The 72,089-nt window shown below is 44.7% G+C and overlaps 1 protein-coding gene across 1 annotated transcript; it reads left to right on the top strand.

Annotated features, from left to right (window-relative positions):
• The first annotated feature begins 27,472 nt into the window (after nt 1–27,472).
• On the top strand, nt 27,473–52,919 carry ISCU (iron-sulfur cluster assembly enzyme). The gene is made up of 5 exons (XM_073630152.1): nt 27,473–27,660; nt 44,976–45,089; nt 45,554–45,664; nt 47,504–47,582; nt 51,830–52,919. The coding sequence occupies exons 1-5, from the start codon at nt 27,571–27,573 to the stop codon at nt 51,910–51,912; spliced, it is 477 nt and encodes a 158-aa protein (XP_073486253.1). The 5' UTR covers nt 27,473–27,570; the 3' UTR covers nt 51,913–52,919.
• Nucleotides 52,920–72,089: the final 19,170 nt, after the last annotated feature.

The raw sequence follows: 72,089 nt of genomic DNA, 5'->3' as shown, positions 1-72,089 counted from the left end.
ACTAGGCCTCTGAGAGCAGCCTTAATGCCATGTGATTGCTGTGACAAATCAGCAGTCAGTTACAGTAGTACACAAGGCTGTCATTGTTTACTACTGTGTGACATTTAATTTATTTTTACATACGGTCACCAGTCAATGTCCTTAATCACTGCTGCACCTGTCACAGCGTCCCTGATCACCACCACACCAGATACAGTGTCCCTGATCACCATCACACCAGTTACAGTGTCCCTGATAACTGCCACATCAGTCATATTGTCCGTAATCACCGCCACATCAGTTACAGTGTCCCTGATCACCACCACACCAGTCCCAGTGCCTCTAATCACAGCCACACCAATTAAAGTGTCCCTGATCAACATCACACCAGTTACAGTGTCCCTTATCACCCCCACATCAGTTACAGTGTCCACACCAGACATATTGTCCGTAATCACCGGCACACCAGTTACAGTGTCCCTGATCACCATCACACCAGTTACAGTGTCCCTGATCACCGCCACACCAGCCATAATCTTTTTAATCACGGCTACACCAGTTACAGTGTACCTGTCAGGGAAATGACCAAAGAACTGGCAATCTTACCAACACCCATCATGACCACCTCAGCCGCGCTCCCATGCGTATTGGCGTACACAGATGCGTGGACGGGCGTACACAGTCATATTGTCCGTAATAACCGCCACATCAGTTACAGTGTCCCTGATCACCGCCACACCAGTCCCAGTGCCTCTAATCACAGCCACACCAATTAAAGTGTCCCTGATCACCGTCACACCAGTTACAGTGTCCCTGATAACTGCCACATCAGTCATATTGTCCGTAATCACCGCCACATCAGTTACAGTGTCTCTGATAACCGCCACACCAGTCATATTGTCCCTAATCACTGCCGCATCAGTTACAGTGTCCCTGATCACCATCACAACAATCATATTGTCCTTAATCAGTGCCACACCAGTTACAGTGTCCCTGATCAATATTAGATGTGTAATTTAAGCTCCTAGATAACCTGCGGGTGATGCTTGGATCTTGGACCCCTTTGTTTGATTAGACTGTGAAAAAAGTTTCACACATGTAGTATTGCAATACTCGGGAGGAGTAGCAAAATGTGTTTTGGGGTGTCATTCTTTTTTAAAAGGTGTTTATTTTGATCTTGTAATATAAAAATACAAAAGAAGATAACAAAAGTGGGACCGTAATTACAGTTGCAAAAGGTGCATTTAGTAGAGCACCTACATAGTAAAAACACTGGTACAAGTCCAAGAAACAGAAATACCCCAGTAACACACTTGGGGTGTAATTCTAAGTATGCCTATGATGTGTGCTAGAAATATCTTATTAATTGACAACATTGTGTAAAAAATACTTAATAATATAATATATAATAATAATAATATAATAATAAATCATTTTTATTTAATTTCCTGCATTTTCCAAAAGCATGTGGTAAAAAAATAACGTTTTGAAAAAACTCACTATGCCGTTCAGAAAATATCTTGGAGCGCAGTGGCAGCTGGTGCTTAAATTTTTTTTTGGGGAAGGGAGGGGGGGCGCAAAAAAAATTTGAAAAAAAATCATCAATTGCAGCCACTGTGCCATCAAACGCTGCCACTGCCCATCAAAAGCTGCCAATGTGCCATCAAACGCTGCCACTGTGCCTTCAATTGCAGCCACTGTGCCATCAAACGCTGCCACTGTGCCCATCAAATGCTACCCCTGTGCCCATCAAACGCTGGCTGCCACTGTGCCATCAAATGCTGCCACTGTGCCCATTAAACGCTGCCACTATGCCATCAAACGCCACTGTGCCATCATATGCTGCCAGTGTGCCCATCATATGCTGCCACCCCGCTCACATACCCCCCCCCGCGGATGGACCTTGGGACACCCCGCTCAGACCCCCCACCACGTGAATGGATCGCGGGACACCCCACTCACATAACCCCCCCGCGCGGATGGATTGTGGGACACTCCACTCACACACTCCCCCGCGCGGATGGATTGTGGGAAGCCTTGTCCAGCCCTGTCCGGACCAGCGCTTACCGGGTGTCCTCTTCTCTGGCGTCTCCTCTCCAGTCAGCTTCCTCTGCTCTGTCCCATTTCCGCCAAAGCGCTGAGCATCCAGTAGGGACGCCTGACACTTTGGCCAATCAGGAAACAGGTCTCACTGACCTGCCTCCAGATTGGCGGGGGGACAATGCGGTGTGAAAATAGCAAATATTCATTCGCTATGGTCGCACAATTGGGTGGGATCAGAGCACACTCTCTGCGCCCCGAGCCCATCCATTTTTGAAGCCTATCAGAGCCTCTGGCTCTAATCAGGTGCTTCAAAAAAAAAATACACCCCCTCCTGCCCCTGTAATAGGAGTCCATGCGTCCGGCATCCTGAAAGGGGCCGGGCGCATGGATAGGAAGGCGGCAGCAGGGATAGGGGGGGCAGTGCCCATGCGCCCACAATGCACGGGCTGCCACTGTTGGAGTGTTTGCTTTCCGAAATAGGGTCATTTTGTGGGTGCTTCTTCTGTCCATGGTGGTCCAGGGCCTCCAGAAATAAATGCATAATTTATTCCCCTAGAATGCCTAAAGGTGCTCCTTGGATTTTGGGCCCCTCTATGCAGCTAGGCTGTGAAAAGTCTCACACATATGGTATAGCCACACTCAGGAGGCATTGCAGAATGTGTATTGGGGTGTAATTGTAAGTTTGCATATGCCGTGCGTGAGAAATAACTTGGTAAAATGACAACTGCGTGACAAAAAAAATTATAACTTAAAAAAACTCACCATGCCGCTTATAAATTAAAAGGATTAAAAAAAAATCATCAGGATTGATCGATTTTCAGATATATATACCATGCATTGTAGACTTTCACACAGACTAAATAATATATACTTATTTGGGTTATTTTTTACCAAAGAATTGTAGCAGAATACATTTTGGTCTAAATTTATGAAAAAAAAAAGATTATTTATTTGTAAAATGTTTAAACAGAAACTAAGAATGATTTTTTTTTCAACATTTAGCATTTTTTTTTTTTTTGGTTTATAGCAAAAAAAGCTTTATTGCCCCTTGCACATAGGCGTCATCATTTACTGATGTTTACTCATGAACTTGTTGACAGAAAGTCCTTGAATAAAAGACCTTGGGTAATGCTGAGTATAAGCATAGGTAAACATATAGATGAGTAAAGGTCAGTGCTGCACTCCTGTGACCCATCACAGAGCAAGTCCAGGATCTGAAAAGATCCCGACCATATAGTCGGGATCCTCCCAGAAGCCTGGATCGACAGCTGGCCCAGCCTTTCAGCGAGCCGCCGAGAGGCTGAGCCAGCCGTGCCTGCCCTCTCCACAGCCCAATGCTCCAGTGAGTGTTGGAGGGGGCAGAGCAGAGAGCCAGAGACTGACAGTTACCAGCTCTCTACAGGCTGAGGACTGAGAGCTAAGCAATCAGCGGTGTTTGATTGCTCAGTTCTTGGCCTTAGCTTCAGCTGGGATCGGTGCTGTGTCCATATAGGCGAGTATGTTTTTTTTTGTGATTCTCATACTTCTCTTTTAAGATATTTTACAACTTTATGATGGCTGATTCTGAATCCCTCCAGTGGTGATAACCTTGGCAGATGTTTATTGTTAGCAGATATGGAGAGAGATGATAAGCAAGCTCTGACATACCACAGTGTTCTGTTACAGATTTTCTTCTAAAAGTGACATTGAATTGGCTAATTACAGCCTAGCAAATCCCTGTTTTAGTTATCTGCCAAGTAATGGCCAGCAGCATGAACCTGATCTAACTGAAATTCAAGACCCTTGTAGAAATGCGACTAAAGCCTAGTACACACTGGTAGTTTTTTTTCTTTCAACCCAGCAGGGTTGAACAAAAAAAAAAAATGACAGCTGAGGGGGAGCCACTGTACTAACAATCCGATGTTAGTACATCGATCTCCCCAGTTGTTCTATTGTGTTCTGAGAAGGGAATGCCCCCCCCCCCCCTTCATCAGGTCACTCTGGTTAGCGCTCTCAGCCATTGGTTGAGCGTGCTGATCAGGAGCCAATTGGCAGACATGCTTTGTCTCTTCTGCATTAAAGTTACTTTCTGCCTGTCTGCCCTTATATAGTGAGCTGTGCATATGCAGCTCACTGTACAAATTTGGCAATACCGAATCTGACTTAACTCCCGCCCATGCGTGGGAGGGACGTCATCCCTGCCTGGCCAATGAAAGCGGCCACTGATCGAGACCCAGAAGATGGCTGCCCAAAGATGTCAGGAGCTGGGTGGGGAACTCTGGGTGCCGCATATATGGAGCTGAGGTGAGTATAGTTCTGCTTTAACCTTTTTATGTATTTATTTCTGTGAAACGACTTTAAAGTGTTACTAAATCCACAATAGTACAATCAGCCAGTATATGCAGTAAAGCATGCTTGTTATACTCACTTTGGAACCTAAGGGGTAATCCTGTGCATTGCGTAAAAAGGCTGTTTGATCCTGTCTTCTCTGATCCTCCCCTTCTTCCACTGTCTCCAATTCATCTCCTCATGAGACACAGTCTTGGAATCACTCTGTGCATACTCAGTTTGGTGTGTGTTGCTTTTCCTTAGGAGGGTGCATGTGATCAGCACAGGGCCAATCAGCACTGTCCAGACAGAGGATCAGCCTCATAGGACAGTCAGAGGAGAATGAAAACTCCTACAAGCTTTAACCAGACACTGATACTGCACAATACTGCTAATGAGAAAAGGTATTTTAGTATTTATAGTAATTAAAAGAATTGCATTTCCATGTTCTGTGTACTGTGGCAGACCAAATATAGTGAATGCAAGGTCCTGGGTTTAGTAACACCTTAATGTCAGTGTATGCTGTATTTACCCAGCGTTTGTTATTTTTGCAGTAAATACTGCATAAACTGATAGTGAATACACTTTTTCTGTATCACATGCAATATTTGGATGAAATGAGTTATGTGATCCAAATATCGCATGCGATATTAATCTCTTATTACAAAGATGTTTGTGTTTTCTGTGCGCCTTAGCTCCATCTAGTGGCCATGGTGCAGTATTTTACTACTGCCCAAAATGAAGGCATCATGAACACTGCTGCTGGTAAATGGACTTTTAGGAGCATTTGGGCATTTTTTTCAGCTGTTTTGAACTCTACTCTGTTATCTTATCAGCACACTGAGTCGTTTATAGTCGTTTCCAGGCAGTTGAGGCTAGAAGCATTATTTGGAAAGTAAAAAAATGCGTTCAGGACAGATATTCAGAGGCATTTGAAATGCCAAATGCCTGTAACAGCTTGTAAACGTGGTAAATCACATTTAGCCGCGTTTCGTTTATAGGAGTTTTTAATGGAGATACATTTCTGACAATTTACAATGTAAAAAACATTTCTAAATGCAAATGCGGCTAAATGCTGCATGTAAACACGGCCCAATGGACGTTTTTAAACATCGGTTACTAGCTGTCAAGTTACATCGTTCAGGAGAGGTTTTAAAACGTCCCGTGTACATGAAGCCTAAAGCCTTGTACACACGATCAGATTTCCGTAGACAAAACCGCAGACTTTTGTCCAAAGGTATTGGCTCCAAACTTGCCTTGCATACAAACGGAACACAATTGTCGTCCAACAAACACAAACATAGTGACGTACTACGTGGTTTTTCAGCTCTTTAGTGCCACCCTTTGGGCTCCTTCTGCTAATTTCGTGTTAGTAGAAGTTTGGTGAGTGTTGATTCATGCTTTTTATTTTGCGCTTTTCAGTTCGTTTTTGAGTGGCCGTTTGTCAACCAACCATGTTGCGGAATCGGAGGAGATAATGTGTTATTTATTACTGGCCTTGGAGTTATTGCTTTGACCCAAGTCCAGTCCAGGAACAGGAGGAGGAGGATTTCTTGGACCAAAAATTGGTTGCTTTATTAATCGTGACCAATTATGTTATATGCCTTTGCTGCGGGAGCCCCAGGAGAATAATCCAGATGATTTTCGGAATTATCTCTGGATGATGGACCCCTGCTTTCACCAACTCTTGGCATTGCTGACCCCCTATATTAAGAAGCAGGACACATGCATGAGGCTTTTATTTTATTTTTTTGGTTGAATAATGAATTGATTTGTTATGTTTTCTATATATTTGGATGCATAGAATGCACTTTTTGGTTAAGTCCTATTGGCAGATAGCATGTCTAATTTTATTTGTTTTCTTTTTTTAATGCACAATATAAAAATTGTGGAGAATAATACTTGGCTATGTGTTTTACTTCAAATGACAGTTTGGGAATAGGCAGTTACATTTAAAAAAATAGAATGTAAAATTAACAAGGAACACCAACATAGTTGTATCTTTGATCTTAAAAACGATGGGATAATTAACTTGCCCCCCCCCCCCCAAAAAAAAGCATAATAATATTACTCTTGATATCTAGAAAAAAAAAGCCTTTGAAAATTAGTTTGCAATAACTCCATCAGTATCACCAGCAAAGCAGCTTCATTATTATCCCATTAAAGAAGAAGAGAATGTGCGCTGCATTTGGAGATTTCATAATTTGCCATGTCACAAATGTTAATTCTCCATTACGAACGCTAGTTTACAAGACCGACCGCTTCTGGCTCGTCCTTGCTTCCGAGCATGCGTGTTTGTACTGTGGACTTTTGTCTGATGGACTTGTGTACACACGCTCGTAAAATCCGACAACAGACATTTGTCCGTGGAAAATTTAAAAGTCTGCCATCCAACATTTGTTCCCGGAAAATCTAACAACAATTGTCCAATGGAGCGTACAAATGGTCGGATTTTCTGCCAACAGCCTGTCATCACACAAATCCGATCGTGTGTACGAGGCTTAAGAGTACTTGCACAAGATAATGTTGGGTGTACGACTATGTATTCACGCATTCGCACATACAATACACTCTAGCTACAGTTACTATTTTGGCACCTTTTGTTTGCCTTTTTCTTCTCCCTGCTCTTGAGAGTGGTGTGTTTAGCTATCTGCTGCTGTTTTTAGTGGGTTTTTTTGTTGAGGTGAAACCTGTTGATGACCCCAAACATACAGCCAGTGTTATTAAGAACTATCTTCAGTGTAAAGCAGAACAAGGAATTCTGGAAGTGATGGTTTGGCCCCCACAGAGCCCTGATCACAACATAATCAAGTCTGTCTGAAGCGACAGAAGGATTAGAGGAAGCCTACATCCACAAAAGATCTGTGTTGTTTGGAACAACTTACCTGCCGAGTTCCTTCAAATAATGTGTACCTAGAAGAATTGATGCTGTTTTGAAGGCAAAGGGAGGTCACACCAAATATTGATTTTCATGTGACAACACTGAAGAAATGACACTTTGCTACAATGTAAAGTAGTGAGTGTACAGCTTGCCTAACAGTGTAAATTTGCTGTCCCCTCAAAATAACTCAACACACAGCCATTAATGTCTAAACCACTGGCAACAAAAGTGAGTACACCCCTAAGTGAAAATGTCCAAATTGGGCCCAAAGTGTCAATATTTTGTGTGGCCACCATTATTTTCCTGCACTGCCTTAACCCTCTTGGGCATGGAGTTCACCAGAGCTTCACAGGTTGCCTCTGGAGTCCTCTTCCACTCCTCCATGATGACATCACAGAGCTGGTGGATGTTAGAGACCTTGCGCCTTGAGCCCTCTTTACATCAGGTGTCCCCCAGCGGTGTCCCTCTTACATCCAGGTGTCCCCCAGCGGTGTCCCCCTTACATCAGGTGTCCCCCAGCGGTGTCCCCCTTAAATCAGGTATCCCCCAGCATTGGCCCCCTTACATCAGGTGTCCCCCAGTGGAGCCCCCTTTACATCAGGTGTCCCCCAGTGGAACCCCCACTTACATCAGGTATCCCCCAGCCGTGTCCCCCTTACATCAGGTGTCCCCCAGTGGAGCCCCCTTTACATCAGGAGTCTCCGCTGCCATTACAGAAGACCAGAAGTAACAGGCCAAGGGGAGAATAGAAAAAACAAGGAAAAGGGGCGCCTCTGAGTATATATCAATAATCATTTATTTACAACAAACAATATCCACTCACATGGAAGACTGTAGTATTGCGTTCCGATGCATCTCTGAGTAGAGGAGAAGCTGGAGGACCACAAGTCTCAGGAAGTCCGTGCAGTGCTGGTCCCACATCAGGTCCTGGCAAGGATGGATGGTGGTGACTGGACACGATAGGGGCTCCCTCAGGTCTCCAGATGGCACTTCCGGATTAGTAGTGGGTTTAGAGTAGCATAGACCAACGGTCTGTGGGTTCCAAGGAGGGGGTAAGGGGACGCCAAAGTCGATCGCCGGGCGCGCTGCCGTCCAAGGCTCATACGGCTCCGTGAAAGAGATGGTGACGGCCGTACAGGGAGCCAGAACGAGGCCCGGAAAGCAAGCACAGCGCGGCGCCGGGCCGTGACGTCACGGCTGTGCGACGCGTTTCTGAGTCTGCGCGCTATTGGTGACAGGAATAGCGGCACTCCTTTCTCAAGCATGAGGGGCGGATGTTATGGCAGTCATTTTATAGTCTTTGGGAGGGGGGGGCGGGGCTGAGGATGATAAGCAATATCCGGATACACTGCAACTAGGGGCAATACTAGATATAATACACATGGAAGTGGGGCACAAGTTGGAAAATAAATATATGAAGTTATTACATAAAGTATCTGTACATTTATATATAGGAAACACATAAGTATATGGGTATACATAATAATAAAAATAAAAATAAATATAAAAACCAGTACATATCTTTTTTTCTAAAAAGCTTCTACCAGGTTCCTTACTTTTACTATCTGCCCAAAATCCATAAGAATACCACTGCTCCCCCGGGAAGACCCATCGTGGCTGCGATGGACAGTGTCACCACGGGATTCAGCCAATATATCGATCAATTTTTACAGCCACTAGTTAAGCAATTACCATCATATATCAGAGATGGTTCACATCTCCTAGAACTCCTAGCACCGTACAGGTGGGAATCCACTTACCTGTGGCTTTCATTGGATGTTACCTCACTCTACACCTCCATCCCTCACTCATTTGGGTTATTAGCTCTGGAATTCTTTTTTGCCCAGGACCCTCTTCTAAACCCCAGACAAGCCGCATTCATCATGGAGGCTACTAATTTTTGTTTAACCCACAACTATTTTGATTTTAATGGTGAATTCTTCTTGCAAGCACAAGGGACCGCCATAGGAGCTAACTTCGCCCCCTCCTATGCCAACCTGGCTATGGGTTACTGGGAGAAAAACTTCATATGGCAAAACAACCCCCACTCAGCAAACATCATTTTCTTTGGGCGCTATATAGATGATCTGATCGTGATCTGGGACGGCTCCCCAGACCAGATTACATCATTTGTGGACCATTGTAACCAAAATCCCTATGGACTTGCCTTCACCCATACCTTTGATTCCACCCACTTAGCATATCTCGATTTGGAATTGGGTCATATGGGTGATAGAATTATTGCTAAAAATTATATTAAGCCAACTGCCGGGAACTCCTTTTTACATTTCCACAGCTGCCACTATCCTAAGTGGACGAAAAATATACCAAAGGGACAATTCTGCCGTCTCAGACAGAACTGTACCCTTGATAGTGATTACGCAGCTTCCAGCATTCCATTAAAAAACAAATTCGCTGAAAAACAATATCCTAAAGAATTAGTTGATGAAGCATGTGCATCCTATTCCAAAGGTAAACCAGCCAAAACAAATACTTGCCCAACAGATCACTCCACCAGATTTATAACGACCTTTCATTTCGAATATAAAAAAATGGAAAACATCATGAAAAAACATTGGGGGATTCTACTACAGGACCCCCTTCTCAAAACTCTTCTCCCTACAGTACCACGAATTACTTACCGTAAAGCACCCAATTTGAAAAGTAAAATTGCCCCAAGCAAATTCAAAACCACTGTGACCAACGACCATGCCACCACACTTATACCTTTGGTTGGCATGTATCAATGCAAAAAAGTCCTATGTAAAACTTGTGCCTTTGTTAAACATGGACAAAAGTCATTCCTTTCCAAAGGCAAAACATACCAGATAGACCAATTCTATAATTGTTCTTCAGATTTTGTAGTCTACGGCCTCATGTGCCCCTGTGGACTGATCTATGTCGGTCGAACAATCTGCCCCCTCAGGCAGCGTTTCGGTCAACACCGGAGACTGATAGAGGGTGGTAAAGACATGCATAGTGTCCCACGACATTTTGCTGGGTTTCACCACAAATCCACCACGGGCCTCACTGTATGGGTAATTGAACAAATCCCCAAGTCATATACCCCTGCCGAACGTTTCAAAAAGCTCTGTGCAAGGGAAACGTTCTGGATTTACAATCTCGACGTCCTCTCGCCTGGGGGCTTGAATGAGGGTATCGAGATTGCCACCATATTATAGATATATACTGCTTATATTTGCTTATATACGGTATGTTTATATTCATTGCTTGTATTCTTATCATTCTTACCACAGGTTGTATACACACTAGCATATCTATTATTGTGGGGGTGGCGGGTCCATGAGTAAGTATATTCCATCCCCCGCCCCCTCTCCTGCCTTTTTCTCCCTTTTACCCCAAACCCCCCCCCCTCCCCGTTCCCCTCCCTTCCCCCCCCCCCACTACCCCTTTCCCCCCCCCCTTCCCCTTCCCCCCCCCCCTTTTTCATCTCCCCACCCCCTGCTCCTTTTTCCCTTTTTTTTTTTTTTTTTTTTCCCTTGCCGACTGTGTTCATTGTTAATTATACTAATAGTATGTACTGACATTCATGTTTGCATATTCATGTTTGTATAATCACCAATTTTTAAATCTCTCGTGTATTTTATATATATATAATTTTTTCATGTTTGTATAATCACCAATTTTTAAATCTCTCGTGTATTTTATATATATATAATTTTTTTTTTTATATATATATATATTTTTTATCTTGCATTTGCCTATTATTACTATTATTATCATTATTTTTAAAGTACCACCCCGACTTTTAATAGATACACTTATATGTTCTGACTCATGGTCCACATTGAATGTTTATGCACCAGGTTTTATTCGGCCCGGGATATGTACTGGTTTTTATATTTATTTTTATTTTTATTATTATGTATACCCATATACTTATGTGTTTCCTATATATAAATGTACAGATACTTTATGTATTAACTTCATATATTTATTTTCCAACTTGTGCCCCACTTCCATGTGTATTATATCTAGTATTGCCCCTAGTTGCAGTGTATCTGGATATTGCTTATCATCCTCAGCCTGGCCACCCCCCTCCCAAAGACTATAAAATGACTGCCATAACATCCGCCCCTCATGCTTGAGAAAGGAGTGCCGCTATTCCTGTCACCAATAGCGCGCAGACTCAGAAACGCGTCGCACAGCCGTGACGTCACGGCCCGGCGCCGCGCTGTGCTTGCTTTCCGGGCCTCGTTCTGGCTCCCTGTACGGCCGTCACCATCTCTTTCACGGAGCCGTACGAGCCTTGGACGGCAGCGCGCCCGGCGATCGACTTTGGCGTCCCCTTACCCCCTCCTTGGAACCCACAGACCGTTGGTCTATGCTACTCTAAACCCACTACTAATCCGGAAGTGCCATCTGGAGACCTGAGGGAGCCCCTATCGTGTCCAGTCACCACCATCCATCCTTGCCAGGACCTGATGTGGGACCAGCACTGCACGGACTTCCTGAGACTTGTGGTCCTCCAGCTTCTCCTCTACTCAGAGATGCACCGGAACGCAATACTACAGTCTTCTATGTGAGTGGATATTGTTTGTTGTAAATAAATGATTATTGATATATACTCAGAGGCGCCCCTTTTCCTTGTTTTATCTTCCTCAGCCTATTGGACCTTGCTTCTGGTCCTTTCTTGGTGGCAGCCCTGATTGACTTCCTCCTGTATATACATCTATATACACCTATCCTGCCATTGGACTATTTAGGAACAGTTATGTGAGGTATACCTGCTTTGCGCCTTTTTTACTTGTTTTTTTTTCAAGGGGAGAATAGAGGCGGAGCCGGACAGCTGCCAATAGAAATTGAGCTGCGCCGCCGCCCACCCCACGCCCTTTTCCACAACAGGTCACAGACAGTAGGGCGGGTGTGGGCGACAGCTCAATTTCTATTGGCAGCCACCCGGCCAGCTCTGCCTCTTGTTTGTTCTCCTCAGCGTTACTTCTGGTCTTCTGTAAAATGGCGGCTGGTGGACCTCTAGCGGTGGGCCTGCGGCGAAAAATCGGGAAAATACAGATTTCCCGGGAACCTCTAAAACCAGGAAAAGGGTCTAAATCCCAGGAATGTCCAGGGAAATTCAGGACAGTTGGAAAGTATGAAAGTGCTGTGTAAATTGATGGCGCTATAAAAGTACCTGTAATAAATAAATAAATAACTGCAGCTATCAAGTCTAACTGTGACACATCCTGTACATTTTGGTGTGCACTTACGACTGGAGCTACTGTACACTGTGTACACTGTGTTGTGGGGAAATGGTACTGGACAGGAAGGTGAACTCTGATCTTGGATGACATTTTCTGAGGGTAAATCTATGAATATTCCAAATGTTTATTTTTTTGTTGTGTTGTGTGCCCTTGCACGCATATGCGCACATTTGCGCCTAAAGGCAAGATTTTTTTTTTTTTTTTTTTTTAATACTGATCAATATGCAGTGCTTATTTACATATCTGTGTGTACAGGTACATTGAAAACAATGGTCTGCATTTTAGATCAGTAAAGAAAACTCTGTATTTTTGATTTACTAAAATCTGGTGCAGCTCTGAATAGAAGTCAATCAGCTTCCAGGTTTTTTGTCAGAGTTTAATTGAACAAGCTGAAGTTAGAAGCTGATTGGTTTCATTGCAGATCTTCACCAGATTTTGCACTCTCTAGTTTTAGTAAATCAACTCCAGTATGCCTGAAAACTGAGCGTTTTCAGGCAGCAGTGTGCAAAAAGCCTAAAACTGCCTGATCGCAATCTTCAATGGAAGATTGTGAACAGGCAGGTGTTTGTTTTAGGGCTGGGTCACACCTATGCATTTTTTTTAGTGCGTTTTCAGTTTTGCAGAAACACACTACAGTCTATTTAACATGGTTTCCTATGGATGTAGTTCACATCTGTCTATTTTATGGAAAGGACCAGGGACTTTTTTTCTGGTTTTTGGTTCCATAGATTTCAATGGATAAAAATGATTTGGTTCCATAGACTGTAATGGATCAAAAATGCACCCGGCAGTGGCGGAATTACCAGGGTCGCAACAGTCGCACTCGCGACTGGGCCTTGGCATTCCATCACTGTAGGGGGGCCCCAGCGGGGTTGCTATTCGCATGGCTCTGGGCAGACAGCGTGCCTCTCATGGAACAGCAGGACAGAGCCAGAATTGACAGTTCTATCTCCCCCTCCGTCCGTCCTCTCTCGCACGGGATGAGAGAGGACACAGCTGATTTGCTCCCCCTTCTCTCCCCCCTCCCCTCTCCTGTGTGCTCAGTGGGAAATGTGAACTCGTTAGCTTTGCACCTGACTGCTCGCGGAGCGCACACGAGAAGGGTGGGGGAGAAGGGGGAGCAGATCAGCTGTGTCCTCTCTCATCCCGTGCGGGAGAGGACGGACGGAGTTGGAGATAGAACTGTCAATGCCGGCTCTGTGCTGCTGTTCCATGAGAGGCACGCTGTCTGCCCAGAGCCATGCGAATAGCAACCCCGCTGGGGCCCCCCTACAGTGATGGAATGCCAAGGCCCAGTCGCGAGTGCGACTGTTGTGACCCTGGTAATTCCGCCACTGCCGGGTGCATTTTTGATCCATTACAGTCTATGGAACCAAATCATTTTTATCCATTGAAATCTATGGAACCAAAAACCAGAAAAAAAGTCCCTGGTCCTTTCCATAAAATAGACAGATGTGAACTACATCCATAGGAAACCATGTTAAATAGACTGTCCGCTCAGAGCCGTGCTGTCCTGAGAAGGCAGACGGCACTGATGAGCACTGATAGAAGGCACTGATAGACACTGATAGAGAGCACTGATGGACACTGATGGAAGGTACTGACGGACACTGATGGAAGGTACTGATGGACACTGATAGAAAGCACTGATGGACACTGATCGAAAGCACTAATGGACACTGATCGAAGGTACTGATGGACACTGGTAGAAGGTACTGATGGACACTGATAGAAGGTACTGATGGATACCGATAGAAGGTACTGATGAGCACTGATGGAAGGTACTAATGAGCACTGATAGAAGGCACTGATAGACACTGATAGGAGGCACTGATGGACACTGATAGGAGGCACTGGTAGACACTGATAGGGGGCACTGATGGGCAATGATAGGAGGCACTGATGGGCAATGGTAGGAGGCATTGATGGGCACTGATAGGCATTGATGGGCACTGATAGGAGGCACTAATGGGCACATATAGGGCGCATTGATGAGCACTGATAGGAGGCACTAATGTGCACTGATAGGCTGCACTGATAGGTGGCATTGATGGGCACTGATAGTTGGCACTGATGGGCAGAACTCATAGGCTGCACTGATGGGCACTGAGGAACACTGATAGGCAGAACTCAGGCAGTATTGATGAGCACTGATAGATGGCACTGATTGGCAGCATTGAAGAGTACTGATAGGTGGCACTGATGGATGCGTTAGGCGGCATTAATGAGCACTGATAGGTGGTGCTGATAGGCAGAATTGATAGGCACTAATAGGTGGTATTAATGAGCACTGATAGGTAACACTTGTAGGCGGAATTGATGGGCACTGATAGGCGGTATTGATGAGCACTGATAGGCAGCTTTGATGGGCACTAATAGGTGGCATTGATGGGCACTGATAGGTGGCACTGATGGGCAGAACTCATAGGCACTGATGGACACTGAGGAACCCTGATAGGCAGAACTCAGGCAGTAGTGATGAGCACTGATAGATGGTACTGATGATTGGGGCACTTATTATCAGTGTAAACAATTTACTGACATTCTTGACAGTTAACGGCAGTCCTTTCCCTTACACAGACAAAGCGTGGGAGGAAAGGGCTGCGAATACCCGGCAAGTCTGTTTACATGTGATTAGCTGATCACATGGTAAAGGGCTGCTGTGATTGTGCTGGATGCATGTCCCAGGGGGCATGCGGGAAGTAGGGTTCTGGGAGGATGTCCATGGACACTCTCCCAAAATTGGAAGCCCGGGGCTCGGATGGAAGGGGGACCCATCATGGTTTCTTGCAGCAGGGGCCCTGAAGGTTCTAGTTATGCCTCTGGCACCTGGAATATGCAAACTGCAACCTGCATAGGTGTGAACCAGGCCTAAATGCAGAAGATATAGCATGTCTCTTCTGCAATAAAAAGCTGCCTGCTTGCAACTTTTTTTTTGTTTTTTTAAAGCGTTATTAACAACTTAAATACAGGGCATTTTCACCCCCTTCCAGCCCAGGCCAATTTTCAGTGCTTTAACATTTTGAATGACAATTATGCGGTCATGCAACACTGTACCCAAATGACATTTTCATCATTTTTTTCCCCACAAATAGAGCTTTCTTTTGGTGATATTTGATCACCTCTGCAGTTTTTATTTATGAAAGGCAAATCCACTTTTACAAGTGCACTTAGAAGTGCAGTCGCTGTAGATCCGAGGGGGACATGCAAGGAAAATAAAAAACTGCATTTTAGCTTGTACATGATTGGATAATAAAATCAGCAGAGCTTCCCCTCATTTCAGATCTACCCCTCAGATTTACAGCGACTGCACTTCCAAGTGCACTTTCAGTGCATATGTAGTGCAAAGTGGATTTGCCTTTTGTAAATAACCCCCAATATTTTTTACTTTTTGCTATAATAAATATCCCATTTTTTTTATTTTTTAAAAATGAATTTTTTCCTCAGTTTAGGTAGTATATGTATTCTTCTACATATTTTTGGTAAAAAAAAATATCGCAATAAGCTCATATTGATTGGTTTGCGCAAAAGTTATAGCACCTACAAAATAGGGGATAGATTTATGGCATTTTTATTATTTATTTTTTTACCAGTAATGGCGGTGATCTGCAATTTTTATCATGACTGCGACATTACAGCAGACATATCGGACACTTTTGACACTATTTTGGGACCATTCACATTTATACAGCGATCAGTGCTATAAAAATGCACTGATTACTATATAAATGTCACTGTCAGGGAAGGAGTTAACACTAGGGGGCGATCAAGGGGTTAAATGTGTTACCCAGGGAGTGATTCTAACTGTAGAGGGAGGGAACTGACTTGAAGAGGAGACCAATCGGTGCTCCTATATACTAGGAAAACACAATCTGTCTCCTCTCCCCTGACAGGACATGGATCTGTGTGTTTAGACACCTGCTCTGTAATGAGCGATCGTGAGTGCCCGATGGCCGCCGGGCACGCGCATTGGCTCCTCAGCGGGTGTGGCTCCGGCGGCGCACGCACGCTCCCTATACTGCCGGGAAGCCGAGGACGTCATATGACACCCGCCCAGGATGGGAGATCCCATCTGCGGACGTCATATGACAATGGGCGGGTAGGGAAGTGGCTAAACAAAGCAAGCCTTTCTTATATTGCAGCTTAGCAATACTTATGTGATGGCTGCATTCGTTTTCATTTTTAGGATTGCTTTTCATTTTCACTTGATGAACCTACCAGTGTGCTCCCTCACACAGGGCGGACTGCAGCTGCAATCCGCTTGCTCATCAGGGGATCTGTCCGCTGAGCAGGTGGATGACAGGTCCGTGTTTCACTCCGCCCGCTAGAGCTTACTCATGGGGCGTACCTACAAAGGGGGGTTGTTGACTTGGGACAGATGTCATTCAGAGAACGCCTTGTATTTTTTTTTTCTCAGTGAATGCAAAGTGATCTCTGATTTGGCAAGGTGGAGATTGTGACATCACTGCCCCACCTCTCCACCTTATCCAATCAGAGAATGCTTTGCATTCATTGAGAAGGATGTAAGGAATTCTGAGAATGGTGCTCTTGTTGAACAAGTGACTGCCTGTGCTTACTATGCAGCATACCTCCCAAATTTTTGAGATGGGAACAAGGGACCCCCGCCACACCTCCTTAACCACTTCAACACCGGGCCATTGTCAAATGATGTCCACAAATGGGATATCCCATCCTGGGTGGACGTCATATGACGTCCTCGGTATCTCGCCGTTCCTGCGGGCCCCAGGGGGCCCGCAGCACGGCGATCGTGGATGAGATGTGTCCCTCGGAAACAGCCCACCCCGATCCGTGTGATCCGCATCCCCGATCCACGTGACCGGCTGTGTCCAATCACAGCCGGTCACATGTACTGTCTACATGCACGGTGCTCGTGCACACCCCTAGGGCGCGTGCAGAGCGGCGATTGGGGACGAGGCTTGTCACCTTGACACAGCCCAATCGCGATCGCAGTAACGAGCCAATTAAATTGGCTCTTTACCACGTGACCGGCTGTGACCAATCACAGCCGGTCACAGAATGTCAACAAACCATGGTAACGAGATGTTACCATGTTCTCCTCCTCACACACACCGATCATGTGTGAGAAGGAAATTGCGGTAACATCTCGTTACTGCTTAGTGTACACCAACACACACTGATTACTCCCCCATAATAAAGAGGACCTGTCACCAGCCTTTAAAGTACCTGTCACCACTCATCAAAGTACCTGTCATCACCCATCAAAGTACCTGTCATCACCCGTCACAGTCCATCTGAGTACCTGTCACAGTCCATCTGAGTACCCGAGTACCTGTCACAGCCCATCTGAGTACCCAAGTACCAGTCACAGTCCATCTGAGTACCCGAGTACCTGTCACAGTCCATCTGAGTACCCGAGTACCTGTCACAGCCCATCTGAGTACCCGAGTACCTGTCACAGCCCATCTGAGTATCCGAGTATCTGTCACAGCCCATCTGAGTATCCGAGTACCTGTCGCAGCCCATCTGAGTACCCAAGTACCTGAGTACCTGTGACAGTCCATCAGAGTACCTGAGTACCTGTCAGGGTCCATCTGAGTACCCGAGAACCTGTCACAGCCCATCTGAGTACCTGAGTACCCAAGTACCTGTCACAGCCCATCTGAGTACCCGAGTACCAGTCACAGTCCATCTGAGTACCCGAGTACCAGTCACAGTCCATCTGAGTACCCGAGTACCTGTCACAGCCCATCTGAGTACCCGAGTACCTGTCACAGACCATCTGAGTATCCGAGTATCTGTCACAGCCCATCTGAGTATCCGAGTACCTGTCGCAGCCCATCTGAGTACCCAAGTACCTGAGTACCTGTGACAGTCCATCAGAGTACCCGAGTACCTGAGTACCTGTCACAGTCCATCTGAGTACCCGAGAACCTGTCACAGCCCATCTGAGTACCTGAGTACCCAAGTACCTGTCACAGCCCATCTGAGTACCCGAGTACCTGTCACAGCCCATCTGAGTACCCGAGTACCAGTCACAGTCCATCTGAGTACCCGAGTACCAGTCACAGTCCATCTGAGTACCCAAGTACCTGTCACAGTTCATCTGAGTACCCGAGTACCTGTCACAGTCCATCTGAGTATCCGAGTACCTGTCACAGTCCATCTGAGTATCCGAGTACCTGTCACGGTCCATCTGAGTACCCGAGTACCTGTCACGGTCCATCTGAGAACCTGAGTACCTGTCACCAGCCCATCGGAGTAAACGAGTACCTCTCTCCAGCCCATCAGAGTACCAGAGTACCTATTTGCAGCCCATGCCTCATAGAATACACGTTGGGGCGATCATGTGTGAGAAGGAGATTGCGGTAACATCTCGTTACTGCTTAGTGTACACCAACACACACTGATTACTCCCCCAAAATAAAGAGGACCTGTCACCAGCCTTTAAAGTACCTGTCACCACTCATCAAAGTACCTGTCATCACCCATCAAGGTACCTGTCATCACCCATCACAGTCCATCTGAGTACCTGTCCCAGCCCATCTGAGTACCTGTCACAGTCCACCTGAGTACCTGTCACAGCCCATCTGAGTATCCGAGTACCAAAGTCCATCTGAGTACCCGAGTACCTAAGTACCTGTCACAGTCCATCTGAGTACCCAAGTACCTGTCACAGCCCATCTGAGTACCCGAGTACCTGTCACAGCCCATCTGAGTATCTGTCACAGCCCATCTGAGTATCTGAGTACCTGAGTACCTGTCACAGTCCATCTGAGTACCTGAGTACCTGTCACAGCCCATCTGAGTACCCAAGTACCTGAGTACCTGTCACAGTCCATCTGAGTACCCGAGTACCTGAGTACCTGTCACAGTCCATCTGAGTACCCGAGAACCTGTCACAGCCCATCTGAGTACCTGAGTACCCAAGTACTTGTCACAGCCCATCTGAGTACCCGAGTACCAGTCACAGTCCATCTGAGTACCCGAGTACCTGTCACAGCCCATCTGAGTACCCGAGTACCTGTCACAGTCCATCTGAGTACCCGAGAACCTGTCACAGCCCATCTGAGTACCCGAGTACCTGTCACAGTCCATCTGAGTACCTGAGAACCTGTCACAGCCCATCTGAGTACCTGAGTACCCAAGTACCTGTCACAGCCCATTTGAGTACCCGAGTACCAGTCACAGTCCATCTGAGTACCCGAGTACCTGTCACAGTTCATCTGAGTACCCGAGTACCTGTCACAGCCCATCTGAGTACCCGAGTACCTGTCACAGCCCATCTGAGTACCCGAGTACCTGTCACAGCCCATCTGAGTACCCGAGTACCTGTCACAGTCCATCTGTGTACCCGAGTACCTGTCACAGTCCATCTGAGTACCTGAGTACCTGTCACAGTCCATCTGAGTACCCGAGTACCTGTCACAGCCCATCTGAGTACCCGAGTACCAGTCACAGTCCATCTGAGTACCCGAGTACCTGTCACAATCCATCTGAGTACCCGAGTATCTGAGTACCTGTCATGGCCCATCTGAGTACCCGAGTACCTGTCACAGTCCATCTGAGTACCCGAGTACCTGTCACCAGCCCTTTAGAGTACCCGAGTACCTGTCACCAGCCCATCGGAGTACCCGAGTACCTGTCACCAGCCCATCGGAGTACCCGAGTACCTGTCACCAGCCCATCGGAGTACCCGAGTACCTGTCTCCAGCCCAGCAGAGTACCAGAGTACCTGTCACAGTCCATCTGAGTACCTGAGTACCAGTCACAGTCCATCTGAGTACCCGAGTACCAGTCACAGTCCATCTGAGTACCCGAGTACCAGTCACAGTCCATCTGAGTACCCGAGTATCCGAGTACCTGTCACGGCCCATCTGAGTACCCGAGTACCTGCCACAGTCCATCTGAGTACCCGAGTACCTGTCACAGTCCATCTGAGTACCCGAGTACCTGTCACAGTCCATCTGAGTACCCGAGTACCTGTCACCAGCCCATCGAAGTACCCGAGTACCTGTCACCAGCCCATCGGAGTACCCGAGTACCTGTCACCAGCCCATCGGAGTAAACGAGTACCTGTCTCCAGCCCAGCAGAGTACCAGAGTACCTATTTGCAGCCCATGCCTCATAGAATACACGTTGGGGTACTTGCTTTCCAAAATGGGGTCATTTTGTGGGTAATTGCATTGTCATGGTGCTCCAGGACCTTCAAAAGTGTGATAGGTAGGAATGAAATGAGATGTGTCATTTATGCTCCTAGAACGCCTGAAGGTACTACTTCAATGTTGGGCCTCTGTATTTGGCCAGGCTGTGTAAAAGTCTCACACATGTGGTATCGCCATACTCAGGAGGAGTAGCAGAATGTGTTTTGGGGTGTAATTTTTGCTATATACATGCTATGTGTTAGAAATATCTTATAAATTGACAACATTGTGTAAAAAAAAAAAAAAAAAAAAAAGATTTTCATTTTCTTTCCACGTTTTCTGAAGACTTTTGTAAAAAAAATGAACCATTCAAAAGACTCATAATGCTTCATAGAATATACTTTGGGGTGTTTGTTTTCCAAAATGGGGTCATTTTGTGGGTAATTCCACTGTCCTGGTGCTCCAGGGCCTTCACAAATGTAATAGATCGTTAGGAAATTAAAGGTGTAATTTATGCTCCTGGAACCCCTGACGGTGCTCCCTGCATGTTGGACCTCTCTGTGTAGCCAGGCTGTGTAAAATTCCCACACATGTGGTATTGCCATACTAGGAGTAGCAGAATGTATTTTGGGGTGTAATTGGAAGTATGCATATGCTGTGTGTGAGAAATAACTTGTTATGACAATTTTGTGAAAAGAAAAAAAAAAAATCTTCATTTTCCCAATGGTGGGAAAAAATTACAACTTCAAAAAACTCACCATGCCTCTTACTAAATACCTTGGACTGTCTACTTTTCAAAAAGGGGTCATTTGGGGGGTATTTGTACTTTCCTGACATTTCAGAGCCTCAAGAAATGAGATAGGCCGTCAGTGCATCAGGTGTGATCAGATGTGATCAATTTTCAATGATTTGCACTATAGCTTGTAGACTCTATAACTTTCAAAAAGAGACTGAGGCTGGGTTCACACTGGTGCTACACGACAGCTGTCCTACTTTGGATCCGACTTTGCCCTGCGACATGAAGCCGGCATGTGTCTGACTTTCAATGAACGGGGATTCGACTTGGATTCCCGCCAATGCCCGTCACTGTGTCTTGTGGGGGAACTCTGCGCCAAATTTTAAATAAAAAACCGGCATGGGTTCCCCTCCAGGAGCATACCAGGCTCTTGGGTCTGGTATGGACCTTAAGGGGAACCCCCTACACCGAAAAAATGGCGTGGGGGTCCCCCCCAAATCCATACCAGACCCTCATCCGAGCATGCAGCCCGGCCGTTCAGGAATGGGGGTGGGGATGAGCGAGCGCCCCCCCTCCTGGACCGTACCAGGCCGCATGCCCTCAACATGGGGGGTGTGTGCTTTGGGGCAGGGGCGCACCGCGGGCCCCCCCCACCCAAAAGCATCTTGTCCCCATGTTGATGAGGACAAGGGCATCTTCCCGACAACCCTGGCCGTTGGTTGTCGGGGTCTGCGGGCGGGGGGCTTATCGGAATCCGGGAGCCCCCTTTAATAAGGGGGCCCCCAGATCCCGGCCCCCCACACTTTGTGAATGAGTATGGGGTACATAGTACCCCTACCCATTCACCTAGGGAAAATAGTGTCAATGAAAAAACACAGTACACAGGTTTTTAAAGTAATTTATTAGGTAGCTCCGGGGTCTTCGGGGGTCTCTCTGGTGTCCTGAACTCCTCCGCTATCTTCTGCCGCTCTTTTGCTAGCGGTGGCCCGGACTTCTGCCTTCTTCCCTCTTCTCTTTTTCCGATGTTGACACAATGCTCTCTCCGGCTGGAATGCTCTCTGAGTGCTCCGATGTGACTTATATAGGCGGTGACCCCGCCCTCTTATGCCGTCACAGTCCCAGCATGCCCCGGGACAGTGACCTCATATGGGGGCGGGGTCACCGCCTATATAAGTCCATTGCGGAGCGCTCAGAAAGCATTCCAGCTGGAGAGAGAGTCGTGTCAACATCACAAGAAGACAAGACAGAAGTCTGGGCCACCGCTATAGCAAAAGAGCGGCAAAAGAGCAGAAGATAGCGGAGGAGCCCGGCAGAAGACCCGGAGAGACCCCCGCAGTCGGAAGAAGACCCCCGAAGCCGGAAGAAGACCCCGGAGCTGTCTAATAAATTTCTTTAAATACCTGTGTAGTGTGTTTTTTTATTGACACTTTTTCCCTAGGTGAATGGGTAGGGGTACCATGTACCCCATACTCATTCACATAGGGTGGGGGCCGGGATCTGGGGGCCCTCTTATTAAAGGGGGCTCCCAGATTCCGATAAGCCCCCCACCCACAGACCCTGACAACCAACTGCCATGGTTGTCGGGAAGAGGCCCTTGTCCTCATCAACATGGGGTGCTTCGGGGTGGGGGGCCCACGGGGCGCTCCTTGCCCCAAAGCACACCCCCCCATGTTGAGGGCATGCGGCCTGGTACGGTTCAGGAGGCGGGGCGCTCACTCGTCCCCACCCCCATTCCTGACCGGCCGGGCTGCGTGCTCAGATAAGGGTCTGGTATGGATTTGGGGGGAACCCCGAGCCATTTTTTCGGCGTAGGGGGTTCCCCTTAAGGTCCATACCAGACCCAAGGGCCCAGTATGCTCTTGGAGGGGGAACCCATGCCGTTTTTTTAATTTAAAATTTGGCGCGGAGTTCCCCCTCAAGATCAGCACAAGTCGCATGCCGAAGTTGAATCATGCGAGACGGTGATCCGACTTTGATCCGACTTCAATGATAGTCAATGGGCTGAAGTAGGATCAAAGTCGGACCAAAGTAGTACAGGGAGCATTTCTAAAGTTAGAACGACTTGTGTCGGACCAGTTAGGACGGCTCCCATAGGGAAACATTGGATTTCACACGTCATGCGACATGAGCTCCCAATGTCGGAGCATTTGTCGGACCAGTGTGAACCCAGCCTAAACAATATCCACTAATTTGTGTTATTTTTTTACCAAAGAGATGTGGCAGTATCAATTTTGGCCCAAATTTATGAACAAAAATGATCAGTGCATCAGGTGTGATCAGATGTGATCAATTTTCAATGATTTGCACTATAGCTTATAGACTCTATAACTTTCAAAGAGACTAAACAATATCCACTAATTTGGGTTATTTTTTACCAAAGAGATGTAGCAGTATAAATTTTGGCCCAAATGTATGAACAAAAATGACTTATTTGCAAAATTTTATCATAGAAACTAAAAAAAGTGTTTTGGTTTTTTTTCAAAATTTTCGCTCTTTTTTCACTTATGTCGCAAAAAATAAAAAACCCAGTGGTGATTAAATACCACCAAAAGAAAGCTCTATTTGTATGAAAAAAATGATAAAAATGTCGTTTGGGTACAGTGTTGCATGACGGAGTAATTGGCATTCAAAGTGTGAGAGCGCTGAAAGCTAAAAATTGGTTTGGGAAGGAAGGGTGTATAAATGCCCTGTATTAAAGTGGTTAAAGGAGAATAATACCAAAAAATGATTAGTTAAACCCACAAGGACTTTTTTTTACCACTTCTATTCCTTTATACTGGCTTTTGACATTTACAAATGCAGAAATTTAGAAATTGGATGAAAGGTTTAGCACCGGGAAACACTTTTTGAAAGATAAACAGTGCATTTTATATAGAACTATATAGATCAGACCAAAATGAGGGACAAATAAGGAGGAAATAAGGAGGAAAGAGGGACAGAGGGACATTGTTCCAATTCAGGGGCAGTTGGGAGCTATGATGCAGCACCGCAGTTGCTCTGCACAGTATCTGAAGAAAGCAAGGATCAGTGTAGTAGTGGCAACTACTACAGTGCCTCTGTGCTCCCAAAGGCATATAATCATACCTCCTAACATTCTGAGATGGGAATGAGGGACACTTACTCATAGCTTACAACTGTCCCTGATTTCGAACAATGTCCCTCTTTCCCCCTCATTTGGGTCTGATCCATATAGTTGTATATAAAATGCATTTTTTATCTTTCAAAAAGTGTTTCCAAGTGCTAACCCTTTCATCCAATTTCTAAATTGCTGCATTTGTACATTTTAAAAGCCAACATAAAGGAATCGTAGTGGTAAAAAAAAACTCCTTGTGAGTTTAATCAACCTTTTTTTTGGTTAATTCTCCTTTAAGGGGATGTGGCGTTTGTTCGTAGGTGTCCCTCATTCCCATCTCAAAATGTTGGGAGGTATGCCTACTAGCAAATGTATGTACGCATAGGACACGCCCCCTGTCACACCCTCTTAAAGGAGAATTAATCAAAACAAAAGGTTAATTAAATCCACAAGAGTTTTTTTTTTTTATACCACTACTATTCCTTTATATTGGCTTTTACAATGTATAAATGCAGCAATTTAGAATTTGGATGAAAGGTTTAGCACCGGGAAACACTTTTTGAAAGATAAAAAGTGCATTTTATATATGTAGTGCTGGTAGATTTGTGATCTTCCATCTGATAGGTAAATTTAGTGATTTGCCTCTGTTCCAGCTTGGCTGACTTTGCGTGTGGTTCCACACTGAGCCGGTGGGTGTCGCTGTTACCATTGGCTGGTGTTGGAAGGGCATCGTGTCGAAGCGTATGGGTGCTCCTCTGTCCCGGAGACAACTCGGTGGAGGTGGTCCTCCGAGTTGGATTCTGGGAGAGGGTATTTATGGGACAGACGCCATGTTTAGGGGTTTGTTTTTCAGCCACCTGCTGGCCCTCCTGGCGGACAGGTATGCGTTAGAGTGCTACCTCGTGGTCCTCCGTTCCGGAGGCCCGCACCGCTCCGGCATGTGGGTGGGCCCAGAAGCATGTCTGGGGCCTACCACAGCACCCGAGGAATGGTCCTGAGCTAGGGTGACCACATTTCCAAACTGCCATTCAGGGACAACCCCCCCCCCCGCGCGCCGCCCAAAAAGGATGGTTTTTGGGACACGGAGGAAGAACGGAGGGAGACACAGAGGAAGAACGGAGGGGGACACAGAGGAAGAACGGAGGGGGGCAGCAGGATGGAGGGGGACAGCAGCAGAATGGAGGGGGACACGGAGGAAGAACGGAGGGGGACAGCAGCAGAACGGAGGGGGACACGGAGGAAGAACGGAGGGGGACAGCAGCAGAACAGAGGGGGACACGGAGGAAGAACGGAGGGGGACAGCAGCAGAATGGAGGAGGACACGGAGGAAGAACGGAGGGGGACAGCAGCAGAACGGAGGGGGACACGGAGGAAGAACGGAGGGGGACAGCAGCAGAACGGAGGGGGACATGGAGGAAGAACGGAGGGGGACACAGAAGAAGAATGGAGGGGGACACAGAGGAAGAATGGAGGGGGACACGGAGGAAGAACGGAGGGGGACACAGAAGAAGAATGGAGGGTGACACAGAGGAAGGACGGAGGGGGACACGGAGGAAGAATGGAGGGGGACAGCAGCAGAACGGAGGGGGACACAGAGGAAGAACGGAGGGGGACAGCAGCAGAATGGAGGGGGACAAGGAGGAAGAACGGAGGGGGACAGCAGCAGAACAGAGGGGGACACGGAGGAAGAACGGAGGGGGACAGCAGCAGAATGGAGGAGGACACGGAGGAAGAACGGAGGGGGACAGCAGCAGAACGGAGGGGGACACGGAGGAAGAACGGAGGGGGACAGCAGCAGAACGGAGGGGGACATGGAGGAAGAACGGAGGGGGACACAGAAGAAGAATGGAGGGGGACACAGAGGAAGAACGGAGGGGGACACGGAGGAAGAACGGAGGGGGACACAGAAGAAGAATGGAGGGTGACACAGAGGAAGGACGGAGGGGGACACGGAGGAAGAATGGAGGGGGACAGCAGCAGAACGGAGGGGGACACGGAGGAAGAACAGAGTGGGACACGGAGAAAGAACAGAGGGGGACACGGAGGAAGAACGGAGGGGGACAGCAGCAGAACGGAGCTGTCTATCCAGAGTGGAGAAGCTGGACAACCGAGAAGATCCCAGGGGAGGACCCCTCAGGATCATGCAGAGTGCTGGTCTGGAGAGGGGCCTGGTGACTCGGTTGGAGGACGTATCCTAAAGTAGTTCTACAGCATAGTACTGCCGGGTTGGCTTAGAGGTCCAAGTACTGTGTCTGACATTCACTGCAAAATTTAATACATCCTGTGGCAGAGGATCGTACGGGTTTTTTTCAATCAAGTCTGTGGCAGAGACTTTTGTTCGTGCTACGTACTGGCTGCTAGGCAAGTGAGAGAGGCCTATCCAGGCGAGCAAAGATTGTGTCCCACAAGCTGATTGCATCCGATTACAATATTCAACTTTAAAGGACGTTCTCAAGAATCCCAAAGAAAGGTATTTGAGCTTCCCTGCAGTTTCCCTCCTGCCTCTTTCCTGCTACTTCCTTCGTTACTTGGTTCAATAAAGCATTGAAAACGTACTCAAGTGTTGGTGCTTTTATCGTCCGGAGGTAAACTCAACGAAACCCTAGACCCGGTGCCGGTGAAACAGGGGTGTCAAGAGTGAAGGTAACAAGCCCGCTTAAACCAGCAGCTCCACCGAGAGTTAGTGCTACATATACAACTATATAGATCAGACCAAAATGAGGGACAAATGAGGAGGAATGAGGGACAGAGGGACCTTGCTCCAAATCAGGGACAGTCCCTTGAAATCGGGGGCATTTGAGAGCTATGTATATAATATGTATTGTAAATTTACATTGATTCCAGATGAACCAATAAAAAAACATACCTGGAATCCACCTTTAGCTGCACAGGATCTTGTACAATGTAGTCTATGTGCAGTTAAATCCCCAATAACAACACACAGAAAGTGTATAGTGAGTTGTTATTTATTTTTCTTTAATCCCCTGAATCATCCTGCAGCACATACTACATAACCTAACCATGTGCACATACTACATAACCTAACCATGTCCACATCCTCCTCCCACTTCCATAACCCTGACACTGATCACATGACCGCAATCACCAGCCGCCGCACCTGCGCTCTTCGCTCTGCGGGTCACGTGTCCGCCCTACAGAAGTGCTACGCAGTTACGTCGCGTCTTCTCCTGTCAGTCCGGAGCACGATGGCTGGAGTAGGACGGGTGTTTTGTTCGGTGTGGAGCCGCTGCTCGATGCCGGAGCTGCGGGTGCCTTGTGCCGCTTATCACAAGAAGGTACGGAGGCTGTATTATTGCAGGCGGGAGAGGTGTCATGTCTGAGGTGAGGGAAGCCCTGGGGATATGCTGCCCCCCACATATATACACAGTCATGTGTACTGACAGAGGTCAGGCTGCAGCTCTGCTCTCCTCTCCTCTCTCTGTTGCTGAGAAGCTGATATGTGACCATTTAGCGCATTGTAACAACATAATCACCAACTTCTACAGCTGCCCATGTAATCCAATCTATCTGCTGATCGTGGCTGCATAGGAAAGTATAGTGGTCACCTATAGAAGCAAGTCTAAGGCTCACCACACACTATACAAGCTGAGCAATTTCCTTTAGATCTACCAACCAGAATCTAGTGGAAGGGCTTGCCTGATTGGCTAGGTAGGTCCTTGTATGACATGATTTTGGTCAACATAAAGTTGATTGCATGGTAAGATGGTTTTGTGTATAGTAAGGATGGGCTCAGGCGTCTTCGCAGCTCTTCATGTCCGAGCCTGCCAGGAAACTGACGCTACGCAGCGCTAATGGCAGGCAGTGAGACATTTCCCGATGTGTGGCTGCACAGATCGGCTAATGTCTCGCTGCCTGTGAGTAGCGCTGCGTAGTGTAACCTTCCTGACGGGTTCAGGCTTGTGGAGCTGCGAACACGCCTGAACCCATCCTTAGGCCCCTTTCACTTATGCAACTTCAAAGTCGTGTGATTTTTACCGCGTTTTTGCCGCAATTTGGGAGCAGTACTACTTTGTCTGACTTTGCCACAACTTTGGCATTAACAAATGAAAACATACATGGTGTGAGGCTTGTGCTTACAAAGTCGTAATGAAATCGTGTATTATTCAGGTACGATTTGCATGCTACTTGAGGGTTTAACATTGAGGTCTATGGACATCAACTCGCATGGAAGTTGGACCAAAGTAGTGCAGGGACTACTTTGAAGTCGGCACGACTTAAAGTCATGCCAATTTGAATGGTAGTCATTGAAAATCATGGAGAATGACTTGTCATACAATTTTTTTGCAGTACAAAATCGTGGAACAAGTCGTATGAGTGTGAAAGGGGACTTAAAGTGAATGTAAAGATTCGCGTGTTAGTTATTTAAAAAAAAAAAAAAACTCATACTTTCACTGTGCAGTTTGTTTTGCACCGAGTGGCCCCGAACACTGACTTCTCCTCCTATCAGATAACCCCCTTGGAGAAGCGCCCTCCTGGGGGGTTACCTTGCGGGCGTGATCCCGAGTCCAGCATTTGCGTCCATAGACCCAAATGCCGGACTCAGCCCCGGCGTCCGCGTCATTGGATTTGACAGCAGCGGGAGCAAATGGCTGCGTTGTTATCAGTCTATCCAATCAAGAGCCGAGAACCCCAGGCAAAGGAAGAGCATCTCTGCCAGGTGAAAATTCAGGGCTCGGGTAAGTAAAACGGGGGGCCGGTCACTGCCAGGCATTTTTTCACCTTTATGCATAGGATGCATAAAGGTGAAAAAACACGTAGGTTTACAACTCATTTAATGGTGAGACTAAGGGCTCTTTCACACGGGGGGGATCAGTGATGATCCGGCCCGTGAACACCCGCTTGCTCAGTGGGGATCGCTCCGCCGATCCCCGCTGAGCAGAAAGATGACAGGTCCATCGCTGCACACTGTGCAGCGACGGACCTGTCAGAGCGCCACTCTCCCCTATGGGGGATGGGATGATGACGGACCGTAGTCACCGCTGACATCCGACGCTCCATAGGGATACATGTATGTCCGTTTTTCATCCGAAAACGGAAGGATGAAAAACGGACATACGGATCCCTCGTGTGAAAGAGGCCTTAGATTGGCAAAGAGAGATTTTGCAGTGGCTTCAGAGTTGTTGTGACCGAGCCTGACACTCCCCCCTCCAGAATACTGAACAAGGGAGTGCTGGGCTCTTCTCAGCCTTCTGCCATGCTGTTCTTTTTGCCTCTACTGCTCTGCCTGATTGCTGATTCCCCCATTTATCAGACTGCCTAAAGCAGGACTTTATCCATAACAACTCGATAAAAAAAAAAAATTCTTTAGCAAGGGATGTACATTCCACATTAATAATTATTCTGCCAAAATTAGAGCGTGCTGTAAATTGCCTCCAGTATTGCTCCTGTTTCTTCTTGCTGGAGGCTACCATTTTGCTGAAGCCCAGAACCCCTGAATAGCAGTAAATCATAAAGAGGAACTAAACCAATTACTAGACAAAAAGGATTGAGAATGGATCTCAAAGAAGAAGCACACTTTGTGGACACATCACGAGGCAGTGGTAGTATAAAAGAATTATGTCTTTATTACAAAATGATCAAAAAAAAAAATATTTAGACAACACTCTATATGTCAAGGTCAACAGATACCCAATAGAACAAGCATGAAGATTGGATCCTTGGGTATATGAAATGAGTAATTCGTAGATATAGGGGTATGGATAATTAGATCTGTATAGAGAAATATGATCCAACAAATCCTCCACGCTTGCTTGTCAACGCGTTTCACAATTTAGTAGTTTCCTCGGGACATACTGGGTAGATGCTGTTAAAAAATTAAAATAAGAATGAAAAAACAAAGTATCCAAAAATAGTAAGCATTTGTATATGCACAAAGGTATTAGATAATTTGTATACATCTTTGAAAATTGCATGCATCACATAAAAAACACGTATGCTTGCCAGATGGGCCTTGGATCAAAGTATCAGGGGATGCCACACATCAGAATACGACTCAAAGACAATCTTGTCGGGGACCAAGTGTAGATGTTTGACCACTGCCAAATCTACACTTGGTCCATTGTCTTTGAGTCGTATTCTGATGTGTGGCATCCCCTGATACTTTGATCCAAGGCCCACCAGGCGAGCATATGTTTTTTGTTTTTTATGTGACACGTGTAATTTTCCAAGATGTGTACAAATTATCTAATACCTTTTGTGCATATACAAATGCTTACTATTTTTGGATACCTATACTTTTTTTTTCTCGTTCTTATTTTAATTTTATATCCGCACCTCCCCTGTATGTTCTGAGGAAACTACTAAATTGCGAAACGTGTTGACAAGCAAGCGTGGAGGATTTGTTGGATCATTTCTCTATACATATCTAATTATCTATACCCCTATATCTACGAATTTCATATACCCAAGGATCCAACCTTCATGCTTGTTGTATTGGGTATCTGTTGACCTTGTCAAATAATAGGGTGTAGTCTAAATGTTATGTTTTTTAATAATTTTGTAATAAAGACATAATTCTTTATACTACCACTGCCTCGTGATGTGCCCACAAAGTCTGCTTTTTCTTTGAGATCCATTCTCAATCGTTTTTGTATAGTCATTAGATGTTGGTGTAATGGGGGTACTCCTTTTCTAAACCCATTACTATAACAGTTTTAAAAAAAAAAAAAAGTTACATTCCTGGAATGCTAACTGTCACATTTGCTTGTTTCCTCAACAAAACTGTCAAACCATTAAATGTCTGGTGTCATAACTGATCACATGTGCAGCACCATGACAGTTGCAGATCAAACAGAAGCAGCTTCCTTGTCTGGAAAAGGATAAGAGGGATTAGTTCCACGTGGAACTTTTAGTCAGAAAATGAAGTCCTGCTCGATGACTTCAGGCTGGACCCTATTGCAGGTATAGCTATGTAAAACATTAAAAATAAGCGCATAAACTGTGCAGTGATGCACTTTCTCACCTCACTCTGCACATGCTCAGTTACCCTTTACAGCCAGGGAAGCTGCTCCTGTTTGATCTGTAGCTGCCATGGTGCTGCACGTGATCAGTTAGGACACCGGCCATTTGATGGTTTGACAGTTTAGTTGAGGACACAAGCAAATTTGAGTTAGCAATCCTGGCATTCCAGGAATGGAACTGTTTTTTTGAAACCGTTAAAGCGATGGACTTAGTTCCACTTTATGATTTACCGCTGCTCAGGGGATCTGGGCTTCAGCAAAATGGCAGCCTCCAGCACGAAGAAACGAGAACACTGCTGGAGGCATCTTACAGCACACACTCATTTTGGTAGCATAATTATTAATGTGGAATGCTTACTAACGAACATTATTTTTTTATCACGGTATTATGGGTAAAGGTCTGCTTTAAGGCTGTCGCAAATTCGTCAGTACCTAAAAATGGAGAGCAGCGTGAGACAGCATATTACTGGATTTTAAACCGTATAGGCACTTTTTTAATGTTTTACATAACTAAACCTGCAAAAGGGGCCAGCCTGAAGTGATATAGCAGGACTTAATTTTTTGACTAAAGTTAAATTTTTCCACAAGTGCTTCTAAAGGCGCAACATTTTTTTTTTTTTTTTTTTTTTTTATGCATTCCAGTAAAAAATATTTCTATCAAAGTATGGTCCCATTATACATACCCGAGTGCTATCTCGATCCAGCACTGCTCTGTTCTCTCTCACAGGACAGAGGCAGCAGCCATTGGCTCTTGCTGCTGTCAATCAAATCCTGAAAATTTGTATGCAACTACGCTCCTAGTACAGCCGCTTCAACCTGAGAACGTACGGGTACAAAGGGGTTGAAGTTATTAACATGTTTTTTTCCTTTAGTTGTACTTGAATATACAGCTATGCTTTTGTTACCACCTCCATTTTTGTAGCAAAATGTGTAGTTGTACTTTTAACATTACTTGCATGATTGTCTTGTCTTGGATATTTGTTTTTATTGTTCTGCTACTTGCAGAGTTTCTTTAATAAGCCATATGAGGTTAAATTGCACGGCCAGGCAATTGTTTTCCCCTTCATTTTGGATGGCGTGGGGAAGGGTTAGAAACCCTGTCCTTTTTTTTTTTTTTTTTTTTGCGCTATGCAGGGCAATGTATCCTTTCTGATCGGCTGAATATAAAGGGGGGTTGGCATTCAGTGCAAAAACATTTGGTCGGTCCAATCCTTTAAATATAGAAAAGAAAACCTAGTGCACAAGGCACGGTATGACCCCTCGGGACTTTAATTGACAGACCAAATGTAATAGAAAAGGTCAATGTTTATTAAACAAAATTGAAAAAAGGTAAATACAAAGACATGTAAATATCAGAATATAAAATGTTGAACAAGATTAAAATGCATGAGAAGCATGAGACTTAGCTGCCCTGGGTACATATTAGAGCTGCACGATTCTGGCTAAAGTGAGAATCTCGATTTTTTTTTTTTGCTTGGAAGATAGATCACGATTCTCGCGACATAACATCATCTTTCACATTAAAACAAAAAAATTAGGCTAACTTTACTGTTTCATTTTTTTTTTTTTTTTTTTTTTATTCATTGAAGTGTATTTTTTCCCCAAAAATTGCATTTGAAAGACCGCTGGGCAAATACAGTGTGACATAAAATATTGCAGCAATTGCCATTTTATTCCCTAGGGTCTCTGCTAAAATATATATATATGTATATAATGTTTGGGGGCTCCAAGTAATTTTCTAGCCAAAAATATTGATTTTAACTTTAGGCCCCTTTCACACGATCGGACCGTTCAGGTCCGCCTGTCAGTTTTGATGGTGGACCTGAACGGGCAATCCATGTTAGCCTATGGAGCGTCGGATGTCAGCGGAGACATGTCCGCTGACATCCGATCCGCTAAAAGCAGACGGATGGCTCTACGTCCAGGTCCGTCGCTATCGGATCGGGTGAGATCTGACGAAAACGGATACGCTGTCCGTTTTTCGTCCAATCCCTCCATAGGCGGCAGCGGTGCCTGACAAGCCCCTCCCCGCTCAGTGAGCAGAGAGGGACCTGTCATCCGCCGGCTCAGCGGAGATCAACGGACAGATCTCCCGCTGAGCCGGCGGACCGAGGCGGGCTCCGTAGAAACGGAGTCCGCCTCGTGTGAAAGGGGCCTAAGTGTCCGAAAAAGATTTAGACTTCCTGCATTTACAGGTTATTGAAAACTTGGCAGACTGCCCAGATTATTTATTTACACACAAGTTCTATCCCTTTGATCTAAGAGCCCTTGCACACTGGGGCGGGGGGCGGCGTCGGCGGTAAAACGCCGCTATTATTAGCGGCTTTTTACCGTCGGTATGCGGCCGCTAGCGGGGCGGTTTTACCCCCCGCTAGCGGCCGAGAAAGGGTTAAATACCACCGCAAAGCGGCGGTATAGCCGCGCCGTCCCATTGATTTCAACGGGCGGGAGCGGTATACACACCGCTCCTTCACCGCTCCGAAGATGCTGCTGGCAGGACTTTTTTTACCGTCCTGCCAGCGCATCGCTCCAGTGTGAAAGCCCTCGGGGCTTTCACACTGGAATGAAAGCAGCGGCACTTTCGGGTCGGTTTGCAGGCGATATTATTAGCACAATGGCGCCTGCAAACCGCCCCAGTGTGCAAGGGCTATAAGAAGGAAGCTTAGTTACAATGTTTCAAGTTAAAAGACTTGGCAGAATGCCCAGATGCTTTCTTTTGACAGCTGAGTGAGCAGATAGTCTCTCCACTTGTTTATACGAAAGAATCGGCAACCTCTGCAAGAGAGATCTTCAGGGGAGGTAAATCGAGATCACGATTTTTAAACGATTAATTGTGCAGCTCTAGTACATATGGTGGGGTAGCATAGACAAATGCCATATATGACGCCTGACATGTTTCAGATGGAATTGTCCTTCTTCAAAGGCTTGTCACATACAAAGATATGTAGTTTTTCTATAATATAGACAAATAACATATTAGTACAAAAAGTCAATAAACTACGCAATACCTTGCTGTTAAAGTCACATATGCGACCCCAAAAAATGTGAATTTAAAAAGATGCACCGAATGAGCACATGTGGAGATCAGAAGGCATATATAGCCAGATGGAACCAGCTCAGGGAGGGGCCAAAAAGATGGAAAGTAGGCCACGACTCTTCTCGGCTCCTCTCGTAGTCCCGCCCAGACTGGGCGTGACTGTGAGCGGAGTTGAGCGCCGCCCATATACATACATAGCCGAGTGTACTCTGCTAGGTTCGACTAGCTCCACTCACAGTCACGCCCAGTCCCTGTGTTATGTCCATCATAGGGCGGGACTGGGCGTGACTGTAAGCGTAGAGTACACTCGGCTATCTATGTATATCAGCGGCCGGCTCGCTCCGCTCACAAACAGCGGGGGGGGGGGATTGGCGTATAACACGCACCCACGATTTTCCCCTGATTTTAAGGGGAAAAATGCGTGTTATACGCCAATAAATACGGTAGTTAATATGTAAAGTTTTTTAAAAAAGGCAATTTATTCTTAAATATCCCTATGCAGTAGTAAATATAAATAACCAACTATATGGTTAGAGAGCAAAATATCTAATTCACTCTGAGAATAACACAGAAGAGAGATACTATTAGAGGAGATATATACTGTATATACTATTAGAGGAGAGATATATATATATACTGTATAAACTATTAGAAGAGAGATACTGTATATACTATTAAAAGGTGAATCTGGTAAATTTCATCAGACTCAGATCAAATTTTTTTTTATTAAAAAAAAAGTCTTCCTTTAAAATGTAATTTTAAGAACGTTTGTTCGATTTTCTAATCGTTAGTGGGGTCAAATTGACCATTTTCAACCACCATGACGGGAAAATTTGGAAATAGAACACTTCTTGGTTAAAGGAATTTTCAGACAGAGTATGTGGTTTTCATTCAGAAATTACATTTCTTTTAAAAACAGAATGTTAAAAGCAAGTGAAATTTTGAAACGACATTCTTTCATTCAGCGAATGTACAAAGATATTTCGTCTGAATATTCTCGTCTGAAAATTGATCCGTGTGGCCAGCATAAGGCTCAGTACACACCTATGCAGTTTGCTTTTGATCCGTTTCTGTAGTGCTTTTTGCTGTGCATTTTTGCGCATGTGATTTTGCTGCGATTTGCGTTTTTGCTATTTTTTTGGCCAATTTGTTGTTGGGCAGATTAAAAAACAGATTGCTGCAAAAACGCTTTACATGCTTTTCTGCAGCTTCTCTATTGAAGTATATTGAACCAAAAGAGCACCGTTTTGCGTTAAAGTCCCTGACCCTTTCCAAATACGCAGCGGCTGAAAAAAGCATAGATGTGAATGTGTCCCATAGGAAACCATGTAAATGAACTGTAGTGCGTTTCTGCAGAAAGCACCAAAAAACACATAGGAATGAACCAAGTCTAAGACGTTTAGTAACATAATGGGGTGAAAAAAAACTAAAATTAGCCCTTTATAGTACAAAAAAAGCAGAGAATCACTACTGTAAGGGGTTCATTTTTTTACTGTAGAACTGTGAAAGTAATATTTACAGTAACAGTATTCTACAGTACAGTATTCTATTTGCACTATAAAGGGCTCATTTTCGTTGTTTTTTTTTAACCCCATTATGTTACTGGCCGATTAATCGATTAATTTCATTGATTAGTTGTCGATTAATCATTAGTTGTTTCAGCCCTAGTTATAAATAAAGATTGAAGTGGTTATACCAGGGTCATGATCCCGGTATCGTTTTTCCAGCGGACGATTCCCTACAATGTAAAAGTGATCCAAGCAGCTGTAGGGTTGCTGGATCACTTTTACAGGTGGCGGGTTCAGTTTGACCAGATGCTTTGGAAACCAGAGGAAAGATCTGGGGTATGATAACATGGGCTGCGATGAGTCCTCTTTTTATTCTATCTGTTCATTCCTTGTGATGGCAATAGAGTTGATCTGCAAAATAAAAAATGTAAAGGTACAATGCAAAAAAACTAAATGAAATAAAAAAATAAATTAAAAAAAGCAAATTGAAAGCATCCCCTGTCCTGTGCTCTCACAGCAAAATTGAATGTGCACGCAAGTCCCACATGCATTTGTAAACAGATCAGACCACACGTGAGGTATTGCTGTGAATCTTAGAGGGTGACCAATAATTCTAGCACCTGCCTCCTGTGTAAGGCTGGCCATACATTATACAATTTTCTTGTACAATTTTCCTTTAACCCTTTTGCCGCCAGGTCCATACGCCGTACGGACCAAACAGCGGGGGGTATTGCGCGCACAATCTGGTGGCTGCAGCCACCGGGATTGTGCGTGAAACTGACAGTCTCCCGCCTGTCAGGTGAGAGCGAGTGGCGCCGCTGCCGCCCGATCGCTCACACGCCCCCAGGACCCCACCATGCTTGCCGGTAGGGGTGCAACGTATCAAAAAACTCACGGTTCGGATCGTTCCTCGGATCAGGAGTCACGGTTAAGATCATTTTCGGATCAACAAAAAAAAATCTCCCCCACTGTAATATCCACTTCATCTCCCCCACTGTAATATCCGCAATCCCCCCCACTGTAATAATATATTAGCAGAGTATTGGCAGGGTTTTACAGAGTATTGGCAGGGTATGGCAGAGTATTGGCACTGCTGCCATCTGATCTCTCCCCTCCACTGTACAGATCAGTACACAGAGGGGAGAGAGGAACCGGCGTCATGAAATGAGGCCGGTTTGTTTACAAGTGAATGCTCCGTCATTTGACGGAGCGATTACGTGGTAAACGGCCGCCGGGTGTACCAAGATGGCCGCCACTCCGGAGCTAGGCCGAAGCCGCGGCTTTTCCTAAGGCCGAGGCGGCGGCACACTCCGCGGAGTGCATGTGTGCCGATCCGAACAGGCTGAACAGTTCGGATCACGGATCGGTGACGATTCGTTGCACCCCTACTTACCGGGCTCTGCTTGCCCATCTGCGGGCCCGGGACAGTCTTTTAGACCCTGCATATCTCAGAGAACCTGTCACCAAAAAACAGTCCCCTATGTGATAGGGAAAAAAAACAGTTGAGTAAAAAACAAGTTACACCCAAGCACACAACCCCCACCCCCACATATACACACGCACGAATGTAAACGCATGCATTAGGGCGCCTACATGTGATTGCTATACACATGTTACATATCGCTGTGTATGCCAGAGAGGGCAATAATTCTAGCACCATACCACCTCTGTAACACTAAACTGATACCTATAGGGGGCCTTTGAAGCGTTGCCTATAGAAAGTATAGAGTACTGAAGTTTGGCGCCATTTTACAGACACAAAAAAAAATGTAAGGTTTGGCATGTTGGGTATCTGTTTACTCGGCGTAACCTCATCTTTTAGATTTTACCAAAAATTTGGGTAATGTATAGCATTTGTTTGCCCTAAAATTCACGCTAGTGTGTTTTTTACTGAAATATTGCGTTTCCTAGACCTTTTGCGGTAATATCGTGTGACATAAATTGGAACTACCGCTATTTTATCCTCTAGGATGTGTGCTTTCAGAAAATATATAATGTTTGGGATTTTGTGTAATCTTCAGGCCTAATATGATTTTTTTCTTTCGTTCATTGATGGACATAGCACTTTAGTCTTGACCTTAGGGTTATATCGCCACCTTTAGGAGAGGACTAGGTAGAACACAACAAAAAACAAGCACAGTACCGCCCAGGGGGTGGTCCTACTGGCTATAACCCCTCACACTGCTCCCAGCAGCTCTGTGTTTTTTTTCTGCCTAGTCTAGGCGAAGGACCTGGCTCCCTGTGGGGACCAGTGGTTTTTGAAAATCATTTTTTGTTTTTTCTTCCTGTGATCTACAATCAACAGCCGAGCTGGGTGACAGGCTGGGTTAATATAGATCCTGGTAGTCTCCCCAGCCTGGCCATCGAGCGCGTGCAGACTTTAGCTCCACACTGGGTCGGCCACGACGGGCCCCATTCTGGTCCGGGGCAGCCGGTGAGCTATATGCTCCGGGGCACACATATGACCAGGCTACTGCTGTCCGAGTCAGTGTTGCCATGGCCGAGAGCCACTCCGTACTATGCGGGAGATGGGTCTAACCATGGAGTGCGTCCAGCAGTCCCTGCAGGAGGGGTAATTATGGTTCCACCTGTTTAGGCAGGATGGAGCAGCTGGGCACTCTCTAGGGGGTCTCTCTCTCCCTTTCCTCTTTCCCTGCCTCTTTCCCTCCTCCCCATCCAAAGGGGGTGCTGCATGGCTGGGTGTAGGGGGGTGTGGTGCACTTACCTGGCCCGGGGGTCCTCCAGACGGTCTCTGAGTCCTGGCAGGGGGTTGTGCTGGTGTTTGTTTTTTCCCCTCGTTTTGTGCCTTTGGTTGTCCGCCTCATTTTTTTACCTTTGTTTGCCGCCATGCATGGGGAATGGTCGCTGCGGGAACCGTGGCCATTTTGCTGTAGCTGCGGCCATTTTCTTGGAGCGCGGCGGCCATTTTCCTGGCGTTTTGGGGCGCTTTTGTCTGAGGCCATTTTCTTGTAGCCACGGGGGACAGCTTCTGTAAGTTCTCTAGCGCTGGTCGGCTGTTTAAGCCAGGAACAGCTCGAAACTGACACAGGACACCTTGTGGTTTGGACGCCGGCAAAGTGGAGAATGGACAGCAGCACAACGCCTGGGTCAGGGTGGTGAGTCCTGCGGGGGGCCCTTAGTCTGTGGCAGCTAGGAGGGTAGGCATTTTTTGGCTCTTGCCTTAGGTCCCAGGGTCACGCGAGAGTGGGTCAGACATGGCGTTGGATGCTGGCGCTTCTTCCTCAGACACCCCTGTGATAGCAACCGGTTCCCCTGCACCTGCGGTGCCCATGGATACCCTGACAGCAGTCCTGGAATCATTTGTTTCCAGGGTGGAAGCAGCGTGCGGGCGCAAGGTGGGTAAAAAACGCGCGCCCCCCAACCCCCCCCCCCCCCCCGTCTTCCGGGGAAAGCTCTGATTCAGACTTGGCCCCTGTTCTGAGGCTTCAGAGGTTGCGGACCATGACCCTTCAGACAGTGAGGAGGAAGCCTCCGCGTCTGTTTCAGCACAGGAAAAAGCGCTAGTGGGAGCACTTATCACGGTGGTGCGGGATACCTTAAAGATAGAGGATAAGGCTGGGGCATCTGCAGATGTGTCAGTCTCTTTTGGGTCCCACAAGCTGTTCCACACCGCTAAGGTGTTTCCCTACCTAACTTATTTTGATAAGTTAATTTACAAGGAGTAGGAACGCCCGCAGCATGCCTTTTCAGTCCCGAGGCGAATGGCGGTGCGTTACCCCTTTGAGGAGGATTTTCTGAAAAAATGGACATTTTCCTCCGGTCATTGACCCCCCGGTATCTAGGTTAAATAAGGTGACCACGATTCCGGTGGAAGGGTCCCCTTCTTTCAAGGACCCTGCCAACAGAAGGGCTGAGGCGGTTGCCCGGTCCATGTTTACAGTGGTGGGGTCGGTGTTAGCCACAGCTCAGGTGTCACAAACACTTACTGAATGGGCTAAGTTGTTGCACCGCGAGTTGGGGAAGGAGCAGGTTTCCCCAGTCTGTGTGGAACTGGCAGACCAGTTGGTGCACGGCCTTAAGTATATTTGGGATACGGCCCTGGATACGGCCCCTTTGCTTTCTAGAGCCTCGGTATCAGCAGTAGTGCTGTCGGCTGATTTGGCTCAAGTGTTGGTCTGCGGACCAGACATCTAAGAAAGCGCTGGCTTCCAAGGTGGGAGGCTGTTTGGCGCCTCACTGGATGATGACATTAAGAATGTTACTGGGGGAAAGAGTACTTTGCTCCCACAGTCCAGAAAGGGTGAGGAGCCACGCAGTAGGCAGGGGCCCTCTTTTTCTTCTCCGAAGCGGCTTTTTCGTTGGCGGGTAAGCGTTCCCAGTCCAACAAGGTGCCCGCTGACGGACAAAAGCATCCCTGGTATCGCAAGCCGAACAAGCCTGCGAACAAATCAGCTTCTGCATGAAGGTTCGCTACCACCCGACTCTCGGTTGGGGGGTCGCCTTCGGGAGTTTGCAGACCGGTGGACTTCTCTTCTTTCTGACCAGTGGGTCTGCGAGCTGGTTTTGTCAGGCTACAAGATAGTTTCTTTCTTGTCCGCCAGACAGGTTTTTTTCCCTCCAACCTTCATCTTCTTCTGGCTCGTTGGGAGGCCCTGTTTGGGGGCAGTACAGGATTTACTACTGCGTGGGGTGATAGTGCCTGTACCAACGTTGGAAAGGTTTCAGGGATTCTACTCCAATCTGTTTGTAATCCCGAAGAAGGAAGGGGTCCGTCCGGTCCTGGATCTCAAGGCCCTCAATTGTTTTGTGAAGGCACGGAGGTTCAGGATGGAATTGGTTCGTTCCGTGGTCGCTGCACTTCATCAGGGGGATTTCCTGGCGTCTTTGGACATCAAGGACGCATACTTGCATGTCCCCATATGCGTCAGACACCAGAGGTTCCTGCGATTTGCGGTCGGGGCGAGCACTACCAATTTGAAGCTCTTCCCTTTGATTTACCGTTGGCACCAAAGGTCTTTACCAAGGTGCTGGCTCCAATTCTGGCGTTGCTGAGACAACGAGGGATCGCGATCGTGGGTTACCTGGACGACCTCCTCCTGAGCACAGCTTCTGCCTCAGAACTGAGGGAGGATGTGGCGATCACCATGCAGACTCTTCAGTAGTTTGGCTGGGTGTTGAATCTCCAGAAGTCGGTGTTGCTGCCGACCCAGCGCCTGGAATACTTGGGGTTGATTCTGGACTCCTCAAAGGCGAGAGTCTTTCTTCCTTCAAGCAAGCTGCAGACTCTCCAATCCGTGGTGCGGTTACTGATGTCCCGCAGGTGGTCGTCGGTGCATTTTTGCATGCGAGTTCTGGGCCTCCATGGTAGCCACTTTCGAGGCGGTACCGTATGCTCAACTCCACACTCGGGTCTTGCAGAAAGATCCTGTCCAAATGGGACAAGTCTCTGACATCCCTGGATTGTGAAATCCGGGTGAGCCAGCTAGCCAGGGCTTTGCTTCTCTCGTAGCTGAGGTCCCCGACCCTTTGGTCCGGGAAATCGTTCCTTCCTCTTCATTGGACGGTGATTACGACGGACGCCAGCCTGACCGGCTGGGGAGGAATTTGGGGCACCTAGTCGGCCCAGGGTCGCTGGACGCAGGAAGAATCCCGCCTGCCGATCAGTGTGCTGGAGCTGCGGGCGATCAGGCGCTGCCTCTCCACATGGTCGCAGAGGCTGCAGGGTCATCTGGTCAGGATCCAGTCGGACAACGCCACGATGGTGGCATATGTCAATCATCAGGGAGGGACAAGGAGCTCAGCGACGGCGCTGGAGGTCTCCACATCCTACAGTGGGCAGAGCTGCGCGTGCCGGCTCTGTCAGCCGTGTACATTTCGGGCATAGAAAACTGGCAAGAGGACTACCTCAGTCGTCAGTTGCTGGACCAGGGGGAATGGTCACTGATTGTTTCGGCTCATTTGCCTACGGTGGGGCAGGCCGGATGTGGATCTCCTGGCCTCTCGGCTCAATCAGAAGGTGCAGAGGTTTGTGGCCAGGTCAAAGAAACCCTGGACGGATGCGTTGGTGGCCCCATGGGGGCATTATTGGCTAATTCTTCTTCCAGGAAGATTTATCATCGCACCTGGAAGGCCTACATCTCCCTGTGTGAGGAGGTGGGGTGGCATCCACGTTCATATTCTGTGTCCAGGATCCTGCTGTTTCTGCAGCGAGGAGTGGATCAGAAGCTTGCATTAAGCACCATTAAGGGGCAAATATCAGCTTTGGCTGCCTTTTTTTTTTTTTTTTTCTCAGCGGCCCTTTGCGACTCACTCATTGGTGCGTACGTTTGTTCAGGGGGTTCGGCATGTGGCTCCTCCGGTATGTCTGCCGCTGCCCCTGTGGGATCTGAATCTGGTGCTCTCGGTGCTTCAGAAACCGCCATTTTTAAAACATTAGGGAGATCCCTTTATTGACTCTCTCTCAGAAAGTTGTCTTTCTAGTGGCTATTACATCTGCAAGGCGGGTTTCTGAGTTAGCGGCCTTGTCATGCAAGTCTCCTTATTTGATTATCCACAAGGATAAGGCGGTGCTGCGTCCACAGCCCTCTTTTCTTCTGAAGATTGTTTCAGCCTTTCATCTAAATGAGGACATTGTGCTTCCGTCCTTATGTCCCCGGCAGTCGCATCCCAAGAAGGTCGCTTTACATTCTTTAGATGTGGTCCGGGCTCTGCGGGTGTATCTGTCTGCTACGGCTCCTTTCCGGAGGTCGGACTCTGTCTCGGTGGCTGGTCTGAAGAAGGGCCTGGCGGTCTCGTCGGCCACCATTTCTCGGTGGATCAGACAGATTGTTGTTCAGGCTTATGCCATAAGGGGGCGGGCGCCTCCCTTTCCCGTTACGGCGCATTCCACCAGGGCGATTGGTGCTTCCTGGGCTTTCCAGCATCAAGCGTCCATTTTCACAGGTGTGTAAGGCGGCTACCTGGTCGTCAGTACACACTTTCACCAAATTTTACAAGGTTGATGTGGGTGCATCTTTGAGTGCGTACTTCGGCCGCAAGATTTTTGCAGGCGGCCGTCTGAGGTTGCGGCTCCTCTGATGGGGAGTTCTTTTTGTTGTGGGTGGAGTTTATTTTTCTCTGTGTTCCCACCTCTCATTTTTTGACACTGCTTGGGGACGTCCGTAAGGTCAAGACTAAAGTGCTGTGTCTGTCAATGAACGAAAGAGAATGGTATTTTTGTACTTACCGTAAAATCCCTTTCTCTGAAGTTCATTGACGGACACAGCACCCACCCCTCCTTTTTATGTTTGTACTGCTTTTGACGAACTGAGCTGCTGGGAGCAGTGTGAGGGGTTATAGCCAGTAGGACCGCCTTCTGGGCGGTACTGTGCTTGTTTTTTCATTGTGTTCTGCCTAGTCCTCTCCTAAAGGTGGCGATTATAACCCGAAGGTCAAGACTAAAATGCTGTGTCCGTCAATGAACTTCAGAGAAAGGGATTTTACGGTAAGTACAAAAATCCCATTTTTAAACGTGTGCAAAAACGGCTCTGGCAGTGAAAGGTTAAAGTTTACCTAAACCCATATAATATTAGGTTAGACCTAAACGCTTTCAATTTGTATGCAGTCAGGCAGGCCCTTGCACTACATGGTTGAAGGTAAATCTAAAGGAAATTGAATAAGAAAATTGTATAATGTATGGCCAGCCTTACTGTAAACTGGTAACCTGTGGAGGCTTTTAAAGTGTCGCCTATGGAGATTCTTAGGTGCCGTAGTTTGGCGCCATTTCACGGGTGTAAGCAATTTTAAAGCTTGATATATTAAAGTATCTATTTACTTGGTGGAACATCTTTTATGTTTTACCAAAAATTGGGTATTAAATTGTTTGTGTTCACTAACACTCGTTAAAGTTTTATTTTATTTTTTATTATTTTTAAAAAAAAATTTCCTGTAAATTTTGCATTTGGTAAACCACTGCACAAAATATCGTGTGACAAAAGAAAATTGCAACAACCATTTTATTCTCCAGGGCCTCTGCTTAAAAAAATGTTTGGGGGTTTCCAATTATATTTATAGCAAAAAATGCAGATTTTTACATGTATGACAGAATTGGCCCGGACTGGAACTGATAATAAATTGTTAGAGAGCAATAGAATAAATTTTTTTTTGTTTTTGTTTTTTTTCTTTTAAACCAGAGCATTTGGTAGCTTCAAGATAAAAAAACACTCAGGTGAGAATGCAACCTCAGTAGTTGGCAGACTATTAACCACTATCTGCTTATAGAACAGAGCCTCTCAATATTGTCTGAATCCCTGATTGCTTGATTGACAGCTGCTTCTGACTTTCATTGTACATCCCTGCCCTCCTTCCCACCCAGTGAACACTGAAGGAACAGAGCAGTGAGCAGCGACTCTGCTCTGAGAAGACTGAAAGCTGACTGGTCAGCATGTTATCACTCAGAACTAGTTTATTTTGGTATAAACATCAACGTGTAGTATTTTCTGTCTACCATCATCTTTTGTAACGCCAATGATTAGTGAAGCAAAGATGCACAAAAAACCTCTCCCTAATAGTTGATAAACAGACATTTCTGGTTTGCCCAGAAGAGGAGCACAGCATTGGCCGTGTGTGTGTGTGTATATATAGTTATGCTCTTGTTTGTATTAGTGTAAACATCGCCATTGAGACTCTGTTCACACCTAGGCGTTTTTGGGCGTTTTTCTGCTTTAAGCCTCAGCTCTAAAAATGCCCAACAAGACAAATCACATTCGTTTCAATGGCCCCTGTTCACATCTGAGTGTTCTCTGCTTTTTACATTGGTGACCTTTTTGACCTGTGGAAAATCGCGTGGCTTTCTGTCTGAAAACAAAACTCCTAGGTGTGAACAGAGCCTTAATCATTTGTACTGGCTGTCTTCTTGCATAACACAAGTAATTAGAGAATCAAAAATAAGGACATTATGTACTACAGTATGTTTTGGGAAGGAAAATGCTGACTAGAAGTACAGAAGGATCCATCTTTCTATTTTGATAACTGCATTACGTAACAAGCTGGCAGGGCCACTGCTTGTCAAGGGCAACTGATGAACAGTTCTAACCCTGATTGAGTAACACTTCTTCTTTTTTTTTTTTTTTTTTTTTTATATTTAGGTTGTTGATCACTATGAGAATCCAAGGAACGTTGGATCCCTTGACAAGAATGCAAAGAATGTTGGAACTGGTCTGGTGGGCGCTCCAGCATGTGGCGATGTTATGAAATTGCAGGTTAGTATTGCTTGGCTGTTTCCTAAAGACTTACCACGGGCTGAATAAGATTCATTAAAATTAAATAAATTTAACATAAAACTCTGTTTTCTTGAAGGTTTGAGGGACACAGAAAAACTCTGGGGTTTGTTCCTTGCTCTTAGGAGGATTGACATTTGCTAAAAAGAAAGTTGTTGCTCCTCCCAGCGCAGAAAAAAGAGAGCTCCTAACATCTATAGGAGTTTTTGTCTGGTGATGGAGTCAGCATAATTGATATTATTAAAAGGTTGTGTGTGTGGTATCTTTTTTTTTTTTTTTGGCCAAAAATATAATATCCTGTGATTGATACTGTAGGTATAATTAAAGTATAATTATTGGGCTCCCTCTTTTTATTGTGTAATTTATTTGGTTTTTGAAAAAAAAATTATTCTATTTGGTCAGCTGATTCTACTGCCAAGCACATTATTACTACTTTTTATTTTCAGATTGAAGTTGATGAACATGGGAAAATTACTGAAGCAAAATTCAAAACGTTTGGGTGTGGTTCAGCAATTGCCTCAAGCTCTTTGGCTACTGAATGGGTGAAGGGAAAAACGGTAAATCTTGTTAATTCCTGTGTGTCTTAGTTTGGTAGTAATATTTCTAATACAGTGGCACTGGGGCCATTTGTTAAAGGGTTACTAAACCCTTTTGTGTGGTTTTTGGTTTTTTTTTTTTTTTTTTTGTTTTGTTTTTTTTTTTAAATAAAAAAAAAAAAGTCATACATGCCTCCACTGTGCAGTTGGTTTTTCACAGTGGCCCCGATCCTCCTCCTGGGGTCCCTCAGCGATGCTGGAGGCTTCTCCTCTTCTTGAGTGCCCCGTCAGAATTGCTCTTCTGCGGACACCCGTGCGGGAGCGTTCCCGTGTCCTGCTTCTGCGTCTATTGACACAGAAGGACTCAGCCCCGGCACCCGAGTCATTGGATTTGATTGACAGCAGCGGGAGCCAATGGCTAAGCTGCTATCAATCTATTCAATCAGCACATGAGACACCAGCCATAGCTGATGTGCTCGTCCCCGCGGCGAGAGAGATAGGGCTCAGGTAAGTAAAAGGGGGGGGGGGGGGGGGGGGGCTACAGCATGAGAAGGTTTTTCACCTTAAAATAGAAGTGTGTGTTTGTTTTTGTTTTTTTTGTTTTTTTTTTCTTTCTGCTATTCATACTTACCTAGGTGGATGCAGCATTGTCCCCTGGCGTCTCTGCACTGAGAACACAAGCCACCGAACATCGCCAATGGCTCGGTTCTCACTCGTCCCCGAGCAGAGCAATGCTGACTATCAGACAACATCGCTGAGACTGCCATCAATCAAGTCAGCTGGCGAATCCAGAATTCAGGATGACACGCTGCCTCGACTGATGGCAGTGACGTCAGTGGAGAGCAGACTTCAGACCGCTCTCCACTGAAAACGGGTCACAATTATTCTGAGCACTCATAAGAATCAACACTGATGCTTCCCCAACACACTGCAACTGGACTACTGACAAGCAAATTATGTCACTGTGTAGAAAAGTGGTATTTGTTATGCATCTGCATTTTTTCATCTTTTAATTTGGAGAAAAATATGAAGGGTGCCACTGCTGTCATTCTGAAATCTGCATTTGCTATTTCAGACTTCAATCATTTTGAATATTTTAGAACAAGGATGCAGAATATACATGTTTGGTAGCTTTATCTCATTCAAAACGTCAAAAAAGACAACTGGCATTTTTCAGTAAAAGGGGGTCAGTGGTGGCTGGTGTAGTCATACTTTAAATTCTCCTGACGTTTGATAACTTCTAAACCATACTGTTGTGTAATTTGCAACTTTTTGTTTATTTCGAGCAAAAGTCAAAGTTTTTAAGCAAGCTGTATTTTTACTTATGGAAGCATGCCTTGTTTTTAGTACGTACTGTTTGTGTTTCTTCAAAGAAGACTTAAAGTGGTTGTAAAGGTACATGTTTTTTCACCTTAATACATTCTATGCATTAAGGTGAAAAAACATCCGTCTATTAGCGGCCCCCCACCCCCCAATTTACTTACCTGAGCTCTCGAAAGTCCCGCGTCGTGAACGCGCTGGCTTCTCAACCGGGCTTCTCGGCTTATTCATTGGATGATTAATAGCAGCGCAGCCATTGGTTCCCGCTGCTGTCATTCAAATCAATGACGCAGCACGCTGGGGGTGGGGCCGAGTGATGCAGTCGGCGACTGTATCACGGGAGCGCGCCCGCAAGCTTACCCCCTTTTTAAAAAAGGAACCTTTACAACCCCTTTTAAATATCTTTTGTAAGCATCATTTAGTTACAACTGAATTGTATATAAGCAAAAAAAAAACACACTAACCATGCCTTTTTGGGACATTCAATTAAAAATTCAAAATACCTGCAGTAACAACCAGTTTTTTGTTTTTGTTGTGTAGGTTGATGAGGCCATGACCATCAAGAACACAGATATTGCTAAAGAGCTTTGCCTTCCTCCAGTAAAACTTCACTGTTCCAGTAAGGGTTTTTTTTGTTTTTTTGTATAATGTTTAATGTATAATTTTGTGCGTAATGTGACAAAGCAATCCATAAAATGTACCTTTACTGTAGAATTCCTCATTGGGGTCAGCAGTGTGTCTAGGCCCACTCGAGTTGATTTACTAAAACTGGAGAGGTGCAAAATCTGGTGCAGCTCTGCATGGTAGCCAGCCTCTAACTTCAGCTTGTGTGATGTATATCTATATCTCTATTTTTTTTTTTTTTTTTTTATTTATATATTTTTTCCTAAACCCATACTTCTCAGTGTGCATTATGCTCGTTCTAGTTTCCCTGTATTAATCCATTCATATGAACACTTATAATTTTATGCAGTTTTCATGTTCAGGATAGATTATAGGACTGGCTTAGCAGTAACATCATGTCTTAGGCTATTAGGAAAAAGAGGAACATATAGTATCTTACAAAAGTGAGTACACCCCTCACTTTTTTTGTAAGTATATTATATCTTTTCATGTTAAAACACTGAAGAAATTACCTGTCCAAATTGGGCCAAAGTGTCTATTTTGTGTGGCCCCCATTATTTTCCAGCACTGCCCTAACCCTCTTGGGCATGGAGTTCACCAGAGCTTCACAGGTTGCCGCTAGAGTCCTCTTCCACACCTCCATGACGACATCACGGAGCTGGTGGATGTTAGAGAACTTGCGCTCCTCCATCTTCCATTTGAGGATGCCCCAAAGATGCTCAGTAGGGTTTAGGTCTGGAGACATGCTTGGCCAGTCCATGAACTTTACCCTCAGCTTCTTTAGCAAGGCAGTGGTCATCTTGGAGGTGTGTTTGTGGTCGTTATGTTTGAATACTGCTCTGTGGCTCTGTCTCTGAAGGGAGGGGATCATGCTTTGCTTCAGTATGTCGTAGTATATGTTGGCATTCATGTTTCCCTTAATGAACTGTAGCTCCCCAGTGCCGGCAGCACTCATGCAGCCCCAGACCATGACACTCCCACCACCATGCTTGAGCGTAGGCAAGACACACTTGTCTTTGTACTCCTCACCTGGTTGCCGCCACACATGCTCGACACCATCTGAACCAAATTTATCTTGGTCTCATCAGACCACAGGACATAGTTCCAGTAATCAATGTTCTTAGTCTGCTTGTCTTCAGCAAACTGTTTGCGGGCTTTCTTGTGCATCATCTTTAGAAGAGGCTTCCTTCTGGGACGACAGCCATGTAGCCCAATTTGATGCAGTGTGCGGAGTATGGTCTGAGCAATGACGGGCTGACCCACCACCCCTTGAACCTCTGCAGCAATGCTGGCAGCACTCATGTCTATTTCCCAAAGATAACCTCTGGATATGATGCTGAGCATGTGCACTCCACTTCTGTGGTAGACCATGGTGAGGCCTGTCCTGTTAAACTGCTGTATGGCCTTGGCCACCATGCTGCAGCTCAGTTTTGGGGTCTTGGCAATTTTCTTATACCCTAGGCCATCTTTAGATAGAGCAGCAATTTTTTTTTTCAGTTCCTCAGAGTTCTTTGCCATGAGGTGCTATGTTGAACTTCCAGTGACCAGTAAGAGTGAGAGCGCCAAATTTTAACACAACTGCTCCCCATAACCACCTGAGACCTTGTAACACCAACCAGTCACATGACACTGGGGAGGGAAATTGGCAATTGCGCCCAATTTGGACATTTTCACTTAGAGGTGTACTCACTTTTGTTTTAGACATTAATGGCTGTGTGTTGATTTATTTTGAGGGAACAGCAAATTTACACTGTTATATAAGCTGTACACTCACTACTTTACATTGTACTAAAGTGTCATTTCTTCAGTGTTATCACATGAAAAGATATAATAAAATATTTACAAAAATGTGAGGGGTGTACTCACTTTTGTGAGATACTGTAGATATCTCTTACCATAACATTCTACAGTTGTTGGGATAATAGTAGCACCTTGGATTATGAGCATAATCCTTCCAGAAAGCATGCTTGTAATCCAAAGCACTCATATATCAAAGTGAGTGTCCCCATAGGAATCAATGGAAACTCAGATAATTCGTTCCAGTGTCACTGCTATTGTATGCAGTACCGCATGTGGTGGTGGGGGGGGGGGGTGGTGGTCGCCGGAGACACTCAGGAACCGAGTGTTTATTTCCGAGTTTCTCTGGCGCCCCTGCACCCCTGGCCAAATGCGGTACTGCACACCCCAGAGGCTTGAATTCTGCTTGTCTTGCGAGACAACGATCGCAAATCGAGCCAGGATTTTAAATAAAAAGCTCGTGTTGCGAAATGCTTGTAAACGGCGTTACTCGCAATCCAAAGTTTTACTGTATTGTGCTTCCATTCTTCAGTTGAGGTCATCTAGTGTTGTGGGAGTTCACACAATATAACAATGCAAACTTTGAAATGCAAAACTTGAGATACTTCCTAGTAACCAATATAGTCTTGCTGGATTGGGGAAGTCAGTTTAGCCATAACATCAGGCAAAAGCCGAGTGGAAGTGGGATCAAGTACCTGCTCCCTGGAGAAGAGAAAACAAAAAACTTCAATACAGGCAGAGGAGAGTTGGAGGAGGATCAGTTGGACTTTCCTTTTTACAGATTAAGTTCGGCTTTAAAAACTGTTTTTGATAAACTCAATGGGGTTGATTTACTAAAATTGGAGAGTGCAAATCTAGTGCATGGTAGCTAATCAGCTTCTAACCATAGTTTGATCAATTAAGCTTTGACAAAAAAAGGAACCTGATTGGTTTCTATGCAGAGCTGCACCAGATTTTGCACTTTCCAGCTTAGTTACACAACCCCAGGGTGTGCTTTGTGATTTTGCAATTCAAACTTCAGAAGGATGTAATACTTGCTAACAGCCAGTAGGTGGTAGTATGGTCTTTGCCAAGTAAATGCATTTGATAGCTGTATGATCTGCCATTTTCTCTGGAACAAAGTTATGTGAAATGCAAAATATTATAGTTGCAACTAGAACAGAAGTAAGTGGGAATAATGGGAACACCTGTTCTGTTGACAACTCTCTAAGATGGTATTTCCCACCACATCCCATTGTCTTTCATTGGGACACAAATGGCAAAGACAGGTTTTAATCCTTTCGCTGCCAGAGCCATTTTTGCGCTTTTTTGAACACAAGTTTAAAAGTCATTTTAGGCCTGAAGATTATACAAAATCCACAAATATTACATATTTTCTAAAAGCAGATACCCGAGTTCAGGGGTAGGCAACCTCGGCCTCTAGGAATCATGCCTGTGATTGTCAGGGTTTTGCAATGTCTCATGGGAGTTAGAGGTTTCAAAACAGCTGGAGAGCTGAGGTTGCCTACCCCTGCCCTAGAGAATCAAATAGTGGTAGTTGCAATTTTTTATGTCACGCGATATTATCGCAAAGGTGAATTTTAGGGCAAATAAATGCAATAAACGACTCTAAATTTTTGGTAAAATATAAAAGACTTAAGTTGCACCAAGTAAAGGGCCAACATGCCAAACCTTAAATTTTTGTGCGCCCGTGAAATGGCATCAAACATCAGTACCCTATATTCTCTATAGGCGAAGCTTCAAAAGCCCCCCTATAGGTATCAGTTTAGTGCTACGGAGGAGGTCTTGTGTTAGAATTTTTGCTCTCACTCCAGCGTGCGGCAAAATGTAACATGTGTATCTCAATCAACGTTTTCACATGTAGGTGCCCCGACGCATGCATTTACGTTCCTGGGTGGGAGGGCCTCAATTTTATTTTTTTGGGGAGGGGATGTATTTTATGTACCTGGGTGTAACTTTATTTTTTTGCAAAAAAAAAGCGCTGGTACCGTAGGGGTGTGCAAGCAATCAGGTGGCAGCGGATTCGCCTGAATGCTCTCACCTGGCAGGAGTCTGCCTGTCAGTTTCGCACACAATCCCGGGTGGCTGCACCAGATTGTGTGCGATACCCCCCTGATGTTGGGTCCATATGATATACGGACCTGTCGGCTAAAGGGTGTAATGATGCTATAATCTCTTCAAAACTAAAATGGAGGATTTTGGCTTGAATGTACTTTTTTAGTATTAGGTGGTCCTAGAACAAAGTTTTTCAGCTGTAGTTAGTTTTACTGTATACTTTTGCTGGTCAGCATTCTAGTAGCAGTATTGCAGTGGCTAACAGGTTACGCAGATTGGAAAATTTAAAACAGGAAGGGCTGCATAAGGATGCATTTTTTTTATTTCTATTTATTTTTTTTCCACAGTTTAAGCTCACTTTTTTTTTTTTTTATTTGTTTCATTTTATAGTGCTGGCAGAAGATGCGATCAGAGCTGCCTTGGCAGACTACAGACTGAAGCAGGATAAGGAGCCGTCAGCAGCGAGCGGCTAGCACCTCACCTTTTCAGCAGAGCGCCTCGTCACCTTGATATGCCGTTCTCTTAGGAAATGGGGCTTGCCTATACCATTAGAACAGCAGACTAATGAAACGCACAATAATATAGCGACTTGTCCCACTGTGTGAATGTTTTTGTTGTAACTGATTTCTGTTTGCAAGCTGTGCCATTGATATAGATAATCAAAGTATTGACTATAATGGCATTGTTCCTGACGTACTGAACAAACCTTAAAAGCGATAGCACCTATTTATGCCCTCACAGATATCTGTTTTTTTTTTTTTTTCAGGCCCATGGCTACCTATGCAGGCTGTGTTTGTATAATTCCTGCATCTGTTAAAGATTTGTGGCACTTATTAAAACAGGTCTGTTTTATCACTCTGGACCACTCCAGCTAAAGCGTCAGACAGGGACAAACACAAAGATTCGTAAAGGGACAAAATAAAATCCTTCAAAAATAAAGGTGTAATAAAAACCTTTCGTAAGCAGTTATTCAGAGCTAAACTCATTGAATACTTTATAGTCAGCTTCCTGCTTAGTCCAGTCATGACTGGTTCTTTTAACGTGGGCTTGGGCATCTGTCCACATTCGGGAGATTGACACAGGGATGTTATCAATCAGATTTCTGACTGTTGCTTTGCCCTGCCTGCCTTAGGAAGAAATATGTTAGAAATAGCAAAGCACCAATGGCTGGAGAGGAACTGGTCTAATTTTAGAATGGATTCCCAAGGTTACCTGAGATTAAAAAGTGTGCTTGTGTGTTGTAAACAGCTTTATTCCTTTTTATTATATACTTTCTAAACCTAGGAGGAATGTTGAGAAATCGGTTGTTCTAGAATAAAGACTGATTCTTTTTTTTTGCAAAGGAAAAAGGGGGCTTCTTTAAAGCTTCATAGTTTTGTATGTAGTGTATAGTTTAAAAAAGGACAAATGATCACCTGCTTTTTCCTTTTTTGTACATATTTCATATGTTCTAAAAAAATAAAATGCTAAACGTAATCAATTTTCTTGGCATTTGTATGATTTGTTTACCTTGTGTACTAAATGCAAGAGAACGAGAATATTTTAATATTTATTGAACTGCTTACACAGTGTGTCAATCTGGGCTGGATAGGTGTGTGTGTGTGTGTGTGTGTGTGTGTGTGTGTGTGTGTGCGCTCTCCAAAGCGCTGTCCCCTGTGTTTCTTCTGTCCTGTAGCTCAGCCTGATAACTTCTGACAAGTTCTCAGATGGGAGCCTGAAGTTTGTGTCATGGGAGGTTGCTATAAATAGATTTAGCACAAAGCTGCCAGATTCAGAGCAGAGTTCTGAAAGTCTCGGCCTATATCGGAGGAGGAGGGTGTGTCTTTCCTCCAATCGGCTGTCTTGGCTGTATGCCAAGGTTCCACTCCCAGTCCTGAACAGAGAGAAACTTTTTAACATGAGGTAAGAATTCTAAAGAATATATAAAGGTGAAGACAGCAGATATACATGTAAAACTTATGTAGGGAGATTTGTTTCATCTCTGTGTATCATCTGAGGCTGTTCACTTCACTGGGTATTGGAGAGGGTTTACATCCGAAGCCCTCCAGCGGCATGCTGTCACCACTGACAGGGTTTCTACTGTCGCCTGGTCTTCCTTCAAGGTTGATGGGCTCCATTCCTTTGAATGGATGAGCCATAATGATGTCACTCCCGCACATGTGCATGGGAGTCGCTGTTCACAGCACAGGGTTCTGAAGGAATGGCACTGTATGCCATTCAATCAGAGCGCATGCGCTGGTGAACTCACCGGTGGCTTCACAAGACGCACGTTTAGGAGATATTTTACTGTATCTATAGGCAAGTCTTATAGGTACCTATAGGTAAAAATCAGCCAAGGGAGTTTATGCCAAGTTTAAAACTGCAGACTGGCAGTAGTAAAGCCTTGCATGCACGACCAGATTATTGGATTCATTTTCGTCCGTTTTTTGTTGAATGCTCGTCTCATGTCGAAAGGGAAGAGGTTACTTTCATACGAAAATTCTCGTGCGACAGAACTCAACTTCAGAAGTGATGTCATGTAGGCTTCCTCTTAAGATTTTTTTTTTGGACAAAAATTACTAATTAAACAAAAATCAGATGTTGTGTTCACGTACGATAAAAATTTTATAGGCTGCACATACAGTTTTAGTTGTCCAAAAATTTGTAATCGGCTGTCGAAAGCACCATACTAACAATCCGAAAATTGGCAGATTGGACTAAATTTTACTTCCGATTTTCTTATTGTGTGTATGGGCCTTTACCTACATTTTCCCGCTCTATTCAAATGTTTGAAGTTAGCCAATAGAACTAAGACTTCAGGTGCAGTGTAGCCCAGTCATTTGCTTTCTCTGTTTGGATGGGGTATGAGTAGGGACCTCCACTTTCAGAATTTTTTTTTTTTAAAGGTCTTGTATTTTGCATAAACTCAGAAGCAAGAGTCCTGGATGTGAACTCTAGGTAAGAAAAATATAAACTGGATACTTGAAGGTTGGAAAAGATTTGTAATTATGTTCAGCCAATCTAATTATCTAGGTCTGTCCCTATGCCAGTCAGAACAGCCAGGTCCACAACCTTTGCCAAAGCTCCATTTTGCACACCTACAGCCTTGCAGATTCTACAGTATACAGTAGAATTAGAAGCACAGGCTTAGTTCTGTTGTACAGGACACTGATATCAAGGAAAATTCAAATACTAACACAGCATTTAAAGATACAACTATTGATAAATAAAAGGTAAATAAGCCTAAATGTAGTAAAAATAAAGCACAAAAATCGGCACAGGGGACATAACTTGGTCAGCAGAAGCATCAACACAAGGGATACATCTTTTAGGTCAAATCTTCCTCCAATGCTTATATTTCCCAGATTTGGTAGCATGTTTAAGGATTGCACTGGATACCAATTTGACTCGTATATAAACAATCATTTTGGCCTCTTGCGGACAGTAGTTTGCACCAGCTGCAACTTTGCAAGGAAAAGGGGGCAGGATTTAACGTCCCCAGAATTCCAGTATTTTATGAAGTAAAGTTTAATTTGTTCTTCAGAGTGGAGCTCCAACCACAGAAGTTGTACAGTATTGCTGACAAGTTTTGTAGTCTGTTTTTGGTGTCTCCAGCAACCTGACATACTGTAGTCATGGTCCGATTGAAGACTTGAACACTTTCATACTTTGAGGTTATAATGATTGGTTCTACTAGCTGAATTCAAACCTGTGTGCTAGTTAGACAGCTCCAGACTTTTTTTTTTAGGAGAAAGTCAAATATCTGCTCTTCCTAAAATAAACCTTGGGGCTGCCAGGACCCTCCATAATAGTTGTCTGAACAAAGTATAGAGTTACAGATACTTTGCTCCCTCACTTTTCCTTGTAGAAGATTTAAGGACTTGACTGCTGATATGGATATCTTTTTTGTTTTTTGTTTTTTTTTTTTGTTTTTTTTTTTGTTTTTAAATCTTGTAGGCCTCTAAATCTGGAGTATTTTTTCCTGTTTATGGCAACCATAACATGCTTTTCTTTCCTACGCCACTAGCTAGGTGCAGGTAGGAGGGACTTTTGTTTTGAGAAACCTAACTTTTTGTTAAGTCATGCATTAAACAACAAAAGATAGACCTTCAATATGTAACATTTTTAATATTGTGTAGTTACTGAAGTTTGGGTTTTGTCTGCTCCTTCTAAAAGCATGTTCTATTTTTCCTTTAGTAAATTGTGTGTGGAGAGAATTGTCTGCTGCAGAGGATTTCTACTTGTAATGATTGAAACACACTGTATATTATGAAAAAAAAGTTGTGCACAAATGCCGTGATTTCTTTAGACTGGCTTTATTACTTCCCCGACAAACTAAAGCAGAGATTTTCAAATGATCTCGTCACCACTAGAGCGCCTTGGCTCAGCCAGCTGTTTATTTTGGCATGCCCACAGCAACTATTGAAGCTTGTAAACTGAGTGAAAGGGGAAGATGGGGATTTCACATGGTTTTTACCAATTATTTGTCCTTTGTTTGCTGGTGATCCCTCAGACAAACAGCAAGCATTAACTTGAGCAGCAGTTTGAAAAACTATTTGTCACAGTATTGGATGTTTGAAATAGGCAGAATCTTATACTGCTTATTAGATTTTCAGAATAATAATAGTCTTTTATTTTAGTGAATGTAAAGACCTCTTAACAATTAAACTTTTCTGGGGATTTTTAGGTGCACCTAATGTTCCCCACATGGATGGCTCAGCCTTTATTACCTTTAAGTGTCTCTGACCCAGAATAATTATGGAAAATATTTTGAAAGTTGGAGTGAGCAGGTTTAGGGCCTGTGTTGATGGCGTCAGGTTGACATAATTCCAGACACTTCTGGGTGTGTCATTGTGTCTTTAAACAGACTTCAGGGAAAAGATTTTGCATTGAGTAAAAAAAAAAAAAAAAAACATATTTTCTTTATCATCCACTAAGGGACACAGGAATTTTGAATTCTTTCAATTATTTTATTTATTCCATCATAAGACAAGTTTGAATACATATACAGTAGATCAGGCAAATATTACCTCCATTATCACATTAAAATCATATCATGTAGTAAATTAATTCGCTACCCGGACACTACTCATCAGCAAAATATTCTTAATCAAGGATCCCCTGTCCAACCATCCTGTAGTCTCGAACTCGTCTTAATCTATTTTATACAAAAGAAAATATTTTATACCAAAACAACATAACGGCAAAAAAAAAAAAAAAAAAAAAAAGGTGGGGAGGGGGAAGGGGAAAAAGTAAAACTCCATGGAAATGCACCTCAATTGTGCTCATGTATCAAAAAGGGGGATTGAGTTAAGAACCTTGAATTAAGTACTCCCTCTAACTACCTAGATTAGTGTCAAGGAGGGTGCTTCCCTCCCCTGAAACCATAAACACATTCCAAAGTGACCAAGTCTTAAAGTAACGCTCCTGCTGGTGTCGCGCAGAAAGAACCAGGTCTTCTAGTTTGTTAATCTCTTTTACTTTACGCAACCACATTCCTATTGTCGGGGGCGTCGATGTTTTCCAAGTCAGGGGTATACATGCTTTAGCAGCGTCTAAAAGATGACGAATAATCGATTTCTTGTAGATCTTTTCTGATATATGACACATGGAGAAGAAAGAAAGCAGGGTCTACTGGTGTTTCACTGTCCATAAACATTTGAACAATACGTCTAATTTCTATCCAGAACTTCTAGTTTAGGACACTTCCAGAAAATATTTAACATTGTACCCCTGTCTCTCTGACATCTCCAACACAGGTCCGAGGAGTCAGGAAAGATTCTCTTCAATTTCACTGGCGTTCTGTACCATCGAGCAAAAATTTTGAAATTAGTCTCTTGAACTTTCGCACAAATCGATGATTCATGCGTAAATTTAAGAATACGTTGTAACTGTGTTAATCTAAAAGGTTTTCCCAGCTCCTGTTCCCATTCCTGAATGCACTTTAAAAGATTACTTCCTTTGAGTGTAATCAGTAGTTCATAATTGACCGATAAAGTATGAGATATTGCTCCAGTCTCTGCGCACATTTTTTCAAAAGTGGTAAGGGGCCTGGCAAACCGTCCCGGGGCCGGAAGAGTGCTAAAAAAGTGGGTGATCTGGAGAGCATTCCAGAATCTCAATCTGAACATACCCGCCTGTTCCATCAACTCCGAGACTGTTTGTCACGCCCCAGCTCTTATATAGCAAGACACCTGTACGTGGCCCATATTCCATAAATGCTTAAATGCCACATCTTCTATCCCCAGAGGGAAACGGGGGTTTCCCAGTATCGGATATAGGGGGGATTCTTCGGGTGTTATGCCCATACTAGGTAACAGGGCTGAACAGAGCCTAATAGTAGTACCTATTAAAGGATGTTTGGTGAGCACTCCAGGAAGATGGGCAGAGCACCATAGAGCTCCGTCCAATGGAACGGGCAACTGAGCATATTCCAGCTGTACCCAAAGTTTAAGATCTTTATGTCTGTTCCAATCAATTATTTTGCTCAGATGTATAGCTTGACGATATTTTTGTATATCTGGGACCGCTAGACCCCCACATCTTTTTGGAAGTGTTAATTGGTTGCGTTGCAACCGAGGTTGTTTATGTGCCCAAATAAAGTCAAAGATTAACCTCTGAGTTTGTTTAAAATATGTAGATGGTATACGTATCGGCAATGCCTGTAGGAGGAAAAGAAATTTGGGGAGTATGTTCATTTTAATAATGTTACAGCGTCCAAGCCATGAGTGAAATCCCGTTTTCCAATTATCCAGTAAACTTTTAACCTTTTTAAGCAATGGGGGGAAATTTGACTCAAAGATCTTACCTATATTGGGTGGGATCAACGTGCCCAAATATGTTAGCGCTTTATCTGTCCATTTAAACTTAAAATTTTGTTTGAATTGCTCAATTGATATTCGAGGACAATTAACCCCCATTGCTTCCGACTTAGAAAAATTAATACGGAGATTGGAGATTAGACTATATTTCTCAAATTCTTTCATTAAATTTGGAATTGTGATCAAAGGGTTCGTGAGAGAGAATAACATATCGTCTGCATACGCTGAAATTTTACATTGCCACTCCCCTATTTGTATTCCTGTAATATCTTGATTCAGACGTATTGTGCAAAGAAACGGTTCCAATGACAGGGCGAACAGGAGTGGTGACAGGGGGCATCCCTGGCGTGTCCCATTAAAGATTGAAAAAGTTTCTGATAAAACCCCGTTAGCTTGAACACGAGCCGCCGGGCGAGAGTAAATGGAGGTGATCCACTGCAACATTTTATTCCCGAAACCTCCATATCGCAAAACTGCCAGCATATACCTCCAGTTCACCCTATCAAAGGCCTTTTCCGCGTCTGTATTTAAAAACACACATTGTGTATGTGTTTTATTCACTACCTGTAAAAGATTCAGGACCTTCGTGGTATTGTCTCTTGCCTCACGTGTGGGAACGAATCCCACTTGATCCAGGTGTATCAGATTTGGAACATACTGTTGGATCCTATTTGCTAAAATTTTGGTAAAGATTTTGAGATCTAAATTAAGCAAAGAAATCGGTCTATAGCTTCCACAGGAAGCTGGATCTTTCCCCTCCTTCGGTATCACCGAGATATGAGCTAGCAAGGTGTCTTGTGTTAGTGTTGCTGACGAACCAAGAGCGTTAAATAGTTTGATCATATATTGGGCTAGAGAGGGGAGCAGAATCTTATAATATTGTGCCGTCAAGCTGTCAGGGCCTGGTGCTTTACCTGTTTTAGTGGTCTTTACATCTTCGTGAAGTTCTTCCATAGTTATGGGACTTTCAAGGTTATTTCTATCCTCATCCGACAGTTGGGACATTAATGACCGCGAGAGATACCGATCTATCTGGGCTTGAGTAGGGGGTTGCGTCTGCAAATTATATAAGGAACTATAAAATTTTGGAAATTCTTGCGCTATATCATATGGTTTCGTAACCTTAAGCTTATTAGATGTAACCAAGTGTGGGATATAGTTCCTTAATTTCTGCTCACGTAAAGACCTAGCTAAGAATTTTCCACACTTATCCCCAGACTCGTATGAGACCTTCCTACAAATTTGTAGTGCTGCCTTCGCTATATATTGAAGAAGGTCCGAAATTTGTGCCCGTTTACCCAGAAGATCTGTCTCTAATGCCGCGGATTGAGCTTGTTTATGCCACTGCTCTAAAGAAGTCAACTCCTCCAATAGTAATTTAAGTTGTTCTGCCCGTTTCCGTTTAATCCTAGCTCCATGTTTAATCAGCACCCCTCTAATAACCGCCTTATGTGCTGCCCAGACAATTCCGGGATCACAATCTGGGGTATCATTGGCGCTAAAGTAAAATTCTAACTCTTTGATTACATCTTCCCAGACATCTTTGTCCTGTAGGAGACTCTCATTCAATCTCCATTGAGTCGATCTATTCGTCTGGGATTTGTCTAGGTCATATGTCAAAAATATAGGTGCATGGTCTGACCAAGTAATAGAGCCGATTGTAGCGGTTCTTACTGAGTGAAGTTGGGCATGTGGAACGAAGAAGATATCTATGCGGGAGTAGGATTTATGCGGAAGGGAGTAAAAAGTATAATCTTTTTCTGTAGGATGGAGTATACGCCATATATCAATCAATTGGTTCCTGTACAGAATTTGAGCAATACCGTTCCGTGTACTAAAAGAGGTAGATGACAGTCCAGTGGAAGTATTTTCTATTGGGTTTAATGTCATGTTCCAGTCTCCTCCTAAGATCAACTGACCTTCTGAGAATTCAGTTAACCGTTTAAGCGTTTTATCCAAAAAAGTCCCTTGATGTACATTGGGAGCATACACTGTCGCCAATGTAACCCCCACATCGCCCACCCTGCCCTTAACAAACAAGAAGCGCCCTCCAGGGTCTCTAACTGCGTCTACAAAAAACCATGGTACTCTACTCGAGAGGATAATAGACACTCCCCTTGACTTCGCCATTAGATTTGTAGAATGATAAACTATTGGATATGGCCGGCTTTTTAAAATAGGTACTTTATCATCTCTAAAATGTGTCTCCTGTATAAATGCAACCTCTATCTTGAGACGCTGCAAGTCATGCAGGAGCATCCTCCTTTTTTCTGGTGTATTTAGGCCCTTAACATTGAGCGAGAGCACATTGAGGGTTTCCATTGTGAGGAGGGAGGAAAAAAAAGGAGAGAGGAAAAAAAAAAAAAGCAGTATACTGCTAAAACGCTCACCGGTCCAACCCGGTATTGAGCGTTAACCCATATGGGGTTGTGGACAAAAATGGTCGAAGGTGGGGCTCCGGGTCCCCCCATCCCCCCCGACCATCTAAAAAAAAAAAAAAAAAAAGGGAGCCGACCTTCTAGGCCATATCAAACAACATATAACAATCTTTATATTATTACACGGTATCAACTTACACAAGGGTACTATCTTATAATTCACCGTTTATAATCAAAAGCATATAATAATATCCCTTCAACGTCTGAAGGATTCCCCTTTCTAAGGTCTCCTCTCTTCTTAATAAACCTTATAAATCAAAAATATAAATTATATATATATACTTCCATAGGGCCCACTTCTATAATTCCAGGTAAGTGAGATACTAATCTTCTCTACCAAACCCCCCTCCCCATCTCCTTCTACAGACAGGGACCTCCTACTTACATTAGGTGCGACTTAGGCATATAACCTATCCCTTATTCTAAGTGGCGCAAAGCAGGGTACAGAGTATCCATACCCACCTATTTATCTATATATGACTAATCGCACCTACACACACTTACACATATATGTATCCAAAAAAAGACCCAACATTCATTTAAGTCATTAAGCCCAGTTTAACCATCTTTATATTTGGGCAAAAAAAAAGGGGGGAGGGAAGATGAGGAGGGAAATATCCTTCCAATTGTGTTTGCTAAATATCCATTTATCAAGTGCTCTAGGGCAACAGGCGGAGCTTAAAGAGGAAAAAAAAAAAAAAAAAGACAATTTATAAAAGGGAGTGACCCCAAAATTACACCAGCATGAACCTATGCACCCATGTTTCCGCTGGTTCTTCTACTTCCAGGCCAAGAAAAAAAATAAATAAAAAAAAAAAGGAGGGGGGGGGGGGGGTGAGGAGGAGAATATCCTTCCGATTGTGATAGTTAAGTATCTATTTATCAAGTGCTCTTGGGCAACAGGCAAAGCTTCCAACAAAAAAAAAAAAAGGGGGAGACCCCAGTATCACACCAGAACGAACCTATACATCCATGTTTCTGCTAAGTTTCTGCTAATAAAAAAAAAAAGGGGGGGGGGCCTTACAAAATATATCATATATATTAGGAGGCCACCTCTAGACCCCAAATAATATTGCTATCAATAGACGCCTGAACAAAACAAAAAATCACAGATTCAAAAAAAAAAACCAGTGTCATAAACACTTTAAAAGGAGGAAGGATACACCAGCTGCCTCAATTAAAACACAAATAAGTGTTTTTCTTAAAAAAAAAAAAAAAAAAAAAGGGGAGATAATTGAACCTCCAACTGTGACCTTATAAAAAGAAAAAAAAGATTATAACCTTCTAAATTGACAACTCTCCACCTAGCAATCTCGTGTTCCAAACAAACCCTTAACCACTAATTGACTTTGTGTTGAAGAGAAAGGAAGAGAGGGAAATACCCTTTCAACTGTGAGTAATTGATTGCCCATTAAAGTGCTATGAGGCAGCAGGTGCAAAACTTCCTATATAGTTACATACAATAATAAAAACCATACAACAAAAAAAAAGAAAAAGGGGGGGGGGGGGGTGGTCAAAGGCTTATACATCATACTGAATGCAAATAATTATTTTCTTAATGCATCCTAAGTAAAGGACTAGCCATTTCTTAATTCAATAAGTAACTACATTAATGTCCTGTCTTAGGATATCTGTAACGTCCATTCAGAAATTCCAGGGTACCTATCTTAGTACCTATAGAAGAGGTCAAAGTTACAGCTCTAAGATAGGAGGGAGAAAAAAAAAAAATATAAAAAAAAAATTAAAAAAAAGGGGTCCCTTGTGATCTTTTTGTCACCTTTTCCCCTCGATTGGACAAAAGGTCTGAGTCCTGGTTCTTAGCTCTATGTTCTGCTGGAACTTGGGGGTCCGTAATAGGGTTGCTATTGTTGTATCGCTTAGGAATTATTTCCACGACCTTGCTTGCTCTGGGGGCCCGATCTACCCCCCATATGTGGAATAAAAAAGAGCCAGTTGGGGGTCTGAATAGGTGGCACATCCATAAAAGCAAATAGCCCCGGGAGGTCTGTCGGTGTACGAAGCATATACGAAGATGATGCCTTACGGAAAGTCACTGTCAGTAGATATCCCCATCTATATGTGTACCCCTGTTTTTTAGCCAGATCTAAAATAGGCCGCAAACATGCTCTTCTCTGGAGGGTAGCCCGAGATAAGTCTGCCAAAATTTTAACAGGGTTCCCCTCAAAGTCAATATTCCCTATTTCCCACGCAGCTCTAAGTATTTGCTCCTTCTGTGAATATCTATATAGTCGACATATAACATCCCTGGGTCTTTCTGGATCTCTTGATTTAGGGCCCAGGGCTCTGTGGACCCTATCTAACTCAACCTCCAACTGAGGGGATTTTAAAGCCGCCTGAAATATGGTATTCACTATTTTTTGGAGATCTTCTACCTCCATCATTTCAGGGATACCCCGAAGCCGCAAATTGTTGCGGCGGCTTCTATCTTCCAAAACCTCCATATGAAGCTGTAATTCCACCGCTGTATCAGCCTGAAAAGTCTGTGTTTTTTCAATAGCTTTTACCCACTGTTCAAGTGAAGACACAGTTCCCTCTCCTATGTTCACCCTCTCCACAAGTGTCTCAATGTCTGCTCTTACCGCCTGAATGTCCCGGTGGTGTGATTCCTCTACCCGGCGAATCAGGTCTTCAATATCCCGGCGTGTGGGGAGCTCTCTCAGTAGCGCTCGGATGTCTCCTTCCATGTTGCCTGTATCCTCAGCTTGTAGAGGATCGCCGGCTTCCGCCTGAGCAGGTTGTGAGGACACCGGAACTTCCATCTTAGAGTCAGGCATGTGGGGTAAAGCAGGTAGGCTTGGCTTGATGTTGACAGCCTGGCTTGAGCTGTGTAAAGCAGCCACTGTAACGTCTGGAGACACTCGTAAAGACGGGACAAAGTATTGCTGGATGTCTCCCTGTATCGTGCGGGAAGCAGGAGGCTGGGTTCTCCTTGTTGTAGATCGTGTTTCCCGGGCTGTCTTCATACCGCGGTAACGCCTATTGGTCGGCTATTGTTTGGTCGAGGAGAGCATAGTGTTCCCGGAGCTCCACTCTAGCGTGTCTTCACACCGCCATGTTCAGGCCACGCCCCCACAAACAAATACTAGATAGTCGAATTTTGAATTCTAATGTTCAGTCAGGTCCATAAATATTGGGACATCGACACAATTCTAATCTTTTTGGTTCTATACACCACCACAATGGATTTGAAATGAAACAAACAAGATGTGCTTTAACTGCAGACTTTCAGCTTTAATTTGAGGGTATTTACATCTAAATCAGGTGAACGGTGTAGGAATTTCAACAGTTTGTATATGTGCCTCCCACTTTTTAAGGGACCAAAAGTAATGGGACAGATTAACGATCATTCATCAAACTTTCACTTTTTAACACTTGGTTGCAAATCCTTTGCAGTCAATTACAGTCTAAAGTCTGGAACGCATAGACATCACCAGGCGCTGGGTTTCATACCTGGTGATGCTCTGCCAGGCCTCTACTGCAACTGTCTTTAGTTCCTGCTTGTTCTTGGGGCATTTTCTCTTCAGAAAGTGAAATGCATGCTCAGTCGGATTCAGGTCAGGTGATTGACTTGGCCATTGCATAACATTCCACTTCTTTCCCTTAAACTCTTTTGGTTGCTTTCGCAGTATACTTCAGGTCATTATCCATCTGCACTGTGAAGCACCGTCCAATGAGTTCTGAAGCATTTGGCTGAATGTGAACAGATAATATTGCCCGAAAAACTTCAGAATTCATCCTGCTGCTTTTGTCAGCAGTCACATCATAAATAAATACAAGAGAACCAGTTGCATTGGCAGCCATACATGCCCACGCCATGACACTACCACCACCATGCTTCACTGATGAGGTGGTGTGCTTTAGATCATGAGCAGTTCCATTCCTTCTCTATACTCTTCTCTTCCCATCACTCTGGTACAAGTTGATCTTGGTCTCATCTGTTGTTCCAGAACTGTGAAGGCTTTTTTAGATGTTTGGTAAACTCTAATCTGGCCTTCCTGTTTTTGAGGCTCACCAATGGTTTACATCTTGTGGTGAACCCTCTGTATTCACTCTGGTGAAGTCTTCTCTTGATTGTTGACTTTGACACACATACACCCAGTGCTGTGTCTTGGCCTAGGCCGACAAGGCCCAGGCCTAGGGCGGCACTTTGGGGGGGGGCGGCAGCTGCCGCCCCCTCCTGCTCCTGAGTCAGCCCATTCATTGAGAATTTGACAGAACACGCAGCGTTCGAAGAGCGTCTCTCTCTCATACAGCGTGTGATGACAGTTCCCCCCTCCTCCCCACCTCCTCCTCTCTAAACAGATGGAGAGCAGTGAGAGAGGAGGTCAGTTCCTCTTCCTGTGTTGTGACCCTGAGTGCACATGGAGCAGTCGGATTGGCTACTGTGTACATTCTGCATATCTGACCTGGCTGGAGGGGTGAGAGGAAATACTGATCCTCACTAGGTCTCCTTGCAAACCTCATAGCACTGCTTATCTGTGCTCTGACTTTCCCACTTTGTTTCTCCTATCTCCTGTTATCTGAAATAGAGTCTCTCTATTAATTAACCCTCTATGTCCTTGCTGGGGGAGAACTGTGCTTTTCTTTTCTTCTCTGCTTCAGCCCAGGTTCACAACAGTGTGATCAGACATTGCATGTGATTCGCGCCCGCACCAGTGGTACCGATTACATGCAATGTCTGTGAGATGCGAGTTCAGCCATGAAATTGTATGGCTGAACTCGTATTGGATTGGCACAGAAAAAATAACAGGGACTTGTTTTTCCCAGCACTAGAATCAGATCGCATGGGTGTTCTCACCTATGCGATCCGATTCCTGTGCCAGTTAACAGTTCGCACTGCGATCTGTGAACTAAGCTGGGGGTGTCATTAACATTGTATTGACACCCACAGAGGTTCGCAGAGGGTGGTGTGATCTGCCCACGGGAGAGATACAATGCGGCAACTGGCGCTGGAATCGCACTGGTTCCCACATCACATCAGTGTGAACCCGGGCTTAATGAACACATGTACACTTCTGCTTACCCCTTTCACACTGGCGGCGTTTTTCAGGCGCTACAGCGCACCTGAAAAAAGCCTGAGTGCTTTCACACTGGGGCGCTGCGCTGGCAGGGTGTTACAAAAAGTCCTGCCTGCAGCTTCTTTGCAGCGGTGTAGGAGCGGTGAATACACTGCTCCTGCCCATTGAAATCAATGGGCAGCACCGGCAAAGCGCCGCTGCAGCGGCATTTTGCAGGCGGATTTAACCTTTTTTTGGCCGCTAGCAGGAGTTAAAACCGCCCCGCTAGCGGCCGATTTCGACGGTAAAGCGGCGCTAAAAATAGCGCCGCTTTACTGTCGACGCCCAGGTGCTTTCAATGTGAAAGGACTCTAAATGGTTAAGGCTGCACTCATACCTGAGCGTATTTCTTTCATGCAGAAAGTCGCACGTTTTTACCATGATTTTTGCCACAATTTTGTACAGGTCAAAAGGTCACCAAAGAAAAAAAGCAGAAAAATGCCTATAATCTGCCTATGAAGAAGTTCATGTACTTTTTTGAGCTCAGGCTCTGTTTACACATAGGCGTTTTTTGGGCATTTGTTTGCTCTCAGCCTCAGCTCTAAAAACGCCCAACAAGACTAATCCCATTCATTTCAATGGCCCCTGTTCACATCTGAGCTTTCTGTCACATAAAGCAAAACGGCCATCGCTCAAAAAAGTACATCAGCTTCTTTTTTGGCAGATTACAGGCGTTTTTAATTCTTTTACATTGGTGACCTTTTGACCTGTACAAAATCGTGGCAAAAATAGCGTAACTTTCTGCCTGGAAACGATACACTCAGGTGTGAATGCAGCTTCAGGCGTTTTACTACAGGCGACAAAATGCTCAGATGTGAACAGGGGCCATTTAAATGAATGGGATTTTGTTTGTTGGGCGTTTTCACGGGTTTTTGATGGCATTTTACGAGCTGAAAACGTTCAGGTGTGAATGCAGCCTGACTATTTACAGCTCAACATCTGCAGGCAGGTGCTTCTGGTAAAAAATGGCATTTAACACCTTAGTGTCTGCTTGTATATATTGGTTTAACCTTTCATAGCTACCTGTATGGTTCATGCTGCCTTCTGACATACGAAGAAAAGTGTCATTTCTCATTATAGATCAGTCTGGATTTTATTGTCCATTCTACTAACTACATTTAAGACTGACGTATATTTATTTTTCTTTCTTTTTTTTTTTTGTCTCTATTTGGAGTGAACGCAGTTTGCTGAAAAGGCCAATGATTTTGCCCCGCCTCCTTATGATCTATCCAATCTCTGTTGTGCCTGCCCCATCAGCTATGTCCAGACTCCACCCCCTGATGCACACACAGACACACTTTCTGTGTGTATGTTAAGGTGTGCAGGACAGGTGGCAAATCAGAGTACACGCATACTAGAGGCTGGAAAATTGGTTAGTAAGTTTAAACATCACCTCCTCCTAGACAATTACACTAATGTCCCCCTCTCCTGCTCTGATTAAAAAAGACTGTCACGCCTCTGAAAAGCAATACACACAGATTTCTTTTCAGAGGCAATATGCGGCCTCCTCGCCACTTGTGTGGGCACTGGTGAGGCTGCACTGATCGGCACTGATGAGGCTGCACTTGGTACCCACTTTAAGCCCACAATCACATTGGGCCGATTTGGCATGTCAAATCGCATGCCAAATTTACAGCTATTGCTGACAATTACACAGTTCAAATCGGTGCGACGCTGCCTTTGCGGAGCCGAACCGATTCCCAAAATAAGTTTCTGTACTACTTTTGGTGACTTTGGGGGCCATTTTAATAGACATCTGTGCATGAACCCACACAGATGTCTGTCAAATCGTCCCCAAATTCGGACTTCATTGCCGGTTTGAAATCGTGCGAGTTCAGATTTCAAACCCTCCCTAATGTGAATGTAGGCCTAATGTACAGAGAGGAAGAGGTGGAGCCTAAATAGGAAGGGGTGTGGTTTACAGATGACAGGGCAGGCCTTAAACATGAAGGGGTGTGGCATCGACAGGAAGGGGCGGGTCATATTTAAATTTGGGGGTGCATGAGTTTAGTCAGGCCTAGGGCAGCACAAAACGTAAATACACCACTGCATACACCTACCTCCTGGAGAGTGTTCTTGATCTGGCCAACTGTTGTGAAGGGTGTTTTCTTTACCAGGGAAAGAATTCTTCGGTCATCGACCACAGTTGTTTTCCGGGGTCTTTTGGTGTTGCTGAGCTCACCGGTGCGTTCTTTCTTTTTAAGGATGTTCCAAACAGTTGATTTGGCCACACCTAATGTTTTTGCAAACTCTCTGATGGGTTTGTTGTTTTTTCAGCCTAATGATGGCTTGCTTCACTGATAGTGACAGCTCTTTGGATCTCATATTGAGAGTTGACAGCAACAGATTCCAAATGCAAATATCACACTTGAAATGAACTCTGGACCTTTTATCTGCTCCTTGTAAATGGGATAATGAGGGAATAACACACCTGGCCATGGGACAGCTGAGCAGCCAATTGTCCCATTACTTTTGGTCCCTTAAAGTGGGAGGCACATATACAAACTGTTGTAATTCCTACACCGTTCACCTGATTTGGATGTAAATACCCTCAAATTAAAGCTGAAAGTCTGCAGTTAAAGCACATCTTGTTCATTTCAAATCCATTGTGGTGGTGTATAGAGCCAAAAAGTTTAGAATTGTGTCAATGTCCCAATATTTATGGACCTGACTGTAGCTGGGATGTCAAAAAGCAGTTTAATATAGGTTTAATAGATATAGGCACTGTTCATAACACAATAACTGAAGGAATCCATGTCCAAATCAAGGCATGATGTAGAAAGGGCCATGTAAAAAGAGGGAAATTGCATCAACCAAAGGGGAGCACTGATGCTCATCCCTGATCTGGAATAGGCCAGAGAATCACCACTAAAGGAAAATTATTGGCTGAGGAAATCATGGGTCCTGTCAAGCATGATTGGACGACCACCCAGAAAATCCACCAAAAAAAAAAACAGGTGGAAAAAACACACTGCCCACAATTAAAATAGACCAACAACAAATGTCAGCAAGGAAAAATTTTACGAGGAAGACAAATTGCATCCAAAAATAGTGCTCAAACGGTCACTGCAATATTCCAAGCCCTTAGCTTCAGGGAAAGGAAGGATAAAAAAAAAAAAAAAAAAGTTGCCTGACAAGACAATAAATTTTAGTATCGAGACAGCTATGGCTCTGACATTCCTCACATCAGAATATACCAATTGTTAAAGGAATGATCCACAAGGCTGATAGAAACGGAGAGGTACTAAACCTGAGTTCTCATAAGGAGATGGTTAAATGATAACTACATCCTGGCAAAGGAAACGCAGGAATGAGGGTATACCAAAACCCAGCTTGGTGAACAAAAACCGAATAATCAAAAGAAAGGGGGTGCTTGCAACTGCACACCCAGAGATTTTTACTTTCACTAGTGTGATAGACTTTATTATAACACTTCCTTACCATTTACCAATCGTATGATTCTTAGAATCAAATGAGCTACTCCTGAGGAAAGTAGCACTGGCCCCCTGTAGGGCAAGGGGGTAGAAATTGGAGTGCAACAACTAGAAGCTTCATTTGCTAGAGGCTAGGAGGAAAAAAGGAATCAAAGGGGATTCCCTCAGAAGACTGCAGCTTGGCTACAGAAGGGGAACCTATTTTTTTTGGTTATCAAGTCCCATGAAGGATGCCTTACCCTATGCCCCAAAGGAGAAAAGTATATTAGTGTCCCAGCAAGTCTTGTCTTCTGATCGTCAAGGAGAATACAGGCACCCCCCCCCCCCTGTAAAATATACTACCTTACAAGCAAGAAAATGGGTGCACTCAAGCGCTGAACTCCTGGGATAGACATGTGGTCATAAATGACACAGCACCATGCAGTATAGAGAGCAGGTCATCCGAACTGTCACAGGGAGGGTTCCCAGACCTTTCCGAAGGTGATGGTCCTGCAGAACCCAGGGAATATCCAAAGAAGGCCAGGTCAAACATTGACTTATGTAAGGAAATCTCCTCTGTGAGGGTACAATCTGTTTTAGAAAACCAGACTAAGTACTAGATGGCAGGATATGCCCATCAAGAGTGGTCCTCTGAGGGAAAGGAGATGGAACTGACATTCATATAGCACCTGAAGGTTCTTGGTCTAAAGAGACCAACTTGTTTTGTCCAAAGATCAAACTCTTAATATAAGTGTGCAAATAAAACTGAGAGGGGCTACTACTAGAGGACTAATACTCTATTGAGTATTATAGAAAAGTAATACTCTAGTCTAGAGTACTACTACTAGGGACTAATACTAGAGGGACATCCCTCAGCAATCACAACATCCCTGATGGGGGTAACCGGTAAAATTCTGTTACACATTGGGAAGGCATCAAGTGACCACAGAGTGGGCTCCCCAGCGAAGATTTGAGTTGAACATCCCCGCTCAAAACTGATCTAAGAATACCACCAGCATCAGATACCTGGTGATCCATATTTAGACAAGACTTGCAAGAGATTCCGCACTGAATTACCAGGAAATGACCCTCCTTTTAATGAGGATTTCCTGAGCATTCCACAATGGGGATGCCAGGTATGAGCACTAGGATGGACATAAGGATCTGGAAAAGAAGCAGTAGAAACTGATCCGTGTGATGTTTTTAGGTTCATAGTTCCCTCAGGAGAAGGAAAGGGGTATCAAGCAGCACAAGGGCAATAAGGGTCGTCGGGGGGGGGGAGTATACTTTAGTGGGCATAGCTGTTCATCCAAGTGGTATACCACCCCAAAGACTAGATCCTAGAACGATAGGAATCAGAGGTCTCTGCATGTGGAGAGCACAGACAAAGCTAGGAATGTACACAAAGGTGTAGCAAAACTGGAAGGGTGAAGAGGGCATCAGAAGTAGATACTCTATTTAGGGATGTAGGCTGAAGGCCACAACTGTGGACTTGGGCACCCAAATGCTGGGGAGGTGAAATACTTGCGTACACAGAACAAACAGCCCCTCAATTGTAAAAGTGTGCCTTCATGCAGAAGGTTAGTAGAGGACCTCTGGATTTGAGCTCTACAGTTTAAGTGGGAGGAAGGCTCTGACTGTCTGTGTTACTATCGCAGTAGTGGGTGAGAGAAAGTTTAGCTCCTTCCACCAACATGCTGTGCTTAAGAAGGAGCACACTAACCGCTGGAGGCTTTGCTAATGATGGTGTCATAAGGTGGGTGTAGTTGATTACCCATGAAGGATAACCAAGTCAGGCACTCCTTGGATGTATTATTGGTGTCCCAGGCACGTAGTGAAAGTGTGCTATGCATGTAAACAGACATCAACACCATGCAAGAAACAAGCTTATATACTTGCAACAGGCTGTCACGGTTGAAGCGCAAAGCTCCAGATATTTATTCCAAGCTTTTAATCAAGAGACTGCCTATGTTAGCAATAGTAGGGACCTCTTGAAGGGAATTAAACCAAAAATGACAGTTTCACAAATCAAGGTCACTGTCAACACGGCAGAAAGTAAATTCAGTTTGTGCAAACTGGGAACCGGGAAGTAGGGAATCTAACTACCTGTCAGTAAAGTCCTGAAAGGGGAGCATGCTTTCAAATTGTTTGGTAGTACACCTTGTTAAGGAAGGTTACTAACGCATCTATGGTGGGTATAGACTACTTGCTAATAGATTCCCTCTCAAAAGGGAAAAGTAGCACCATATTTCCTGAGGGGCCCTACAGAGTGTTCCCAGTCTCCAAAGATGAAAGACTAAGTGGGTGTAATGGTAAGGTTTGCAACTGAGGGAGCTCTAAAAGACCTTTGGTCTAAAACAGCAGGCTTATCTAAATGCAGGATATCATACACATCAGTCAGGTTAGAAATTACCCCTTGCAAATTTGGGTCATCTGCAGTTAACACAAAAACAGTCTCTTATGGATTAGACTGAGGAATCTGAATCGAAGATGGTACCGAGGACTCTGGATTGCTTTAAATCGAAAGCCCAGAGAGGAGTAATGCCCCATGGTCGGATTTTCCGACGGAAAATGTGTGATAGGACCTTGTTGTCGGAAATTCCGACCGTGTGTAGGCTCCATCACACATTTTCCATCGGATTTTCCGACACACAAAGTTTGAGAGCAGGATATAAAATTTTCCGACAACAAAATCCGTTGTCGGAAATTCCGATCGTGTGTACACAAATCCGATGGACAAAGTGCCACGCATGCTCAGAATAAATAAAGAAATGAAAGCTATTGGCCACTGCCCCGTTTATAGTCCAGACGTACGAGTTTTACGTCACCGCGTTTAGAACGATCGGATTTTCCGACAACTTTGTGTGACTGTGTGTATGCAAGACAAGTTTGAGCCAACATCCGTCGGAAAAAATCCTAGG

The sequence above is a fragment of the Aquarana catesbeiana genome, linkage group LG01 (assembly GCF_042186555.1).
Source record: "Aquarana catesbeiana isolate 2022-GZ linkage group LG01, ASM4218655v1, whole genome shotgun sequence".
Classification (NCBI taxonomy): domain Eukaryota; kingdom Metazoa; phylum Chordata; class Amphibia; order Anura; family Ranidae; genus Aquarana; species Aquarana catesbeiana.
This window is presented reverse-complemented; position numbering and strand designations above follow the sequence as displayed.

Excerpts from the sequence above, each read along its gene's own strand:
- ISCU (XM_073630152.1), top strand. The coding sequence starts at position 27,571 with ATGGCTGGAGTAGGACGGGTGTTTTGTTCGGTGTGGAGCCGCTGCTCG. Across the intron at positions 27,661-44,975 it reads GTGCCGCTTATCACAAGAAG|GTTGTTGATCACTATGAGAA; the intron begins GTACGGAGGCTG and ends TTTTATATTTAG. Across the intron at positions 47,583-51,829 it reads AGTAAAACTTCACTGTTCCA|TGCTGGCAGAAGATGCGATC; the intron begins GTAAGGGTTTTT and ends TTCATTTTATAG.